Source organism: Ailuropoda melanoleuca, chromosome 15 (assembly GCF_002007445.2).
Source record: "Ailuropoda melanoleuca isolate Jingjing chromosome 15, ASM200744v2, whole genome shotgun sequence".
NCBI lineage: Eukaryota > Metazoa > Chordata > Mammalia > Carnivora > Ursidae > Ailuropoda > Ailuropoda melanoleuca.
Window position 1 is genome coordinate 70631392 of NC_048232.1, and position 72089 is coordinate 70703480.

The 72089-nt window shown below is 38.8% G+C and overlaps 2 protein-coding genes across 3 annotated transcripts in view; one reads left to right on the forward strand and one right to left on the reverse strand.

Moving 5' to 3' along the window:
* Window positions 1-5861, reverse strand: part of ARL1 (ADP ribosylation factor like GTPase 1) — a 10174-nt gene extending 4313 nt beyond the window's left edge. The window contains exons 1-3 of the mRNA XM_002927515.4: window positions 5627-5861; window positions 2449-2586; window positions 241-322 (exon numbers count right to left, since the gene is read on the reverse strand). Of these exons, the coding sequence (XP_002927561.1) occupies window positions 241-322; window positions 2449-2586; window positions 5627-5630 (224 nt within the window). The 5' untranslated portion in view covers window positions 5631-5861. The remainder of the gene's footprint in view (window positions 1-240; window positions 323-2448; window positions 2587-5626) is intronic.
* A 38567-nt stretch (window positions 5862-44428) lies between these two features.
* On the forward strand, window positions 44429-54335 carry SPIC (Spi-C transcription factor). 2 transcript variants are annotated; one of them, XM_002927516.4, is made up of 6 exons: window positions 44429-44501; window positions 45907-45932; window positions 46725-46821; window positions 47580-47692; window positions 49692-49800; window positions 52875-54335. In XM_002927516.4, the coding sequence occupies exons 2-6, from the start codon at window positions 45930-45932 to the stop codon at window positions 53300-53302; spliced, it is 750 nt and encodes a 249-aa protein (XP_002927562.1). In that variant the 5' UTR covers window positions 44429-44501; window positions 45907-45929; the 3' UTR covers window positions 53303-54335. The 2 variants fall into 2 exon arrangements, with proteins under 2 accessions (XP_002927562.1, XP_034500134.1); XM_034644243.1 differs by having other exon boundaries at window positions 44435-44501; window positions 46728-46821.
* Window positions 54336-72089: the final 17754 nt, after the last annotated feature.

Genomic DNA, 72089 nt, shown 5'->3' on the forward strand with positions numbered 1-72089 from the left:
ACTAATTAGATCTTGAGATTTTCATGAAAAAAATTTTCATTAAGGTGATATGTGAAGAACTGGCTTCCTTAAATTTTTTTAATTTTAATTCAATTGAGAGAATAAACAGTTTTACCTTATTTTAAACTAGGTGGCTCCCATCTAAATCACAAAAGAAAACATATTTGGTTTACTGCTCTTAACCTTAAAAGGAACAATAAATGTTCAACACTACAAAGTAATCTGGTCTCTGTAGCATACCTGATACTTGTCTGTCCTCCTAAATCCCAGACTTGGAATTTAAGGTTCTTGTATGTTACCGTCTCAACATTAAAGCCAATAGCTAGAAGAGAAATCAAAATCGGTAGTATACGTAGACTAACGCATTCTGTCTTCAAAGTATCCAAACCAATTTTGGCAGTTAATGAATTACTACTGAATCGCATTATTGGTTAAAATATTATTCCATTTAAGACAAAACAGTTGCTGTGCTATACACACACACCATAATTAGCAAGATCAGCACCATTTTCAGGTTATATAAGAATCCCCAGTCACCTCTGCAATATAGAATTTTTAGCTCAATGGAAACCCTACTATGTTAAACTCCCTGTATAATACAATCCTGGCGTACAAGTGTTTAGAGGTTATGCCTAGAAAGAACAGCTGTAGATGTATTACAAAAATGGAATTTTGATAGGCAGCAAGTAAACAGGGAACAAAACCAAGAAAGCCTAAATTCTAAACTTCAGTGGGTAAGGATTCAGCAACAGCTGTATATCACTTTATGGAAACTGGGTTCTCTAAGTGTGGCCATCTTACAGACTCTCTGCAGACTTCTTCAGGAGCTCATCTGAAATAAGGTCATGGCTGGACGGCCAAAGGGGAGGTGTCCCATCTCTTTTCCCTGCCATCCTTTTTAGGTCGATCTCTAGCACCACATGGCTGAGGCAGGATACTATTTTCCTTGAAAGGAATCTACAGGAGGGTGGAGAGGATGCTGAAAAACTGATTACTAAGATCTTAGAAGCTTAAAAAAATCAAAGTAAAAAATGACTTATAACTGTACAATTAATTTTGTTTAAAATTTTAAGTCTATATTGGTAAATGATGCTAATGAATATACGGTAAGCATTCCCTATCACAACTAAAAAATAGCTATAATAAACCTAGGTGAAAAGCTAAAAAGCAAGTTCATGATGTCTCCCTTAGAATTAGGTAGAAGTGTAAGCACCATGTTTACCTCGATTATAAACACTATTTATATGCACAGGACAAGAGTAAGCTGTAAAGCATATTCACTGAAATGCAATCCAATGGGCTGTGTGCACTGCAGGGGCCAAGACTTAACCACAATAGAGATGGGTGACTTTGAGAAGCAAAAACCAAGAGAACTGAAATTTACTGAAGGTGGCACAAAGAAATAACAGACGCCACACAGGGTTTTAAAAATTCTTTGTTCACAAAACCTAGACTTTTTTTTTAAATCTGGAAATTTAAATACTACTAACTATAGAAATAACCTTGAGTGACAGAGTGATTTTAGAGGCATAATCTAATACTCTTGAGCAAACTCTACAAACTCTTACACTTAGTTTAAATATGTTAATCTTCTCTAAGTAAATTCACATCAACAAATTTAAAAAGTATAAATAACAACAGTATTCTCATGTAGTCAAACAGGACTGGTTGAGAAGATTCTTCTAAGATATCAACAACTGATTTAAAGTTGATATGTTTCTGGGGTGCCTGGGTGGCACAGCGGTTAAGCGTCTGCCTTCAGCTCAGGGCGTGGTCCCGGCGTTCTGGGATCGAGCCCCACGTCAGGCTCTTCTGCTATGAGCCTGCTTCTTCCTCTCCCACTCCCCCCGCTTATGTTCCCTCTCTCGCTGGCTGTCTCTATGTCTATCGAATAAATAAATAAAATCTTAAAAAAAAAAAAAGTTGATATGTTTCTTCTCTTGATATTTTTAGGTACCAGATTAATTCAACAGTCAGTCTCTATCACTCAGTTCTTTACAAGCAATCAATACAATTATTTAAGAGAAACAAATATTAACTAAAATAGTTACAAATACAGGCGGGGAAAAAAAGCACTTCAGATGCAATAATACCACTTAACACCTATATAATTCTTTAAACAGGTTTACAAAGTACTTTACGTACTTCATTTATTTTCCCCTTAAAGTCAGTTGGTATTACCTTCATTTTATCAATAAAGATATTGGCTCTCAACAAGTTAAGCAGCTTAACTCTAACTTTAAAAATAGCTTTAAACAGCAAAACCCAGTACAGATGTTTACAAATTGCCTCTAAATTTATGAAAAATAATGTTATCAATATCATGTCCACACTAGAAGTTTACAAACCTTACTATATTAAAATCACATTATATGAATTAATCAGTAATAAAGTTAAGTTAGATGGAAAACAAAACCCCTACAATTAGTTTATCATACCAACACTTACTAGGAATAGTAGTAACGACTTCTCCAACCTGTAATCTGTATAAAATTGTAGTTTTTCCTGCTCCATCTAATCCCAAAATTAAAATCCTCATTTCCCGCGTTCCAAACAGACTGGAAAAAATACTTGAGAAAAAGCCACCTGAAAAAAATAATAAAAGAAAAAACGCATTCAATATCAGTTTGTGAACTAAGTCCACAAAACATTTAATCTTGCCCTTTGAAAGCTATACCAAATTAAATAATACTGTAATATTCTCCTCAATTCTTAGGTGCATAAGTTTACTCCCAATGATATATATTAATCAACATCAAACAAATAATTACTGATTGTCACCATGTCCTAGATACTGTCTCAGGAAGGCACAAGAAAATATATTCAAATAAGAGAAACAGAACCACTGTCCTCATGGAACTCTTTTTTTATATAAAAATTTTTTAAAGATTTTATTTATTTATTTAAGAAAGAGAGAGCAAGAGCACAAGCAGGGGGAGCAGCAGAGGGAGAGGGAGAAACTGACCAGGGAGCCTGATGCGGGGCTCAATCTGAGGAACCTGAAATCATGACCTGAGCCAAAGACAGCCGCTTAACCGACAGAGCCACCCAGGCGCCCCCTGGAGCTCACTTTCTAATCATGAGAATATACAGACCTTATAGCAAGGCCTCCTCACAACCTGTAAACACCAAAGGTCAAATCAGAATGACAGTGGGGGGGGCACCTAAGTGGCACAGCGGTTAAGCGTCTGCCTTCGGCTCAGGGCGTGATCCTGGCGTTGTGGGATCGAGCCCCACATCAGGCTCCTCTGCTATGAGCCTGCTTCTTCCTCTCCCACTCCCCCTGCTTGTGTTCCCTCTCTCGCTGGCTGTCTCCGTCTCTGTCAAATAAATAAATAAAATCTTTAAAAAAAAAAAAAAAGAATGACAGTGGGACAATGACGTTCTCACATGTGAAAAGCAATTATTACTGTACAGTAGCACCATCATAACTACCTTCAAACACTGAGATCTCTCTGTAAGCAATATGACTTGCGAAAGAAATTGAGACACGGAAGTCCAAAATCACAAAACCTATTTTTGAGAGAAAACTCACTTAAAAAAAAAATAAAGCTACATTCAATGTAGCATGAAATATTTCCAGAAAGTTTCCTATACATAAGATAAAGCACTTGTGAAGAGAGTGGTGATTATCAAAACTACCGATGATTGGTGATTGAATGACAGAATGACTGAATGATAGAATGGTGGTTATCAGAGGCTTGGAGAGTGGGGGAAATGGGAGAGATGTCAGTCAAGGGTACTAACTTTCCTTATAAAATGACTAAGTTCTGGAGACACAATGAACAGCATGGTAACTACAATTAATCAATGTATACTTGAAATGTGCTAAGAGAGTAGCACTGAAAGTGTTCTTACCAAACACATAAAAAAGCTAACAATGTGAAGTGACAGATGTATTAATTAGCTTGATTGTGGTAATCATTTCACAATGTATGACATATCAAAACATCACACCGTACCCCTTAAATACATGCAGTTTTGTCAACCTGGTAAAAACTAAAATTAAAAAATTATACTTTATCTCAGCAAGCCCTCCTGATAACAGATTAAGGTGTTGCTTCATTTGGATTGCATTTAAATAAGAAATCCCTAAGAGTAAGGAAGGTGGTGATTTAGTCTTTATTATTCTTTTTACAACAAGAGAAAGCAGCTTTTTTTTTTTTTAAAGAGAGTGAGCGCAAGCATGGTGGTGGGGGGAGAGGGAGAGAGAGAGAATCCCAAGCAGACTCCACACCCAGCACAGACCCAACAACAGGGCTGGATCTGTCTATCCTGAGATCATGACCTGAGCAGAAATCAAGAGTGGGAGGCTCAACCATCTGAGCCATCCAGGCACCACAGAAGCTTTTTTAAAATACATTTTTTTCTTCAATGACTACCAGAAAAAAAGCACTTTGGCCCTTCCCCACCAAAAGCCATTAGAGAAGATTAAAAAAAGTTACATTAATAATATAAGAAAAACAGCTGACAACTGAAGTGATGTCACACGCAATACATGGTTATCTGACAAAGAAATGGCAAAATTAGGAGCCACAAGTCTCGGGAAATGAAGACACCATGGGCCAGAGAACCTTGGGAAAGTGTAACAGAAAGTGTGTAACTTGACAAAATCCTTTGTACCTTTTATACCTTAAAAAACTGGGGCACCTGGTTGGCTCAGTCTGTACAGGATGTGAGTCTTGATCTGGCAGTTGTAAATTCAAGCCCCATCTTGAGTGTAGAGATTACTTAAAAATAAAATCTTTAAGGAAAAAAAAAAACTGAAGGGAGTTATGGAAAAAGACAGGAAAGCACTTACGATGTTCCAGGGCAAGAAGTAAATCCCCCGGAAGATGGTAGAGGAATTAAAATAATCCAAAGAATTTATATCATTTGGACAGGTGTAGACCAGTTTAAAAATCTGCACCTTCATCTGGATTCCAGCGCGGAGGGAAGCTAGCTATAGCTGGTGCTTGTGATGACAACATAGTGCCCTCAATTAGCACTCCAAACACGGTTATTAAAATTTCACTCACTGACCAGTAATGACCAGTACCCTCCCCATTTCCTTCTCCACCTTACCCTATCATCTACATCAAAAGCTACAGATAAGCGGGCAAATGCCAAGTTGGCTATGAAACATAGTGAGCAACAATTCCCTTTGCATTTTTTAAACTGACGCAATCCCAGGGACCAGGAAGGCAGAATCAAGCTTCCACTGTGGGGTTGGATCTCATCTTCCACGCAAGAACCCTCAGCGCACCTGCGACTGACAAATTGCCAAGCTTCTCAAAGCCAACTCTACCCCCAAGTCGAGCTGGGTCTCAGGAGGTGAGGGAAAAGTTCCTAGTCAGGGGAAAGGGCTCAGGGCCGCGTTCCCAAGCCGCAGCGCTCTCCGGGCCCGCGCTGTCCCCACCTCCTGACCCTTCTGGGGTGAAGAGGACAAGAGTGAGAGGCGGGGTGAAAGCTCGAGGCAGCGTCCACCCCCACAGGTCAACAGCCAAAGTAAGTTAAGTCCTCAGGGACCGGTCCCCGAAAAGCTGGCTACTGTGGGCTTCCCAGGCCGGCCCCTCTCCTCCCCCTGACCCCGGCCCTTGGCCGCCGCCCCTCCAGCGCGCCCGGGGGCTCTTCTCGGATCCCTCACCCATGATGAACCGCCTGTCCGCCCTTGTCGGTGGTCAGCGACAGGCCCCGTCCTTGGCAGCGACTCCTATTAGAGCCTCGGCGCCGCCACCTCTGCTCGCCTTGGCCTCTGGCTCCGGCTCCGGCTCCCAGGCGGATCCCTTGGAAGTCCGGTTCCCCAGCAACTTCCACGTCGGACTCCCGGCGGGGGCGGGAGCGACGGGCCGCGGCGACTACGCGCCACGAACGGCGACCTGAGCGTCCGCGTCGTTGCTTTCGACGAAACTTCCCGGCGCGCTAGGTGGAACCCAGAGGATAAAAATATTCAAGGACCCCAAATCTGTCTTGCTTCTGTTTTCTTGTACTGAAAGGGCTTCCAAAATAGGAAATTCGAATTCTCATTTTAAATTCTGACACCCAACAGTGGCGAATCTGCAAACCAAGAATTCGAGTTGAGCCTCGATGCTGCAGCAAGACTGGACGCCGGCACAGGGTGCCGCGTCGCAGAAGTTGCAGGTCCTAAAGCGCCCTGCGGGGGCGGCGCACCCTTCTCTGGGTGCTTTGTCCTACAAGGAAATAGGACTACGTAATAATAATAGGAAGAGCCCCACGCGGCCAATGCTAGTCAACCTTACACCTGAGGCCGCTAACTGGAGGTTTTTGGAATCGCAGTGGCCTGTAGGGTCAGCGTTAGAGCCGTGAAAGTGGTGAAACCCTTTCTTCCACTAACTCAGCCACTGACCACCTTTCTGGGATAGGCAGTACGGACGAACTGGTTCAGATCACAAGGACTGAGGATCTGTTCCCTCCAGGGCCCTCGAAAGTAGTGCCGGTCTTGACAGGAAATTGTATTGGGGGGAAGGAAGCGATATTTGGATGATGGGAAGAAGGGATTCTCCTAGACTAATCTTTTAAAGGGTTAAGCATGTGTGGCATTAAAAATGCGTAAAGGTAGGGGCTCCTGGGTGGCACAGCGGGTAAGCGTCTGCCTTCAGCTCAGGGCGCGATCCCAGCGTTCTGGGATCGAGCCCCACATCAGGCTCCTCCGCTATGAGCCTGCTTCTTCCTTTCCCACTCCCCCTGCTTGTGTTCCCTCTCTCGCTGGCTGTCTCTATCTCTGTCTAATAAATAAATAAAATCTTTTTAAAAAATGCATAAAGGTACACAGAAAGGTAAACATCCCTAGCCCCCAATCCCACCGTTCGTCATAGAAGTCATAATTGTAAACTCTTACTTAGGTTTCCTCCCAAATATAATTTTTGCATACTATTTTTGGGGGATTTCTATTTAATTCCTTTTTTATAATAATATTTATTATATTATGTTAGTCACCATACCATAGTCATCCCTGGTTTTTGATGTTAAGTTCCATGATTCATTAGTTGCGTATAACACCCAGTGCACCACGCAATACGGGCCCTCCTTACTACCCATCACCAGCCTATCCCATTCCCCCACCCCTCTCCCCTCAGAAGCCCTCAGTTTGTTTCTCAGAGTCCATAGTCTCTCATGCTTCATTCCCCTTTCTGATTACCCCTCATTTCTTTATCCCTTTCTTCTCCTACCGATCTTCCTGCTTCTTATGTTCCATAGGTGAGTGAAACCATATAATACTATGTTTTTATTTAAAGTATTTTCATCCATTCAACAGAAGTTTATAGACTGTTTTGTTTTTTACTTCAATNTCCTACCGATCTTCCCGCTTCTTATGTTCCATAGGTGAGTGAAACCATATGATAATACTATGTTTTTATTTAAAGTATTTTCATCCATTCAACAGAAGTTTATAGACTGTTTTGTTTTTTACTNTCATTTCTTTATCCCTTTCTTCTCCTACCGATCTTCCTGCTTCTTATGTTCCATAGGTGAGTGAAACCATATAATACTATGTTTTTATTTAAAGTATTTTCATCCATTCAACAGAAGTTTATAGACTGTTTTGTTTTTTACTTCAATTTTCAGACCTTTCCAGCTAGGCATTGAACTGGATTTGCCTGTTGCTCTCACCTCCTTCCCCGCTTCTAAATCATAAATTCACAGAAATTTTCCTTGCAAGGAAAAGTTTGGTTTTATTTGTTTTTTAATTTTATTTATTTGTTTGTTTTTAAGGAGAGGGTTGAGCGACTCTTTATCTGAACACCTGGACCTTTTTAAGATTGTGCTTTGTAAGCATTATGTTGTCCCAGCTGTTGGACTTCAATGGGTTGAGATTCCACTGACCTTTTTCACCTGTTCTTCATCCACCTCCAGTCCATGTCTTCACCAAGATTAGCTACCACCACTTGGCAAATCTTGACCATTGCCATTTTAAATTTTGTCCATGTCAGATTTATGTTTCCAGTATAATGCACATAGTTGTCTGAAAATACAAATTCCCTTTAGAACTAAAAGGAAAGATAAGCTGAAAAGTTTATATTTGCACTGCATGTTCTGAACCAAATAAGCAAATGAAACCTCTGTGAGGATGCTGTGTAAACTGAAGTGCTATATACGGATTAAAAAGCATTGTTAATACTATTAGGTGGCATTTCAGCCTTTTATAATGTGTGTTAAGCACCTAATTGCAAGTCACTATGGAAACAGTGTAATAAAAACCCAATAACCCTTTAGGTGATTTGATCAAAAACCTTATTTTTCTTTAAAGATGTATTTATTCATTTGAGGAGGGAGGAGCAGAGGGAGAGACTCTTCAAGCACACTTCTCTCTAAGGGCAGGGCTGGATCTCAGGGCCCATGAGATCATGACCTGAGCTAACCTGAGTCAGATGCTTATGACTGAGCCATGCAGGTGCCCCCAAACACTTTATTTTTAAATTTACCCATTTAACTCTTTGCTTTGTTAAGATTTGATCTCATTTCCTGGTTGCATCAAAAACTCTTCTCCATTCTCAGAAACCTTTGATCTAAAGAAAAATCCCCAAATATTAAGATATTACCTTTAAATTTTTTCTATCCGTAGATATAGAACAACTAAAATAACTTTCCTAAACACTTACTATATTCAAGGCCTTATGCTACACCTATTAAATAGTTTAAAACCATCCCTACTCTCAAGGGTGCACTCATTAACCCAAAGGTGTTTAAGACATATAATTTAAATGGTTTCACAAAGTGCTGAGACGTTTATAAAAGCAAAGCTATAAATAGCTTAGGGAAACTTAGCTAATCTTTATTGGTGATGACATTGCACCACTACATTCTCCTCCCTTCTCTCAATTCTCAATTCCTAAGACTAGAGCAGTTCCTACTTTCATAGGAACATAGTTTTCAATGTGTTAAGGAAAATTTAAGGTTGTGAAAAGTAAGATAACAAAACCTCAACTCCTGTATCTTTTCTGATAGGAAAAACCGTCACTACCTAGGAAAGATACTTATCTTTAGGGCAATATCATTTTTCAAAAGGTAGTCATTCTTATTAATATTGGCCTGGTAATACAGTTCCTGCTTACTAAAAAGAAATACTTGAGGAAACAGAATTACAGCACCATTCCAGAATTAAAGCTAAATATTTAGATTGTAAGTCTGTGGAATTTTATCATTCAGATAAGCACGTAGAATTGACCTCACCTTTCAAGTCTTTGCTCAAATGTCATTCTATTTAAAATTGCAACCTACCTAACATCCTCCTTGTCCTGATGTTTTCCAGAACTTGCCACTAAACATAATTTACTTATTTATTATGCCTATTACATATTGTCTGTGAATACCAATATTTCTGTTTATTTTTTTTCACTGTTTTGTTCTTGTACTTGGGCACTAAAATATTTGTTGAGAGAATTTGTTGAATTATAAAATAAGTTTTTAAGGCCAATGCCATAAGCGTTAGTTAACTTAAACATATATTGTGCAATATTATTAAACGTGTTTCCTAAAATAGATACATCTGAACCACCTGTCATAGTGATAAATGCCACACTATCATTTTCGAGGTTGTCTTATTTGAGGAGGGCCACCAGGGGGTGGTATTGCTTCAGACTAATTCTCCATAGACTGCGATCAATTGGTCCAATTAAAAGCTGAGTGGATAATTTAATCCTTTTCAAATCTCACAGTCCAATAATAATTTACTAAATTTTAAAATGGGTATGTTTTATAGCAGCATTTTCCACAATAGCTAAATCGTGGAAGGAGCCGAGATGCCCTTCAACAGATGACCGGATTAAGAAGTTGTGGTCCATATATACAATGGAATATTACTCAGCTATCAGAAAGAACGAATTCTCAACGTTTGCTGCAACATGGATGGCACTGGAGGAGATAATGCTAAGTGAAATAAGTCAAGCAGATAAAGACAATTATATGATTTCTCTCATCTATGGAACATAAGAACTAGGATGATCGGTAGGGGAAGAAAGGGATAAAGAAAGGGAGGTAAACAGAAGGGGGAATGAAACATGAGAGACTATGGACTCTGAGAAACAAACTGAGGGCCTCAGAGGGGAGGCGGGTGGGGAAATGGGATAGACCAGTGATGGGTAGTAAGGAGGGCACGTATTGCATGGTGCACTGGGTGTTATACGCAACTAATGAATCATCGAACTTTATATCGGAAACCGGGGATGTACTGTATGGTGCCTAACATAATATAATAAAAAATCATAAAAAAATAAAATATTTATGTTTTAATGCAGTCCAAATAAGTAAAACAAGTTCAAAAGTCCTTTGACAATAAAGTCACAATAAAATCAAATAAGTTCAGAATTTTAAAGCTAAAAGGAGCCTCAATTCCAGCCACCTCAATTATAGATGAAGTAGAAACAAGCAGAGAAACAGAGCCAGGACAGCAACCCTGATCATTTAACTTCCAGGCCCTGAGTAATGAGATTATGATGCTTTCTGTCAACTGAGCCATGATCTATACATTTGGTAAATTGATTTTCAAACACATGACCATAACTCGAGAACCCGTAGTTTCCAAAGTTGGAAACTTAACATTTCTTTATGTTCCATTACCTCGTGGTAGTTACATCCTTTTCTCAGATCATATTCCATGAAGCAGAAACTATGAAAAACAATAGATATATAATAAATATAAGTTTCAGAAGAGCTTATCATACTGTTTATTTATAATTTTATTTTAAACTAGGGAGCATTTTGAAATCATAGGTAGGTGTGTGATTTTCACAAAGCAAAACGTGTATTTATATTTCAAATGTTTCCTTTCAATGACTTGTATTTTACCAATAGAGAACTTCTCTTTAAAGGTTTTTTGTTTTTGTTTTCTTGGAGCGCCTGGATGGCTCAGTGAGTTAAGTGCCCAACTCTTGATTTTCAGCTCAGGTCATGATCTCAGGGTCATGAGATGGAGTCCCACATTGGGCTCTGCTTGAGGATTCTCTTCCTCTCCCTCTGCCCCTCCTGCCACCCCCCTCTGTGCGCCCTCAAAATAAATAAATCTTTTTTCAAAGTAAATAAAAATAAAGCGTTTTTTTCTTATTGAGATGTAATTCACATACAATAAAATTCACAATTTTTAAATGTACAATTGACTTTTAGTCACTTTTAGTATGTTCACAAGGTTTGCAATGTTCACCGAAATTTCAGAGCATTTTCATCACTCCAAACAAAAACTCTGTACCCATTAGGCAATAATTCCCCAGCTGACCCCTCTGCTAGCCTCTTGTACCATAACCTCTAATCTATTTTCTGTCACTATGAATTTGCCTATTCTAGATATTTCATGTAAATGTGGGACCGTACAATATTTGCCCAATTTTTGTCTGGCTTTTTTACTTAGCATAATGTTTTTAGGGTTCATTCATGTTACAGCATTTATCAAACATTTCATTCCTTTCTATGGTGAATAATATGCTATTAAATGGATATACCATGTTTTGTTTATTCATCAGTTGATGAATGTTTGGGTTGTCCTTGCTTTTGTCTATTTGAATAATGATGCTATGAACATTTGTGTCCTAGTTTTTGTAGGAGTAAGTGTTTTCAGTTTTGTGGGGTATATACCTAGGAATGGATTTGCTACATCATATGGTAACTCTAATTTTAACTTTTTTTTTTCTATGTTTAACTTTTTGAGGAACTACCAAACTGTTTTCCAGCTGCATTGTTTGCTGAAACTGTTTTCCACCATTTTACATTTGCATCAACAATATTTGAGGGTTCTTATTTTTTACATGCTCACCTACACTTATTTTCCACTTTTTAAAATCTAGCCATCATAGTAGGTGTAGAGTGGTATCTCATCGTGGTTTTCATTTTAATATTCCTGATAACTAACAATTCCTCAAAACTAAGGACATTTTCATGTGCTTATTGGCTATATGTATATTTTCTTTGGAGAAATGTCTATTCAAATCCATTGCCTACTTTGTAATTGAGTTATTTATCTTTTATTGTTGAGTTGTAAAACTTTCCTATATGTATTCTGGATATCAGACCTGTACCAAATATATGATTGCAAATACTTTTCCAGTTCTGTGAGTTGTCTTTTCACTTCGTTGATAGAGTCCTTTGATGCACAGCTTTTAATTTGGATGAAGTCCATTTTACATATTTTTTCTTTGCTCGTGGTGTCATATCCAAGAAACTATTGCCTAATCCAAGCTCATGAAGATTTACATCTATATTTTCTTCTAAAAGAAAGGTAAAACAAACAAAACCCCCCAAATCTGGTTCACTCTCTCAGCTTCCCTATTTCTCTGTTCAGTGATCCAAATTCTATCTTGCCTTACCACCTCTGGTTAATGCAGACTTGCCCCTTTCTCTGTCCCTCCATCAGCCTCATAGTGACCAAACTCTAGTCGTTGCTGTTTTACTTCCTACTCTCAGCCAGTAGCTACTTAACTGATTCATCTGTTTCTCCCCACTCTCCAATATCCTTGAACACCACCATTTTGCTTCTAATAGAAGTCCACCATGTACTAGGTACTCAATAAATGTTAACTGAATAAAACTCATGTTAATATCTCTATCATAAGACTTTAAAACTCATTTTACAAAGATGTTTATAATTGTTGGTTACTTACTCTTCCAGAAGACTGTGAAGCTCTTACATACACAGCCTTTCTTATTCTTCTCTGTATCCCCAGTGCTACTGCACTGAAGTTCAGTGAATATTTCTTAAATTCGTGAATGGATGAGGCCTGAGCTTCTTAACTTGACATTCACTTACTTCCACAGTCAGGTCCAACTTACTACCCCTCTCTAGTTTAGGCAAACATTGTGAATTGGGGAGAAACCCGCTGTTTCCAGGACTGTAGATTTTAGTTCTGAAGTGAAGTTTATCGATATTGTCAGGGAAGCCACCCACTGCTCTGTGGTTCAGGTTCCTCTGAAAAATGAAGGATTGGTCTAGATCAGAGCTTCTCAGCCTTTAACGTATATATACAAACCACCCAAAGACCTTGAACATGTGGGATCAGATTCTGATCCTGTGTTTCTACAAGCTCCCAGGGATGTTAATGCTACTGGTCCAGAGACAACTTTCAAGGAATTATAAAACTGTCCTCTACAACCTTTTTCTATCTTCTGGACATGCCTTCTGTGTGACTGACACTATAACATATTGTACACTGCTTCTCCTTCCTGGGATGCTTTCTCCATTTATTTCCTCTTGTATGAATCCAACACATCTTTTCAGGCACTTACTCCTGGGCAAAGCTTTTTCTGACTGCCCTAGTGCCCCCACTCTGTCTTTTTTCACTCTGTTAAAGTATCTATTGTTGGTGCTTGGTGTTTGACCCATCATCTACAGATAATTATTGGTTATTGTGTGTATGCAAGTACCCAGTTATAGACTTCTTTTTCTTTACTATAAGGCTTAACACAATGCCTCACATACAGGAAGTACTCCACAAATCATTGTTGAATGAATGAATGAATGAATGAATGAATGAATGACTCACTTCAGCATTACTACTCCAGAGAGAACAAATGTTTTACTGTATTATATTGTTTGCTAAAATATGGAGGAAAGTTCCAATATGGAATTTCCCCAGTCTACTTATATGAGGCAGTTCAATCTAAACAACAATTTATCTTTTCAAACATAAATGATATCAAAATATCTAAAATGAGTTTATGTTAAAATTCAATTTTCTCTCTGCAGTTTCTGAAACAATGAAATTTGCTACCACTGTTTCTGTCCCAGTTTCCAAAACCAAATACACATAATATATTACATGTGAGAACTTGGCATTATATAGAATAAGAGATTGGTCCTATAGAATAAGAATTAGTATTATATCATGATTTGAATAGCCTGGTTAAACAACCTGCCTTACACCCAATACCATGTTGCATATCAAATAATGAAGTGAACTCTGGTGAAAAACAAAGTCTTTATTATTGATATAGAGAAGTTGTTTTAAATTTTAAAGTTAAAATAAGGAAGTTCTTTGAATATTGCCTAACTCACTATTGTGGGAAAAAAGTTAGAAGCATTTCAGAACATAGTACCCATTTTGCATTTCTATTAAAGTTTTTTTTTTAACTTGCAGTATTTGTTTTATAAGATAAACTCTAACTCAAATATCAATTTATTATTTTTGACAAGAGAAAAGAGCTATATTGTGTATTATCAAATTCTTGCCAGATACATATTTTGGTTGTAAGTTATCAAACTGTAAAAATTTCTTGGTAGACTGTGAAGTGCCAGTTCCACAAATATAGAGCACTTTAATCACTATTATGCATAAAGTATAACATTTCTGCAAAATGCTAGAAAATATGAGCTAAATGAGTACACCTAATAAAAGTACTGTATCACTTGACTGGAGTTATTAATCACAATGAACCTCATTGTTAGTAGGTTTTAGTGATCTAAATCAGTTTGTTTTATTTAAACTCCAAATGATTTCCGTTCTTAATTTAGTTTACCCATCTCTGATGGAAACTTCTCCTCACAAAATTAATAATAAAGTGAAAAGTCTCAGCAGACTTCTCTATAAGTCTCTCCTACACTGACTTCCATACCCAGAGTCACCATCTCAGAATTAATCACTATTAATAGTTTTGTGTATCCTTCAAAATGTAGTCTATGCATATACACATATACAGGCATATCTCACTCTATTGTGCTTCACTTTACTGCACTTGGCAGATATTTGTGTTTTTTACTAATTGACGGTTTGTGTCAACCCTGCAAAGTGCAAGTCTACCAGCACCATTTTTCCAACAGCATTTGCTCACTTCATGTGTCTGCGTCACATTTTGGTATTTCTCATAATACTTCACACTTTTTCATTATTGTTATATTTGTTATGGTGATCTGTGATCTTTCATGTTGCTATTGTAATTTTGGGGGGGTTCAATGAACAGAGTCCTTATAATTGATAAATGTGTGTGTTCTGACTGCTCCATCAACCAGCCATTCCCACATGTCTCCTCCTCTCCTTGGGCCTCCCTATTCCCCAAGACAACAATATTAAAATTAGGCCAATGAATAATCCTACAATGGTCTCTATGTATTCAAGTGAGAGAAAGAGTCGTATGTGTCTCACTTTAAATAAAAAACTAGCAATGATTAAGCTTAGTGAGAAAGGAATGTCAAAAGCCAAGATAGGGCAAAAGTGAGGACTCTTGTACCAAATAGTTAGCAAGTTGTGAATGCAACAGAAAGGTTCATAAAAGAAATGAAAAGTGCTACTCCAGTGAACACATAAATAATAAGAAAATGAAACAGCCTTATGGAGAAGGCTTTTAGTGAGAGAAAGTTTTAGTGATCTGGATCAATCAAACCAGCCACAACATTCCCTTAAGCTAAAGTCTACTCCAGAGCAAGGCCCAAACTCTCTCCAATTCTATGAGGCTTGAAGAGGTGAGGAAGCTGCAGAAGAAAATCTGAAGCTAGAAGAGGTTAGTTCATGAGGTTTAAGGAAAGAAGCCATCTCAATAACATAAAATTGCAAGGTGAACAGCAAGTGCTTGTGTAGAAGCTGCAGCAAGTTATCCAGAAGATCTATCTAAGACAATTAATGAAGGTGACTACACTAAACAACAGATTGTCAATGTAGACAAAACAGTCTTCTACTGAAAGAAGATGCCATCTAGGACTTTCATAGCTAGAGAGGAGAAGTCAATGCCTGGCTTCAATGTTTCAAAGAGCAGGCTGACTCTCTTAGTAGGGGCTAATGCAGCTGGTAACTTTAGGTTGAAGCCAATGCTCATTTACTATTCCGAAATACAAGGGCCTTTAATAATTATGCTAGATCTACTCTGCCTGTGCTCTATCAATGGAACAACAAAGTCTGGATGATAGCACATCTGTGTACAGCATGGTTTTCTGAATATTTTAAGCCCACTGTTGAGACCTACTGCTCAGAAAAAAAGGATTCCTTTCGAAATAGTACTGTTCATTGATGATGCACCTGGTCACCCAAGATCACTGATGGAGATGGACAATGAGATTAATGTTGTTTTCATGCCTGTTAACACAACAGCCATTCTGCAGCCCATAGATCAGGGAATAATTTAGATTTTCAAGTCTTATTATTTAAAAAATAAATTTTGCAAGGTTATAGTTGCCATACTGATTTCTCTGATGGATCAGGGCAAAGTAAAGAATTCACCATTCTATATGCCATTAAGAATATTTAGAATTCATGAGAAGAGATCAAAATATCAACATTAACTGAAGTTTGGAAGAAGTGGATTCCAACCTGCATGGATGACTTTCAGGAGTTCAAGACTTCAGTGGAGGAAGTAAATACAGATGGAATAGAAATAGCAAGAGAGCTAGAATTAGAAATGGAGCCTGAAGATGTGACTGAATTGCTGCAATTTCATGGTAAGACTTTAATGGATGAGGAACTTCCTCTTATGGATGAGCAAAGAAAGTGGTTTCTTAAAATGTAATCTGCTCCTGGTGAAGATGCTGTGAAGATTGTTGACATTACAACAAAGGATTTAGAACATTATATAAACTTAGTTGATAAAGCAAAGGCAGGGTTTGAGAGGATTGACTCCAACTTTGGAAGAAGTTCTACTGTGGGTAAAATGCTATCAAACAGCATGACATGCTACAGAGAAATCATTTGTAAATGGAAGAGTCAATCAATGTGACCAAACTTCATTGTCATCTCGTTTTAAGAAATTGCCACAGCCACCCTGTCTTTCTACAACCACCAGCCTGATCAGTCAGCAGTCTTCAATATTAAGGCAAGACCTCCAACAACAAAAAGATTATGACTTGCTGAAAGCTCAGATGATGGTTAGGATTTTTAAGCAATAAAATATTTATTGGTTAAGGTATGTACAGTTAACCCTTGAACAACACAGTTTTGAACGACACAAGTCCATTTACATGTGGATTTTTTTTTATAAATACAGTAAAGTTCTGTAAACATATTTTCTTTTCCTTGTGATTTTCTATTTATTTATTTAGCAAGAAGGGGGATAGAGGGAGAGGGAGGGAGAGAATCTCAAGCAGACTCCCTGCTGACTGGGGAGCCTGAAGCAGGGCTTGATCTCACAACCCTGAGATCATGACCTGAGCCAAAATCAAGAGTTGACACTTAACACCCCTCCTTGTGATTTTCTTAATAATGTTTTCTTTTCTCTAACTTACTTTATTGTAAGAATACAGTATATAATATATATAACATTCAAAATATGTGTTAATTGACTATCGTTGTCAGTAAGGCTTTAGGTCAATAATAGATTATTAGGAGTTAAATTTTGGAGGAGCCACGTTATATGGGGATTTTTGGCTATATGGAGGTTGGTGTCCCTAAACCCTGCCATAGTTTATAGCAACTATACATTGTTTTTTAGGACATAACGCTATTGCACACTTAGTAGACCACAGTAGAGTTAAACACAACTTTTATATACACTGGGAAACCAGAAACTTCATTTTATTTGCTTTATTATGATATTTGCTTTATTGTAGTGGTCAGGAACTAAACCTGCAATATCTGTAAGGTATTCCTGTATATGTATGCTTCCCTTAATCTGGATGGTGGCATAATATTCACACTGTTCTGTATCTTTTTACACTTATCAATAACGTATCTTGGCAAATGTTCTATATCAATACATGTAAATTTACCTTGTTCTTTCTAAATGGTGACAAAATGTTCTATTGGGGAAGAACAGGGGAAGAAAGTGAAATAAAAGGTGGAAATTCATTAACATNCTTGTTCTTTCTAAATGGTGACAAAATGTTCTATTGGGGAAGAACAGGGGAAGAAAGTGAAATAAAAGGTGGAAATTCATTAACATCAATAAACAGTGTTTCTTGGACTCTATCCTGTATATGTGACTGGAGGATTTCTCCAGCCCCTCGCCCTGCAAATCCCACAGATATGTCCTCTCAGACTCCAAGTGATGAGAGATATAAGGTGAACCCTTTGTTGCCATCACACAGAGAAGTTTGTACAATGATATTCTGCACAATACAGGACAACATGACATCTCTTCTCCTACCAAGTTCCACTAAAACTTTTGTGTCCGAACGTGTCCAATTCTCGGCTTTGACATAATGCACAAGCCCTTCAAATCTGAGTGATAAACAGCATGCAACACTCAAAATTGGCTTTCTTCTCCATTTATTCCCTTGGAATAAGTTTTCCTATGATGCTCCTGGGTTTTTCATGCAAATCGATCTCTGGGAGGCCCTCTTCAGCTAAAGTCCAAGTATTCCCAGTTGGGTCTCACTCCACTTAATGAAACCAGATTCATTAGCTCAAGATGAGTCATACACACCACCCCATTCCCACTGCCAAACATACACAATGAAGCATTCCCACAGAGTCCTCCTCACGTGAGTCCTATTGGCATGCATGGTGAAAAGGGACTTTTATTAATGGACATCAAAGTTGACTTTTTTATTTTGTTTTATTTTGTTTTTTAATATTTATTTATTTGTTTGTTTATTTATTTAAGTAGGCTCTACCCTCGATGTGGAGCCCAATGTGGGGCTTGAACTCACGCTGCTGAGATCAAGACCTGAGCTGAGATCAAGAGTCAGATGCTTAACCAACTGAGCCATGCAGGTTCCCCTGTTTTGTTCTGTTTTTAAAGTTTATTTTTTTAAGGTAATTTCTAAACCCTATATGGAACTCAAACTCAAAACTCCGAGATCAAGACACACATGCCAGCCAGGCAGCCCAAAGTTGACTTTTATTAATGGACTTCAAAATCAATGTTATTGTTGTCATTTACAACTGAGAAAAGTGAGGATAAGTATCAAAGATGGAAAAAAGTCAGTCTATGAGGGAGCTGATATTAACTGATTTTAAAGTCTTCTATTTCTCCAGATTGCCTCCCCAGGGTTGGGGAACCCCTCCCTTCACAGCATTTCAAGCACAATCTGAACTCAAACTCCTTTTAAATTCTTTCTTTCCTTTCCTCTATGTAATCTCTACACCCAAAGTGGGGCTTGAACTTACAACCTGAGATCAAGAGTCACATGCTCTATCAACTCAGTGAGCCAAGTACCCCTCCTTTTAAATTCTAAGTTCATCACAGGCAGGTGTGTGCTCTTGGGCACTACACATGTTTGATTATTTATTTATCTATTCATTGTACAAATATCATTGAGCCCTGGTGATAGGAGAGCCACTGTGCTTAGTCCTGGGGACTTCCCTGCAAAGGAGAACGGGTTGCATTTATCGTGTAAACAAATAAATAAACAAGCTATATGCAGATTGCAATAAATGCTATGGAGGAAATGGGTAGGGTAATGGGATCAAATGTAACTAACAGGGGAGAAGGGGCTATTTTAGAAAGAAGGGTCAGGGAAGGTCTTGAAGAAGAGACATTTCAGCTGAAACCTGAAGGGTGAAAGATGAGAAGGAGCCAGTCATACAAGGACTGGGGAACAGTGTCTGGGCAAAGTGGACAGCAGCTACTTGATCCTTCCAGTTCACTTCAGCATGGCACACTGTTGAACTCAAAATATACTTCTCAAATGAAAATGAATTCATGTTGCTTTGCCAAGTACTAAACGTATTTTAAGGCCAACTATTACCTGGCCAATTGCTATTAAAAACAATTCACTAAATAATAGTTTCTACTTTTATTTATTTATTTATTTATTTATTTATTTTTTTTTAAAGGTTTTACTTATTTATTTGACAGAGAGAGAGACAGCCAGCGAGAGAGGGAACACAGGCAGGGGGAGTGGGAGAGGAAGAAGCAGGTTCCCATCAGAGGAGCCTGATGTGGGGCTCAATCCCAGGACTCTGGGATCACGCCCTGAGCTGAAGGCAAACGCTTAACAACTGAGCCACGCAGGCACCCCTACTATTAGTTATTTGTTTTTATAAATTTTCTATCGTGTTTTATAAGGGATAGCCTCTATTTGATATTGACTGAGGCAACATAATACATTCCTTCAACAAATATATATCAAGGCCCCGCTATATGCCAGATCTTCTGCTGGACTCTGGTGATAAAGTAGTGAAGCAAAGAAAGCTTATTTAAAATGAGTACTGGATTGACCTTGGGTTGGGGTCTTCAGTCCCCTCTGCCACCAGAGTAGTTTTCATGTGTTTTATATGTTGACCTTCCGGATAAGAATTTATTATAGAAATCAGTTCCACTGCTAAAAAAAGGAAGAAAGAAAAAGAAAAAGATTGGAAAATCACTGGGTCCCCAAAGTCCCTTCTGTAAAACTAGACAAATGTATTTTTATGGGGAAATTTTTTCTTTTCCTTAAGTTCCTTACAAGCTACATGTGGACATTTCATTTCAGACAACTTAAGAATCATATGAAATAAAGTGAATTACTATGCTTCAATGAATGAAAAAAAAATCATATTTACTTTTAACACAAATGCAACGTTTTCCCCTAAGAATATAGAATATTAACCAGAGTTCCTTGCCCTCTTAAAACACAAAAACAAAAACAAAACACCCTTATATTCAATTGTTTCTGATTTTTAAAAATTCTCCTTGTCCTATCAGAATTCTTAAAGAACAGTTTACATGCATTTCGATCGAATTCTTTTCTCCTTTCAAAATTTCTGACAATCTTTTAAGCAATAAGGAAGGAAATACCAAACTGGCAAAATGTGGGATGTGAAAATGGTGCTTTGGGCATGAGAAAACTGCTCCCATTATGTTAGCAAGTTTCGAGTCCTTTACAAAAAGAAGAACTGACTTCTTAATACCAGTTTTGCTTAGTCATGTATTTTTTTTAAGTTATTTTGCAGTCATGTATTGGCTTTTTCGCTGGCATCAACGTGGGAAACAAAGTCACATGAATTGAAGTTAGTGCTAATTTTTTTCTGTCCTTTTCCTCTTTGACACCTACCTAGGGTATGCAGATGTTATGAAATTCATGGCAAAGACCTCCAGTCATTTCAGGGGAAAAAAAGATCACACACCTTTCTTCTCTGGCTTAAAGTATTTAGACTATATTTCTTTTCTTAGACTCTATGAGACCACTATTTCACATTATTGTGGTGCTTGGTATTAGGTAGTGAATTTATTTGGTAATGAACATGCCAGGTATCGATTATCAGCCCTTGGCAACATTGCCAAGTAATGTTATTGTTCCTTGAGTCTTCATTTGGGTTGTCTCTTCTGCCTTGCAGCAAGAGCCCTCCTAGAGCATATGAACCTCCACACTCAGACCCAAGTCTCTGGCCAAGTCTCTCACGTTCTAGATCTTTCTGAGCTCTTTCCCTTGTTTATCCCTTAGTGACTTCCAGCTACTGCAAGACATTCACACTCAAGTATTAGGAAAAAATAAATTAAGTGTTGTCCCCAGTTAACACTGTCATCATCATTCAAACATTTTCTGAAGCCATGAGTAATATACAGTTTCAGGTAGCTAGTGGGGGAGATATTTCCCCCTCTTGCAGGTTTCTATGGGTACTTTTCAAATTCTACCCCAGAGAGGGTCATCTTTGCTAAATGGATGTAAATCTCCTGCCTTTCTTACTCAATGAAACTTGCTTACTCACAGTTCACAAAGTTCCCCTGAAGATGATTAGTAAGCAATATTCCAAAGTTTCAGCAAAAACACTCAGAGAGGCTGCCTAACAGTATGAGATTTAAATTAGTGGTTTGAAAAGGAGTCATTTTGCCTTATCTGCTAGCCATTATTTCTGCTAGTTTTTTTTTCTCACTTTAAAGGTGTTCACACAGGGCACCTGTGTGGCGAAGTCAGTTAAGTCAGGTCCTGGGAATCAGTCCCATGTTGGGAATCTGCACTTAACGGGGAGTCTGCTTCTCCCTCTCCCTCTGCCCCTCCTCCCACTCATGCATGGGTGCACTCTCCTTCTCTCTCTCTCACGTAAATGAATAAAATCTTAGGGAAAAAAAAGTGCTCACACAAACAAGGGAAAAAGGAAGAATTGACAAAGAAATATAAGGTAATAGAGCCGGAAGGTAACTTGAAGACGAGCAAGGCCAACGTACTCCTTTTACAGAGGAAACTGAGGCTGCCAAACCAAGTTACCCAAGCTCACCCAGCTAGCGATAGGCCACATTTCTCAGTTACAGACTCTCGTAGCACTCTGGTCCTCTCCCTTCCTCCAAGCAGAACATTTTGCAACTACTTATGTCATTATTCAATGAATGCCTGTCTCTCCCGTTAGACTATTACTATCATGATTCAGGAATTCTGGTTTCACTTGCCACTTACCAGAACAATCAGGCTTATAGTCAGTGCTCAATAAATATTTGTTAAATATCAGTAAACACAGAGTCAACTATCAGTAAAGATATAATCGAAAGTATATTGAGTCTTTTGAATAATTGTCAAGTCATTGTTCACACATTATGTGGACGTTACTTAAATTAATAAAGAAATGTTAGATTCTACTATAGCAAAATATAAACTTTGAAATCTCAGTGACTTTAGGCAAAAGCTTTTACCTCTTTTTCATTTACCTTCTATATATGATAGGCAACCCATCTCCACCTTATAGCTACTCCAACTAGAACATACTGCCTCCAAGGTCATGATGGTAGGGTGAGAGAGCAAGACGGAGGCAGCACTCTGGCTCCTGAGGGCCTCAGTCCAGAAGTGGCACGTGACACTTCCACTTGTAGCTCTGTGGCCAGAACTGATCACATGGTCCCACCCCCATGACAAAAGAGGTTGAGAAAGTTTTAAGGGCCCATGTCCTTTGTAGCATTTTTGACCCCCGCTTCCAGGACCCAATTCAAGATCACACATTGCACTTTGTGGTTGATCACACATTGCACCTTATGCCTGGAGGAGTTCCTCAGTCTTTCTTTGTCTGTCATAGCACTGGCATTTTTGAAGAGTGCTGGCCAGTTATTTCATAGACTGTCCCTCAATTCGGGTTTTCTCTCAATTAGATTCAGATCATGAACTTTGGGCAGAAATGCTGCACGCGTTGTGTTCTCAGTGTCTCATCAGAATGCCCATGGTCTCAGTTTTCTCCACTACTGGTGACATTAACAATAGACACTTCTTCAACTGAACGGCTAAATTGAGGTTATTTATCATCACACAAGTGGATTTTATGATTCTTCTTATTAAAAACCAATCTGTTGGGGCGCCTGGGTAGCGCAGTCGTTAAGCGTCTGCCTTTGGCTCAGGGCGTGATCCCGGTGTTCCGGGATCGAGTCCCACATCGGGCTCCTCCGCTGGGAGCCTGCTTCTTCCTCTCCCACTCCCCTGCTCTGTTCCCTCTCTCGCTGGCTGTCTCTCTGTCACATAAATAAATAAAATCTTTAAAAAAAAAAACCAATCTGTTGTTCTTCAACGCCTTACTCTGATGAATCACATAGGTGAGATTAAGTCAGAGTGGCTAGGAGCACAGGCTTAGCACCTGACATGTTGGTTCAAACCTGTGATCCCACTTAGCAATTGTGACCTTGAGCAAATTAACTAATTCCTTAGTTCGTTCCTTTGGAAACTGATCATGATGAGAATGTCGGCAGTTCATTTACCTGTAACGAGAACTGAAGGAAGCAGTGAATGTAATAAAGCACTTGTTAATTCTTGACCTAGAGCAAAGTAAGTGCTCAATAAAAATTAGTGATTGTTATTATTATAATTAACCCCTACAATGGCAATCAGAGACAGCTGTTTTAAGGTAATTATACCATGATTATTGAAAGGAAAAAAACCTCAATTTTCCGCCTAAGTACTTTAAGCCAGAGAAGAAAGGTGTGTGATCTTTTTTTCCCCTGAAATGACTGGAGGTCTTTGCCACAAGCGGAAAATTGAGGGTTTTTCATGCCTTCGTGTGGTTCTTCCCTGTGAGTCTCCTTTACTGCTCACATAAAACACTTCTGGCCACCAGATGTGTGGAGATTTTTCCCCCACATCAAGTAATTCTTTGTGACACCAACTGAGTGTCCTACAATTTGACTCAATTCTGACACTATTTACCTGGAGATAGTGTCAGATCCCACAGATAAGGGTTCCAATCATAAGCCCAGGTTGTCACCTGTGTTTCTGACCTGCCAGTCATACACTGGAGGTCCTAGTGACCCCCTCCTTGGATTTGATTAATTTGCTAGAGAGGTTCACAGAACTCAGGGAAACACAACATTTATGAGTTTATTCAAGGATATGATAAAGGATACAGATGAACAGCCAGATGAGGAGATACACAGAGAGAGGTCAGGGAGGATCCTGAGTATAGGAGCTTTTGTCCCCATGGTATTGGGGTGTGTCACCCACCTGGTGGATATGTTTACCAATCTGGAAGCTCACCAAACCCCATACTACTGGGATTTTAAAGGAGGCTTCTTCATATGGGCATGATCAAATATTAACTCCGTTTCTCTGGAGAATTGGGGGGATGGAGTCGAAGATGCCAAGCTTTTAATCAAGGCTAGGTCTTTCTGGTGACTAGCTCTATCCAGGAGCCATCCAGGAGCCCACGCAGAGTCATTTCAATAGAACAAAAGATGCTCCTACTGCCTTTACCACTTAGGAATTTATAAGAGTTTCAGGAGCTCTGTGTCAGGAACCATGGGCAGAGACCAATATATATTTTCTATTATCTCACAGTTATATAAGAGAATGTCCTTGTTTTTAGGACATACACACTGAGCTATCTAGACATAAAGGGGCATGATGTCTAAAACTTGCTTTCAAAGGATTCATAAATATATGTATAAATAAAAAATATAAGCAAATATAACAAGTCATTAACAATTGCCAAATCTGTATTATTCTTAAAATTAAATTTTGACTTATTTCAAAATAGAAAGTTAAAAAAAAAAGAAGCATTTATTTGTGGCCTGGTTGGCACCAGGCACTACCCTGGCCAAAGAAAAGTAAGTTTTTGGCAAAGATATGCAAGGAATGCTACATAATTCACTGTAGATAATTCACTGTAGATTAGACTGGTAGAATCCAAACTGTGATTGTCTTTCTTTATCATAAAGGCTTTTGATTCACTAGGCTTTCTTTTCAAAGCAAAGTTATGGTTTCCCCCTCCCTTGGAGGTTTTGAAGAAAGAAAAGAATGAAGTTTCTGAGTGGGGTGGTCGGAAGGGGCCATGAATTTCTGCAACCACTCGTTCCATAGTAATATAAACACCGAGGAGAAATAGAAATCCCCTTTGAAAGCAAAGGCATTCTGGCAACAGAAATCCAAGGCTCTGGTGGAGTGGTTCAGATTTAGAAAAACCACCCCTTCCATTCAAATTCTGTCTTGCTCAAAGTACTGATGCACTAAATCAATCACTCAACCAAAACCACAGATACTGGTGATTTCCCATCCTCCCCTAAAGCATGGGGGTAGATAAACTACCCAAGAAAAACAAGTAAACAAGTGGCGAAGTTTCCCAATCTCCTTTCCACCAGGTCAGAAGAGTTTCTGAATCACCTAGAATAGTTCTGTAGAGGACCTTACACTGGGAGAGTAAAATTGTGTTTAAAAAGGACACAAATAGGTTTTAAATCAGAAAATTGCAAAGCAGAGATAAGCTGTGAGAAAACAAAATCACTTACATACAAGAGAAATACTTACTGAAGCGTATTTTCCATTTCCCACAGATTTTGTCCTGTCTAACCAGCCATCGTCATTTCTGAATGAGGATAAAAAGCTTTTGAATGTCTCTTTTTCTGCATACATGCTTCTGATTAATACAAGACATACAGAATAAATGATTTAACATCGGCAAGGTGCTCAGAACAATGCTAGGCACATACTACATTTCCAATAACTTATATTTTAAAAGAGATAAAAACTATTAGCTTAACAGAGTTGAGACTGACTCCCACTTAAACCATAGTTATATGGGAATAAATCAGTCCGCATTGCAGTGTCCTCGGGACCTAGAACTTCTTCTGAAGACAATTCTAAATACTATATTTTAAAGTGCCTTTCCAAGGTCCTTTCTCTCCGTGGCTTTTCCTGATTCGTGCAGACCTTCATCTCAGATCCATGCATAATGAAGCTTTCAAAATTCTTTTCCTGTGTCTATTTCTCTTGCACAACTACTCCAGCTGTTTCCTCATACAACTCCCTGAAGACTCTCAGGGCCCAAGGGACAGAAGTCTTGTCCTGTTTTTGTACAGGCTCAATCAATGGGTTAAACTGAGTTTTGCTGAATTCCAGGTTTTAAATAGGAGGGTCAGGATTAATTTGCCTCTGCATAATATCACCATAAAGGTGAGACTTTTCCTCAGGTGCGTAGTGCTATGTGACCTTGGGCAAGTTATTGAACCCCTCTGTGACATATCATAAGTAACATCAGTGAGGTCATTGTTAGTGTTATTGATATTAGGCACAGGAAAAATTGAATTTGGAAAATGGCAGAGCTAGGATTTCAACCCAAGGAGTCTGTCTCCAACCTTAAGAGTCTGAGATCTTAACCATTTCTCTTGATTTCTTAAATTGAGAAAAAGATCCTAGATAGCTATTGATCTGGTCTGTGAAACTGTAGTTTTGCTTGTTCTAGAATTTCATATAAATTGAATCTTACAGTATGGTGTCTTTTGTATCTGAATTCTTTTACTAAGCAAAATGCTTTTGAAATTCATCTGTGTTGAGTGGGTGTGTAAAATAGTTTGTTCCTTTTTCTCCTCAGTAAAATTCCATTGTATGGCCATACCACAATTTGTTTATTCATTCAAGAGTTGATGGAAATTTGGATTATTTCCAGTTTAGGCATATTATGAATAAAGCTGCTAAGATCATTTTTATACAAGTCTTTGTGTGGACATGTTTTCATTCCTCTTGAGCAAATACCTAGGAGTGGAATGACTTGGGTCATACAGTAGTTGCGTGTTCAACTTTACAAGAAACTAACAGACTATTTTCCAAATGACTATACCATTTCATATTCCCACCAGCAATGTATGAGAGTTCCAATTGCTTCATAGCCTTGCTAACACTTAGTAATTATCAATCTTTTTAATTATACCCATCCTAGTATGTGTGTAGATATAGCTCATTGTGATTTTTATTTGAATTTCCTCAATGATGAATGATGCTAAGCATCTTTTCACATGGTTATAGTTCATATATTTCTCTTTAGTGAAGTGTCTGTTCAAATCTTTTGTCCTCTTTTTAAGCTTGAGTTTTAGTCTTATTACTGAGTTTTAAAGTTTTTTTTTAATGTTCTTTATCAGAAATAAGTTTTGCATATATATTCTCCCAGTTTGTGGCTTGGCTTTTCATTATCTTCTCAGGATCTCTTGAAAAGCCAAGGTATAAATTTATATGAAGTTCAACTTATCAATTCTTACTGTTTTAGGTTGTGTATTTTGTATCCTATTTTAGAAATCTTTGCCAACCATAAAGGCATCAAATCTATTTCTTATGTTTTCATATTGAAGTTTTCAAGTTTTAACCTCTTTAAATCTTTGAGTTATTTTGAGTTAATTTTTATATACATTATAAGGTAAAAGTTAGGGTTTATTTTTTTTTCCATCTGTATATCAAGTTATTCCAGATTCACTTTAAAAATTAATCAATCATACATGTGCAAGTCTATTTCTGGACTCTCTATTCTTTTCCACTGATCTACATGTCTATTCTTACTTTTTTTAAGATTTTATTTTTTTATTTGACAGAGAAAGACAGCGAGAGAGGGAACACAAGCAAGGGGAGTGGGAGAGGGAGAAGCAGGCTCCCAGCGGAACAAGGAGCCTGATGCGGGGCTCAATTCCAGGACCCCTGGGATCGTGACCTGAGCTGAAGGCAGACACTTAACCAACTGAGCCACCCAGGTGCCCCTAGATGTCTATCCTTAATGCCAATAGCACACTATGATATCAATTACTGTGACTTTATGGTAAGTCTCCAACATTGTTCTTCTCTTATATAACTGTTTGGCTATTTTACATTCTTTGAAATTCTACAGAAATTTTATAATCAGCTTGTCAATTTCTTTTTTTTTTTTTAAAGATTTTATTTATTTATTCTACAGAGATAGAGACAGCCAGCGAGAGAGGGAACACAAGCAGGGGGAGTGGGAGAGGAAGAAGCAGGCTCATAGCCGAAGAGTCTGATGTGGGGGCTCGATCCCATAACACCGGGATCATGCCCTGAGCCGAAGGCAGACGCTTAACCGCTGTGCCACCCAGGCGCCCCAGCTTGTCAATTTCTACAAGTCATGTGCTGCATGTTGATTGGCATCATCTAGAATCTATAATTAAATTTGAGAGGATTTGACCTCTTAATAATATTGAGCTTTCTAATCCATGAACATTATATAACTCTCCACTTCTTCAGATCCTCTTTAATATCTCTCAACAATGTTTTCAGTGTTCAAGTCTTACACATATTTATCCTTAAGTATTTTGTTTTTTTAAATGCTATTATAAATGATAGTGTTTTCAAATTTCTATGTCCAATTGCTTGTTGCCAATATATAGAAACACAATTGATTTTTTAAAATTAACCCTTTATTCTGCCACCTTATTAAATTCATTTTTTAGTAGCAGTAGCATTTTTGTGGATTTCTTAGTATTGTATACACAGCTAATCATATCATCTTTAAGTAAAGACAATTTTACACCTTCCTTTCCAGTCTGTATGCTTTTTATTCCTTTTTCTTGCCTTATTACACTGGTTAGGACCCCCAGGACAATACTAAATAGAGTAAATGTACACAGATGAAGTGGGTACATTTTATTGAATGTAAATTGTATCTGTTAAAGCAATTAAACAAAGACATTATTAGACTGAGGTGACTCTCTTGCCTTGATAGCCTACATAAGCAAATCAAAACCTAGGACACAGTCAATTGAAAATGCACTCATATTCAAGAGGATGAAAGTTAAGACCAACCAGGACCCCTGGGTGGCTCAGTGGGTTAAGCATCTGCTTTTAGCTCAGGTCATGATACCAAGGTCCTGGGATCGAGTCCCACATTGGGGAGCCTGCTCCTCCCTCTGCCCTGCTTCTCTCCCTGCTTGTGCACTCTCTCTCTCTGTCAAATAAATAAATTAAATATTTTTAAAAAGAAAGAAACTTAAGAACAACCAATCACAAATAGCTAACTAGGCTTTCTCACATAAACAACTGCTTGAGCTGTAGCCATAGCCAGTCAAACAATTTCCTTGCTTTGCTTCTGTATCTGCTCTATAGGAGCCTAAGAACCTTTCCCCTAGCTTGTGTCAGGGGAGTGCTTTTAACCACCTTTGGTTTGGTGCTGCCCAGTTCAAATCAGTATTTGCTCATCTAAACTCTTGTAAACTTGAATGTGCCTCAGTTTATCTTTTAATGAATCTCAATAACACTGGATTTTTTTTTTAAGTAGACTCTGTGCTCAGTGTGGGGCTCAGACTCAAAAACCCTAGATCAAGAATCACATGCTCTACCAAGTGAGCCAGGCACCCCAACACTGATTTTTTTTTTAATTGAACTGAATATATCACAGAAGTCAAATGTTAAAGAGGCCTTTTCTTGTATGATGGGCACTGAACCACAGATGCAAAAGAGTTGAAAATTGCAATTCCTGATCTTGATCTGAAAACAAATAATAAAAGGAAAATAGTGATGGCTAAATTAAGAGAAATTATTGGGACGATTGACTTGGAAATTTTTTCTTACTATGTTAAGTGCGGAAATGATTGTAAAAAATGAAGGAAAAAATATTGAAGGTTTTCAAAATATTTGATGATGGTGGTACAGGAAGCATAATCTAAAGAATTAAGGTAATTTAACTTCTGATAAACTTTAGAAAATGTTTGAAGAAGCCATCTGTAATGGGGTTAGAGCAATAAATGAGGAAGAATTATTGAGAATGATTTTAAAAACCCCTATTCTTTATCAACACATGTAAACTGTTATTTTTTGGAAAGTTGCTAATTTCTTGGGGTTATTTTTTAAAATATTGTTTCTACAATTTAATCTCCAAGTGTATGCTTCCATAATATTTACCTAAATATATAGATTAAATTCTGACTTTTATGTTTTTTTTAAGATTTATTTATTTATTTGAGAGAGAGTGTACACGCACATGTGAGTGGGGGGAGGGGCAGAAGGAGAGACTCTTGAAGCTCCCTGAGTGTTGAGCCTGACCCCAGGCTTGATCTCAGGACCCTGACCCCATGAGATCATAACCTGAGCCAAAACTAAGAGTCAGCCACTTAACCAACTGAGCCACCGGCACCCCTAACTTTTGGTTTGTAAACCACATTGGCACATGATTTTTTTTTTTTCTGTTAATATATTGTTAGTCTACAGCATGGAGAAGCAAAAATAAAGTTGGCTTCATTGAACTGTGAACTAAGAACAATAGTGATTCCACTCAGTTCTCATCACGGTAAGTATACTCTTCCTCATCCCCTCTTTTATCCCTAATTGTGAAAATTTTCTTTTGAACAAAGGAGAAAGGTATATATTAAACATGTGTTATATGATAAAATGCCCACCTCTCATTTTTTAAAAGGTTTTATATTTTTTTAACTAGATAATACATATGATAAAAAAGAAATTCAAAGAATATCAAACACTGTACAGTGAAAAGCAAGTCTTTCATCTCTGGTAACCAACCCTTACTGTTCTCCAAGACACTCATTTTTTTTTTAACAGTTTCTTATGTATCCTTCCAGGCTATTCTATGTGTATGTAAGCACATCCAATATTTAATACAGCCTTATAAATAGAATCAAATTCTTCTACATACACTAGTATTGTGCATCTTTTAATTTTATAATATATCTTAGAATTCCACATTGATATAGAAAAGTACCTCCTTATAATAGCTACATAACATTTCATCGAACAATATGCAACAGAAACCATAAATTGTTCACAAAGCCTAAAATATTTACTACTTGGTTCTTCACAGAAAAAAATTGCTGGGCTCTGTTTTTGCTACTAATTTTTCTTAACAGTGAATGATTACAGAGCATAGTCTAATCACTCACTATTGAGTTAGTAGTTAGTAACAAAGAAGTTAATGCTCAAAGAACTTGAGATACTGTATTTAGAAATTAAAATCATACTTATGAATAACTCCTGAGTCAAGGAAGAAATCAAAATGAAAGTTAACAAATAATTAGAACACCTTAATAGTGAAAATATTCTGTATCAGAATTTGTGAGATAGAGCAAAAGCGATGTTTTTAGTCTTACACAAGCTCATAGTGGTTTAAAAAAAACACAAACAAATATTAAAGACAAGTATCCCAAATAAAAGATTAGAAAAGGGGGCGCCTGCCTGGCACAGCCGTTAAGCATCTGCCTTCGGCTCAGGGCGTGATTCCGGCGTTATGGGATCGAGCCCCACATCAGGCTCTTCCCCTAGGAGCCTGCTTCTTCCTCTCCCACTCCCCCTGCTTGTGTTCCCTCTCTCGCTGGCTGTCTCTATCTCTGTCGAATAAATAAATAAAATCTTTAAAAAAAAAAAGATTAGAAAGGAAATACCTAGCAAATCCAAAGAGAATAAAGGAAGGATATATTAAATGTGAGAATGAATCAAAGACAAAAACAATAAATGCAACAGTCGCAATTTTTTGAAAAGGTCAACAAAATTATTTTGTTTAGTTTTGTAAAACATAGAAAGCATGAGTGGATGTATTGAGTTCTTATTTATGGTTTTTGCATTTTTCCATTCTAAACTTTCTATTTGGTCCTTCATCTCTGCCATGCCCCCCAACTCTGCTTTTAACAAAAAATAACTGCCAATTCTCTACTGAGACTTTCAATCTTCTGTTTTATCTCCTCGTGAACTGCTGGTTCTCCAGCAATTTGCTTAATCTATGTGCCTGATGATTCTTTACGGTCAGCTGAACATTGTATTTGAAACAACGTAGAAGTAATTTGACGCTATGATGTAATCTTCTACTGAAATAGGCCTAAGGACATTAACTACAGGGATTGCCTTAATCCAATTTCAGGGATTGAAATGACAAGTTCTAAATCAAGCTAAAATTCCTAGTAGGGCACGTCTACCTTGGGTTTTGATGTAGTCCTAGTGTAAAGGCCAGCAGGCTTTCACCCAAATTGCTAGAGGGGGAATTTAAATGTCTCTCCCCCCCAGAGCAAGCCACAGTGAATGTTTAACAGCATCCGAAAAGATGGAAACAAAATGGGGGCATCCTGCGGAGGCTTCTAATTTGGTGCACACTTAAATCCATATCCCTAAAATATCTGACATTTCAAGTGTTCAGAAGTGAGTTCCAACTGCAGGAAAGGTCAGATAAAGATCACTTTCTTCAGTGCCTCCAAGCAGCATATATAATCCTGCCATTAAATTGACTCTCCCTCCGAAGGAGCCCATGGCCCCATTGTGTCTTTCAGCCCTTGACCTGCTATTTCCCTCGTGGCTTCTTCTGCCTGAACTGTCTTCCTACTGATGTCCATGTGTTTCACTTCCCCAAACTACCCCGCAGTTGATCAAACATTTTTTCCAATGACTTATTATAGCACTGTCCTCAAGAGGAATTCGGGTAAATATATTTCCTTCACCGCTATACAATTGCGGTGATGATTAGGTTTAGATATTGTCGATTGTTATTCCTGGAACCTACCAGCCCAGCCCACCCTTATCTGTCTCTGCATCCCACTGTGAGGATGGTCTGCTAAGCGATTCCCTAGTAGTCTACCACACCCAGCATCCATCTCCACAATAGAGATGATTTTCCCCAGAAGCGCTTTACCTGTCCTTCTGGATACTTCTTGGATAGTTGTAGAATAGGCTTCTTTCTCTGAGGATTAGCAGCATTCCCTCTTGAATGACTCATCCTCTTTTTGGATATTCCAACTCACCCATTTCTTTAGGAGGTTTTGACCTTGTTTTTATTCTTCTTGCTGTTTCATCTAATGGGAACAATATTATGTTTCCTCTGTCCAGGTTCCTGAGAGACTCTAACTTTGAACCTCTCATTTGGGCACATTAGCACAAATCAGTACCACCAGTCTGACAATTGAATCTGTAACTTCTCCTTTTCCACGGAAACGGTGGGAATTTGCACCATGAATGCAAAAGAAAAATAACTGGGCTTTTTGGTTTCTCATTAAACAAAGTAAGAGAGCAGAGATGCCTTACCAAATATATTTAAAATCAGGTGGGTCTGCGTTTATATGTTTCCAAAGTAGTCTGCCAAGAAATAAGAATCTAGAGTCCGTATGTAGAGTGCAGTGTTATCTGATGGAAAATTTACTCCCATTTAGTGTAGGGCTTCAAACAAGAAATTGCACTTAGAATTGATTGGAGGCTGAGGTGAGGGGGACAGAACCGGCTTTCTAAATGGTCAGACTTTCTCGTTACTGTCGTATTTCTAAACTTCTGTCATAAATGTACACAGATTATATTTAAATCATGAAGGGCTTTTAATACAATAAAAAAACATACTTTTGCGACACTGACTAATGAGTATTTTCATATTCAAAGCAAAACTGTTTCCTTAGAATTTTCTTTTTTGGAACTTTATTAGATGACTTTCTTTTATTGCTTGTTCCCTTTGTGTATTGTTGTTTATCATTTTAGTATGTTGTTTATGCTTTCATTGTAATCAGATGAACATACATGAACCCATCTCCTGGTCCCCAAACTAAAACATTTTTAAAGATTTGTTTATTGGGCGCCTGGGTGGCTCAGTTGGTTAAGTGTCTGCCTTTGGCTCAAGTCATGATTCCATAGTCCTGGGATCAAGTCCCAAGTCGGGTTCCCCGCTCAGCGGGGAGTCTGCAGCTCCCTGTACTCTTCCCCCTGCTTGTGATCTCTCACTCTCTCAAATAAATGAAAGTTGTAAAAACCATAAAGGTTTATTTATTTATTTTAGGGACAGAATGAGCAGGAGGCGGAGGAGCAGCGGGAGTGGCAGAGAATCTCCGTCAGATTTCACACTGAGTCCAGAGCCCGAGGAGGTCATGACCTGAGCCAAACCAGGAGTCAGATGCTCAACGTACTGCACCACCCAGGTACCCCCCACCAAAGCTAAAACATTTTTAACAAATTATGTGCTACTTCCTTGAATCTCCCTGTTTGCCATTCCCAGGAGTATCCACTGCTCTTTTTTTTTTTTAAGATTTTATATTTATTCGACAGAGATAGAGATAGCCAGCGAGAGAGGGAACACAAGCAGGGGGAGTGGGAGAGGAAGAAGCAGGCTCCTAGCAGAGGAGCCTGATGTGGGGCTCGATCCCGTAACGCCAGGTTCACGCCCTGAGCTGAAGGCAGACGCTTAACCGCTGTGCCACCNCCACTGCTCTAACTTTGTGTGTATTACTCCCTTTGTTTACAAACACACACACAACCCCCCCATGGAAAGATGATAGCTAGATAGATGATAGATAAATATATAGATAGATGATAGATAAAAGAAAAGAAAGGGAAAAAAGAAAAGCTGATTAAAATATATTGTTTAGTTGTTTTTGAACTCTAAAAATCTTGGCACATTTTAAATGGTTTTCTTTACTTTTTTCACTGAACCTTGTCATCAAGATTCTTCCTNGTGCCACCCAGGCGCCCCTCCACTGCTCTAACTTTGTGCGTATTACTCCCTTTGTTTACAAACACACACACAACCCCCCCATGGAAAGATGATAGCTAGATAGATGATAGATAAATATATAGATAGATGATAGATAAAAGAAAAGAAAGGGAAAAAAGAAAAGCTGATTAAAATATATTGTTTAGTTGTTTTTGAACTCTAAAAATCTTGGCACATTTTAAATGGTTTTCTTTACTTTTTTCACTGAACCTTGTCATCAAGATTCTTCCTTGTCATTGCATTTAGCTGGAATTTATTCATTTTCACTTCTATATGATTGCATTATGCGAACATACCACATATTATTCATTCTCTTGCCAATGTGCATATATGTGTATATATGTATGTAAGTGTGTATCTATCGATCTTTGTGTGTGTTTGTGTATGTAAATACCTCTTTCTCTCCCTCTCCATAGAGATATGAGTTGTTTGCAGATCTTTTCTATTACAGACATGGCTGCTAATACCATCTTTGTACAGATATCCTGGAAATCATGTACAAGTGTATATATACTTATAGCCATTCACAGAATGAAAAGAAGTCTTCCTGAGACTGTAATAACATATCAAGATGAATATAATTAAAACTGAAGCAGACTGACACCCTGAATCAAATGCAAACCATAAACCAGGGTACCTGAGCATTGTACTTTACATATTTGCTTGAAGAGGGCAGTCAACCCAATATGCAAATAAAAAGACATTGATGAAAAATATTAAAATAAAGTAATAATAAAGAGATAAAAGACAATGTTGGTATCTGCCAACATTTTCCAGAGACAATATCTGAAAAGCTGAGTTGAAGATGAGGAGACCTGAATTCTAAGTATAACATTAACTTACTGAGTGATTTCTGACCTGTCTGAGCATCAGTTTCCTCACCAGCAATATGACGATAAGACTTGCCTTCCCAGCCTCATGGGTTTTTGCGAGTGTAAATGATACGTGGTCCTCATTTATTCATCTGACCTTCATTGAGGTCCCATGTTGGGTTATATAGTGTTTTGCCACCTGCATCAGGAAAGCAAAAGACATAATAAGAACTGTACTTTTCCTCTCTGGAGTTGTCAAAGTACTACAGAGAGATAATACTGAAAATGAAAGAATCCATTTTAATTTAATTTAATTTACTTATTTGTCAGAAAGAGCATGCACAAGCAGGGAGAGCGGCAGGCGGAGGAAGAAGCAGGCTCCCCGCTGAGCAAGGAGCCCTACGCAGGACTCAACCCCAGGACGTTGGGATCATGACCTGAGCAGACACTTGACTGAGACACCCAGGCATCCCCCTGAAAATGACAGAATCCTATCGAAGTAGAAGGTTATATGATCGTGGTGGTGGTGGTGGTGGTTATGAAGAATATGTGAAAGTTACAAAAATTATAAAAGTGGAAAACTGGAGCAAAAGTACTGAGAATCCCCCTGAAGAAGATCTTTGAGGGATTTCTCTCTTTCCTTTTTTTTTTTTTTAAGATTTTACTTATTTGCTTGAGAGAAAGAGAGAGAAAATGTAGAGGGAGAGGGAGAAGCAGACCTCTGCTGAGCAGGGAGCAATCCCACGACCCTAGGATCATGGCCTGAGTTGAAGGCAGATGCTTAACTAACTGAGCCACCAAGGCACCCTGCAATTTCTCTCTTTTCTAACCATACCAAGGGCACTCGATATATTTTTAAAAATGAATATTTTCATTGTTAATTTCAGTTGTTTGATAAAAGTTCAATATAAAGATACTATATATTTCATAATGCATGCCAACTGCTTCTAGAAACTTAGAGCCAGTTATAGACACATACCTTGGCTGTAACTTGGGATCTCATCATCAGTTTCCCAAACTGCTTTGAGCTCAGAGTATCCCCACCACCACCTCCACCCCACTTTCCCTACCAGTTTCCTACCAGTTAACCAGCCAACTTCTGTAGCAATGGGTTGCTGCTTCTCCATAACCAAGGACATTGTAGCCTTGTTAATGGATTTTGTTAAAACATACGGTTACTACTCATAAACTGCTAGAAAAAAAAAATCCTAACCAAAAGGACCTTGAGATGAAGCAGAACCAATTGTAAGCTTGTCTTCCTGGTGAACTAGAAAGTGAAATAGGCATGATGACCCCAGTAAGAGGAGGGAGGGAGGTCATTCCTCTTCCCTTTCCCAGGCCAGTGATTAGCTTGAGTTTAGAAGCTTCTGAGGCCAGAAGGGCTGAAGGGAAGAGGGATACTTGCTCTCTAGATTCAAGATAAGGATGTATTAAGAATTCAGCTATGGTTTAGCTCGCCTCTCCCTGACTAGAATGCAGTCAGGTACACCAGTAGGTTGTCGGAGAGTGTCCCTGCACAGAATCAGTCATGGTTTAGAACACAGGGTAACTATCATTTACACGGGGGCGATGGAACTGGAGGGTTTTATGCTAAGTGAGGTAAGTCAATCAGAGAAAGACATTTGTCATATGGGTTTCACTCATGTGGAATATAAGGAATAGCACAGAGGATCATAGGGACAGGGAGAGGAAAACTGAATGGGAAGAAATCAGAGAGGGAGATAAACCATGAAAGACTCTGGACTCTGGGAAACAAACTGAGGGTTACAGAAGGGAGGGGCGTGGGGGATGGGGTAACTGGTGATGGGCATTAAGGAGNAAAGGAGGGCACATGATCTGATGAGCACTGGGTATTATATGAATCACCGAACACTACATCAAAAACTAATGATATATGCTGGCTAATTGAATTTGAATTAAAAAAAAAAACCACAGGATAACAACTCACCACCCGTGCAGCACCCCACAGAGACCATCAGAATAGATTTGTTGCCTCCTCTTCTCTGTGGAGCTGAGTGGTTTTTCACTAGTCTTTTTTTAAAATTTTATTTATTTAATAAATAAATAAACCTAGGCACCCTGGTTTTTCACTAGTCTTATCTCAAAGGAATTTCCTCCATTGGTATGAACACTGATAGGAGCTATTAATCACAGTAAATACAAAGAGACTATCGAGAATATTTATGCAACCTGGTTATTGGAAAGAGGCCCCAGATATGGCAAGGGAAGATCTGGGTTTGTGTCCTGGCTCTGCTGCTTGCCAGCTAGGCTGCGGGTCCCAGATGTGGTAGGAGACACTTAGTTTTGGTGATGGCACAGCTAGCATACTACATGTTTACTACTCTTCTGCACTATCTCAATAAAACCTCTCTACAGCCATTATCAAATTCTCATTCTCATTCTCATTTTGTCTTAGTTTCACTCCCAAGATAAGGAAGCAAAGTCTGGTTGAATGGTTAAAGTCTTTGATTGGAGTCAGGTAGAACTGGTTTGAAAAACCTTCACCTCTACCACTCACTAGCCATGTGACCTTGAGTAAGGCACTAGCTTCCCGGAACCTCTGTTGCTTCCTCAGTGAAGGGGACAATTATAAAGCAGTACCTAACGCTTGTTGAGCATTAACTAAATGTCAGGACAGTCGAAAGTACATTACATGGATTCCCTCCGATTTTCAAAACTCTATGTGTAAGTAAAATCATTATCCGCATTTTACAGAGAGGAAACAGAAAGGTTAAGTCAGCTGCCCCCATATACACAGATAGAAGATAGGGAGCCAGAATCAGAGCCTATAGATAGGGTGCGTGGGTGGCTCAGTGGTTTAACCGTCTGCCTCCAGCACAGGTCATGATCTCAGGGTCCTCAGATCGAGTCCTGCATCAGGCTCCCTGCTCAGCTAGGAGCCTGCTTCTGCCTCTGCCTGCCGCTTCCCCTGCTTGTGTGCTCTTTCTCTCTGACAAATAGAATCTTAAAAAAAGAATTCATTCACAGCATTATTGTGAGGTTAAGTAATGTATTATATCATGTAGAAGTAAATANGCCTCTGCCTGCCGCTTCCCCTGCTTGTGTGCTCTTTCTCTCTCTCTGACAAATAGAGTCTTAAAAAAAGAATTCATTCACAGCATTATTGTGAGGTTAAGTAATGTATTATATCATGTAGAAGTAAATATATGACAAGTTTAGCACAAGGGATGGAAAAGGATATAAATGAAATTACAGCTGACTCTTGAACAACGTGGGAGGTGGTGCACCAACACCCTTGCGTAGTTGAATATCTTTGCGTAAGTTTTGACTCCCCCCAAACTTAACTACAAATAGCCTACTGTTGACAGTAAGCCTTACTGATAACATAAATTGTTGACTAACACCTATTTTGTATCATGTCCTGTGTTCTTACAATAAAGCTAGAGAAAAGAAAATGTGATTGAGAAAATCATAAGGAAGAGAAAATACATTTACAGCACTGTGCAGTATTTATAAAAAAAAAAATAGTCTGTATATAGGTGGACCTGCGCAGTTCAAACCTGTGTTGTTCAAGGGTCAACTGTATACTGTGATATGGTTCTTACATGATACATGAAATGGTATAATGGATACTCAAAAATTACAGAAGTATGTCGTATCATAACATATAATCAAAATATAAAAAGCTAATGGAGGAAATAAAATGAAATAATAGAAATGCTTGTTTTATCCAAAAGAAAGCAAGAAAGAAAAGAACAAAGGAACAAAAAATAAATAGGACAAATGGAAAACAAATAGGAAGATAGCAGACTTTATTTTTTTCTAAGATTTATTTATTTATTTTAGAGAAAGAGAGAGCGAGCCGGGGGAGGGGCACAGAGAGAGGTGGGGAGAGAGAGAGAGAGGGAAGCAGACCCCACGCTGAGCAGGGAGCCTGAACCTTGCTTGATCTCATGACCCTGAGATCACGACCCTGAGATCACAACCTGAGCTGAAATCAAGAGTTGGATGTTTAACCCAATGAGGCACCCAGGTGCCCCGAAGGACATACTTTGAATGCAAAGACACAGATAGATTGGGCATGTCAAAAGTAAAAAGGATAAGAGAGCTAGTGTGGTTAATATCAAAGTATATTTCAAGGATTACCAGAAAGGATTACCAAAAAGAAATACAGAAATTTTATGATGATGGAAGACTCAGTTTATCAAGAACACATAACAATTCCAAATGAGTATGCATCTAATAATAGAGCTTCAAAATCCATGAAGCAAAAATGAACAGAGGTAAAAGCAGAAATAGACAAATCCACAATTATATTTGGACATTACTCCCTGTAATCTCTGTAATCTTCTATAATCTTTGTAACTGATAAAATACACAGGCCAAAAAGAGTCAGTAAGCATGTGGAAAATTTGAACAGTATTATCAGTGAACTAGATCTAAGTGACAATTATCAGGCAGTATGTACAATAATTGTAAAATGTACATTCTTCCAAATACAAATGGAACAGTCATTAATATAGGCCCTATGTTGGGTCATAAAACAAGTCTCAATAAATTTCAAAGAATCATCTAGCGTACGTAATTATTAAAATGAGAATGAGGGCTAGTTATTTGTCTTATAATCTGTGATTCTATGAATTCTCCTACTCTGATATAAGACATTTTCTAGCACCCTTTTCCAAATCTAGCAATATTTGCTTGCTAGGTTTTCAGAGATCTTAATTTTTTTTTAAGATTTTATTTATTTATTTGACAGAGAGAGAGAGAGAGAAAGCACAAGCAGGGGAGCAGCAGGCAGAGGGAGAGGAAGAAGCAGGCCTCCCGCTGAGGACCCTGGAATTATGACCTGAGCTGAAGGCAGACGCTTAACCGACTGAGCCACCCAGGCATCCTGAGATCTTACTAAGTTTAAGGCTCAGTTCTTTAATTCCCTAAACAATGGAGTTATTTCCTTATTATTTTAATGATTTTATTATTATTATTTTTAAAATTCCAGTATAGTTAACATATAATGCTACATTGGTTTCAGGTGTACAATAAAGTGATTCAGCAATTATATACACTACTCAGTGCTCATCATGATAAGTGTACTCTTAATCCCCTTCACCTATTTCACCCCTGCACACACACCACCACCCCCCACCCCCTCACCCTCCCACTTACCTTCCCTCTGGTAACCCTCAGTTTGTTCTCTATAGTTAAGAGTCTGTTTTTGGTTTGACTCTTTTTTGTTGTTGTTCATTTGTTTTGTTTCTTAAATTCCACATATCAGTGAAATCATACAGTATTTATCTTTCTCTGATTATTTCACTTAGTTATACCTCTCAGATCCATTCATGTTGTTGCAAATGGCAAGATTTCTTTCTTTTTATGGCTGAGTAATATTCCATTGTATATATGCACCACATTTTTTTTTTTTTTAGAGAGGGCACATGTATTAGGGGCGTTGGGCAGAGGAAGAGGGAGAGAGATGATCTTAAGCACGGAGCCCAACAGGGGACTCAATCTCATGATCTTGAGGTTATGACCTGAGCCAAAATCAAGACTCAGACACTTAACTAAACTGTCCCTTGCCACATCTTCTTTATCCATTCACCCATCTATTGATGGACATTTGGGCTGCTTCCATAATTTGGCTATTGTAAATAATGCTGCAGTAAACATAAGAATGCATATATCTTTTTGAATTAGTGTTTTTGTATTCTTTGGGTAAATATCCACTAGTGGAATTACTGGATCATATGGTAGTTCTATTTTTAATTTTTTGAGAAACCTAACAATGGAGTTATTTAAATAGAAAGAATGATAAGAGCTTGAATTTAGTCTCCCTTTTCCTGTGTTCTGAAGTTCTCTAGGGGCACCTGGGTGGCTCAGTTGTTTAAGTATCCTACCCTTGATTTCAGCTCAGGTCATGATCTCAGGGTCCTGAAATCAATCCCCGAATAGGGCTCTGTGCTGAGCATGGAGTCTGCTTGAGATTTTCCCTCTCCTTCTGCCCCTCTCCACCCCACTTGCGAGTGCACTCTCTCTCTCAAAAAAAAAAAAATATATATATATATATGTGTGTGTGTGTATATATGTATAAGAAGCTTTCTATTCTCAGAAAATGCAATCTCCCACCTGAAGCTTGGCACCATATGATTTAGAATCCAGAGGATCTGTTGCTTAAGATTCTCTAAAATAATCTCAGTTACTACTGAGGACAATGAACTCCCACAAAAAAGACTTCATCAGGAATCCTCTCTCTAGAGTCCCTGTTACTCAGCTCACTTCTGGTATTGAGGGAATTATTGAGGTCCATCTCGATAAAGATGTTCCGTGTATGTGTTTGTCTATTGGGTATAAATGTCTTAAGAAGCAGTACTTAGGGACACCTGGGTGGCTCAGTCAGTTGAGCATCTGCCTTCAGCTCAGGTCATGATCCCAGGGTCCTGGGAAAGAGCCCAGCATCAGGCTCCTTGCTCAGTGGGGAGCCTGTTTCTCCCTCTGTCTGCTGCTCCCCCTGCTTGTGCTCTCTCTCTTCCCAACAGTTGGATAAATAAAACCTTTAAAAAAAAAGCAGTACTTAGACCTTAAATAAGGAGCCTTTGAAAATATAGCAGAGTTCCTGAACTGTGTTGGTTCTACTCAGAGGGCTGCCTGATAAGGTGTGCTGATAACATTTTCCTGGGGACAGGACTTACAGCTTTCAGTAGATTCTTAAGGAATAGAAGCCTTGACCTCTAAAATGCTAAAAGGACTTGCATCATCTTTTCAAGTCGCTGAAAGCATTTTTACATCTTAGCCCTACAAAGGACACAAAACTATGTTTATGTTTTCTCATATGTAATATTGGGTTGTGTCAAAAAAACATCAGTGTGCTCATTGCTTTGGCTGAAGAAGTTCTTAAAATATTTTTTTTAAGATTTATTTTATTTGTTTTAGACAGAGGGAGAAGGAGAATGTCAAGCAGACTCCACACTGAGTGCACAGTGCTCGATCTCACGATCCTGAGATCGTGACCTGAGCCGAAACCAAGAACTTGACTGACTGAATCGCCCAGGTGCCCCAGATTTTTTTAAAGTACAACTGCCCCTCAATGTGGGGCTCGAACTCAACCCCAAGATCACGAGTCACATACTCTACAAACTGAGCCTGGCTGAACAAGTTCTAAACAGCAAGCTTGGCTGCCACTCGATTCTTTTTCAGGGTCCATGTGTTAGTGTCTCGCAGAATAAAACTCTGGAGACACCAGTTGAGAAAATACTGGTTTAGAAAGTTCACTTACTTTTCCATTCATTTCAAATATGTACCAAGCCTGCAAGCCTTTTAAGTATCTGTTGGGTGCTACAGAGACTGCCATGCGAACTGGGAATCCTCGTCAAATGGAACCTAACCTGTAGACACAAGGCCCAGCATGGTGTCGAGAGTGTGTTTGTTAAATTACCCAAATCTACATCCAGCCCAGCCGATCTCCCACATCTAGACCCAAATTTAGATCCAGCCCAGCCTATGTCTCACTAGCAATTGGACCTTAGAAAAATCATGAAGACTTTTTGAGCCTCAGTTTAGATTCTTCATATGTAAAATGGAACTAAGCAGGCAACTACTATCATGTGCAATTTTTAGATTCTTTGATTCTTCTGGCTTGCTATGTGGGTTGTTCTGGACTCTCCCTCCTACTTTCTAACTCTGCCTCTCAGCTCCTATGCTCATTTTGCTTGAGTTTCCAGGGCTTTCTTCCTATGCCTTGACTAAACCACACTCATTTCCATCTAAAGTTCTTTACACCTGTTGCTTCTTCTCTCCGGAGCTACTTCCCTGGATCTTTGCATCCCTGCATTTCTTTTGCTCACTTTTTGTTATTGTTAGATTTCAGCTCACACACACATTTCCTCCTCAGAGAATTTTCATCACCATTCATCATGACTACATACTCTCTCCATATCACCTTTCTCTTATCATTTTCTTAGTACTTATTTTGTAACACTTGTGTAGTTTGCTTTTAAAAAATAAAATTTATCCTCAGAACTTGTTCAGGGCTATGGTCCCCGGACACTGGACAGTGTCCAGCAGAGAAAAAAAGCTCAGAAATACATACCTGTTAAATAAACGAATCCCAGGGATCAAAGTGGAGGGCGTAGACATGGAAACATACAGATTAAAACCTCATCAACATTAGTGATTACAGTTTTATACAGTCGTTACTATAACATCTACATTTCAGAAGAGGGGATGTGTGTTTACATTTGCATAACAAATTGGGTCCAAAAAGTAGATGGTTTAGAACAATAGTCCCGTATCAAAGGTGAGCTCAGATTCCAACAATGCAAAACAGAAAATCTCTCTCCCCACCCAAAAGGTTTACAAAAAATTCTTACGTGGTTTTCCCCCTGGCAAAATGTGATATCTATTAAAATGGTAGAAGGTTGCAGTTAGGTAAGGTTGATTCAGATACATGTTTTAGAAGGTGGAGCTATTTCTGCCTGGTACGTGTGGATACTAGGTCAGACTGTGATGGACAGGTGAAATGGAACGGGTAACCGGACAGAGGGATGGAGTGGGAAGGACGCATTATAGGTGGACGGAGCACTCCATGATTTCCATCAGAGCCACCAAAATCCATCTCCAATAGAACATTTAGCTAAATAAGAGTACTGGACCTCTCTGCGGATCAGCTTCAAGTGTATCCCGGACCACCACGCATGAGCCATTCCTGACTGTTGGAAAGCCTCTACTGGATTTAGGTATGGAGGGAAGACCATAGCAATGGATTCCATTTCCTGCTTCTAAATGAGTGGTGGTAAATAAGGCTAAGGTTGGGATGAGGAGCCTCGAATGCCAGGACTAGTGCCTGCGCCTTTAAGATCTATCAGTAGGAGTGAAGTGGTTTGAGGAAAGAGACCAGTTTGGGAAGGCCAGAGTGAAGATTGTTTATAGTCCAGGCAAGAAAGGCAATATAGGGTCTAGAATCAGGGGAAAAACAGGAACAAAAGTATGAATGAGAGTTGTGCAGGTCAGAGGTTTTTAGTGTGTCTTGGGGGGGGCCAGAGCGCTGCATTTTAAGCTGGGCGGGGGATTCATGGGGTTGGTTTGGATGCTTTTGGCCCATGGGATATAAACTTCTTCGTGTCTCTTCAAAATAATAGCCCCTGGTGTCAATTGGCTGTAGCATGAAATAGAAATCATGAGTACACTGTATCTTTTAAAAAAAATCCCCTTTTGTAGCACTTCCTTAAAAACAGCTATTTAATGCAACTGTGCCAGTGAGTTCTTGACAGTTCTGTCTTAATGATTCTGGTATTGATGAAACATTTTTATAAAGGGTTGAAGTGTCTTCCTGGTAAGTGTTTAGCTTCTGTTTTTCAAAATACCTTGTGACAATTTTCTACTTTGGCCTAAAGAATGTTTCTCAATGACTGTATCCAGATACAAGAAATAGGAAGCAATTGAAGTGATTGATAGCGTTTTCGAGCTTTTTTCTTCCCTTTGGGTTTGCTACTTTCAAGAGTTGAGATAGTTGTGATAATTTTGTGTAGTTTAGTCAAAGTCATTTAAGTATTTGATTCAAAGTACAATACTCATGTATTTCCTTTGGTGCTTAGTAGTTGAGCCATAATTTAAGGTGGAAAATGTGGTGATATGACATACGAATATATTATGAAATAACCACAATAAGGTAACACTCCTTTCATCTCACATAGTTAACCTTTTTTAGGGATTTTTTTTTCTCAAAATTTTTTTTAACTGACATGGTAACAATGGTATAGTGATTCTGAAAAGCAGAAGAGAATTTCAATGTCTGACATACGTAATTATTATATTGATGGATATGTATAATAGTGTGTTGGATGATATCATCTCTCTACTCTGCAGTGTGTAACGAGTAAGCTCACTGTGTTTGCAGGGTGAGTGATAACTTGCACAAACGGTTGTGCTAAATAAAATGATAAGCGATGTTGGACCTCCCACATGCTCGCTCTTGTTATATGGATTTGTTTGTTTTTAGTTCTATAGAACTTAATCAAAAACCACTTTAACGTGGGTGTGTGTGATCATTGTTTATTTAAAACAAAATCTAACTTACCGGGATAATAAAGTAGACCAAGATTTTTATCCCAGGAGTTTGAAAAGTCAAAGGATGGGTTTTATAGGGTAAATTTTGTTTGTAATGTAGATACACATCTCTTGCCTGTCTTTTACCAGATTCTCAGTAGGCTGACACCAGAAAGATTGGGGGGGAGGCGGGGAATCATGTTATAAATGGAGAGCTATGCTAAGGTAAAAAAAAAATTCTGATTTTCAGAATTTTTAAATACTTAACTTTTTTTAAAGGTTTTATTTTTTAAGTAATCTTTACACTCAATGCGGGGCTCAAACTCACAGCCCCGAGATCAAGAGTCACATGCTCTACGGACTCAGCCAGCCAGGTTCCCCTTAAATACTTAAATTCTTAGAATTTTGAAATACTTAAGTATTCTCCTGAGTTATTTTTATATTCTCTTACAAGTTAAGTGATTTAGGGAATTAACTCTATTTAGCTATTTTAACATTTAAAAAGCTTCATAGTAATAGAAAAGCAAAAAAAAAGTTCATAGAAAATTTTGTAAGAAGAAAAATGTGTACTTATTAAAGAGACTTTGGTACTTCTGGTTTATACAGGGTATTTTCAAAAAATACTTTGAGTAAGATCTTTTAATTCAGGCACATTAAATACAGTATTAATTCTGTTTATTACTCTTTTTCAGAATTGTCAGTATATTAATGAAGCATGGTAAGTTGGCATTTTAAAATCTGTGGAGGATTTGGAGGGTAAGCATTCTCTTTGAAGGATGAGTATCCTCCATTTTGAAAATAAAATACATGAGTCAGATTATAAGGGTATGAAATGGTTTGCAGAACAGTTTAATTTGGGGGCACCTGGGTGGTTCAGTTGGTTAAGGGTCTGAGTCTTGGTTTCAGCTCTAGCCCCGTATCGGGGTCCATGCTCAGTACCGAGTCTGCTTCAGATTCTTCCTCCCTCCGCCTTTGCCCCTCCCCACTTGGCATGCTCTCTCTCTCTCAAAGTCTTAAAAACAGTTTAATTTTAGGTCTTAGAGACATGCTTTTAAAATGAAGAGCACTCCATTTTAAGCAGCAATTCACAGATTCTGTTTCATTAAAGATAACTTCCTTGATCCCTTTTTCCAAATCAGTCTCCTGCTATACAACGCCTTACTAAAATTTTACGAGAATGTTAAATACGATAGTATAGAATGCATATGTTCCCTAAATACTACATATTACAGAGCAGTGGATCTCAATCAGGGTTGATTTTGTCCCCTGGGGTAGATTTTGTGATGTCTGAGACATCTTCGATTATCAGAACTGTGAGTGCTGCTGGTATCCAGTGGGTAGAGACAGGGATGCTGCTAGATTTCCTAACAGTGCGTAGGACAGCCCCCCGCACAAAGATTTAGCCAACCTCTCATGTCAGTAGTGTCGTGGGTGAGAAACCCTCCTTTATATCAGAAATATAAAGTTCAATTGATAATTTCATAACTGGAGGGTTCTGCCATTGTTCTAGCAGTCCTGTGTTGAACAAGACAAGTTGGGACAAGCCTTTGAAGATGCTTTTGAGGTACTGAGGCAACATTCAGCCGGAGATCTTCAGTACTCCCCAGGTAAAGATGTCAGTTCCCTTCTTTCACTGCTACATCAAATGGCTTCTTGGTCACACAAACATAAGAGTAATTATCAGAACAGAAAAGACCATTTTTATCTAGTGCATCCGGGATTTATTCTTAACAAAGGCAAAAAGCTTCCAGGGTTACTTAGCCTACCTAAATTTAAAGTGTTACGCATGAAAATGCAAAGAATATAGAGAATGAAATTCCACATAGGAATACTAGCACATAATTATTAAAAATTATTTGCTATTAAGCATATCTGGTTGATAGATTATCTAAGAGATAATTGTAACTGTTAAGAATGGGCTTTTCAATTACTCTGATTTGTCTAATAGACCTTCCATACAAGAGATATTCTACTTGGAAGAATTAATACCTTTTTTTTGAGAGTAAATATTCTTAGTGCTCTCACCCATTGCCCTAAAGACTATGAAAAGATAGGGTAGGTAAAATACAGGTATCTTGCCTATTGAATTTACACAGTATTGCGGAAAGTTCCACGATAAATCATGGGATCTCTGCTTGCAAGGAATATGTGCTCCAGTAAAGGAAATGGGATCTGTAAAATAAGTCTGTGACACCAATATACTGCAATAAATGTAGGGAAATGCAAAGTGATAGAAGAACATATGATGAAGCAACCTCGTATATAAGCGCATGTGCATATATAAACATACATACACATGGCACGCACGCACACATGCAGTTACAAACTTTGACTTTTGCAGTTTCTTTCTCTGTTTTTAAATTAGATTACAAAAATTACCTGGCTTTCATCAACCACTGCTCTCATGTCAGAGGAAATTCCAGCTGCTATGGTGTGCTGCCTACAGAGGAACCTGTCTATAATTGGAGAACAGTGATAGTGAGTACATGGAGCAGTAGATGATCTCCCAGTAACAGGCGAATTCCCCATTCACACCTGCCTTCCGTTTGGTGTGTGCTAGCTGAAACCCAGCTTAGAGCAGCAGTGATTGTGAACACTCACAGACGACTGTGGTGTGAATTTGACAGTCGACATGGGTGATGCTCAGTAGTGCTGTCAAGAAGGAAACTGCCCTCTGTCGTTGCTCTTCACCCAGCATCAGAGNCTTAGAGCAGCAGTGATTGTGAACACTCACAGACGACTGTGGTGTGAATTTGACAGTCCATGGGTGATGCTCAGTAGTGCTGTCAAGAAGGAAACTGCCCTCTGTCGTTGCTCTTCACCCAGCATCAGAGGGTTTGAATGACTTCTAGAAAGATGTGTTTTTAGGGTTCTCACATTACTGCTTCTCATCCATCTGGAAAATAGCAAAAAAGTATGGTTCCCCTATAAGCCATAGGGCAAAGCCCAAACTTCCCGCACTGGCTTTACTTACAATCTTACACTAACCTCTTTCCCGTCCCAAGCTCAGAGCTAGCTACATGTCTTGGGCCAACTCATGGATATTGTTACAGTCCCTGCAAACGAAGTGTCCCCACCATCTGTCTCTCCATGTGTTCTTTTGTATTAGTTTCTTTTTCTTTTTTTAAGATGATTGATTTATCTGAGAGAGAGAGTGGGGCAATGGGCAGAGAGGGAGAAGGAGAGAGAAACTCAAGCAGACTCCGTGCTGAGCTCAGAGCCTGGTGCAGGGCTAGATTCAATGACCCTGAGATCATGACCTGAGCCAAAACCAAGAGTAGGATGCTTAGGGGACTTCACCACCCAGGCTCCCCTCTATTGTTTTCTTAATGACAGCTGCCTTAATTGGTGTTGTGTAAATACAAAATGGTTTGTCTTTCTTTCTTTCTTTCTTTCTTTCTTTCTTTCTTTCTTTCTTTCTTTCTTCTTTTTCTTTTTTTTTTTGTCATTACCTTCAACCATGCTGTGTCCTTTTCCTGGCCTTCTAAACTGTTCTGTTAGGGCCTCTCACAAGACATTCCTTAGAAGAGGGAATTTGGGTTCCAGCCTAACCTTCTACTTCCACTTAGGGTTGCCAGGTGAAATACAGAACGCTGAATATTTTTATTCGCTAAATCTGGCAACCCTGCTTCCCCTTCAACTCCCACTCCCTGGTATATATCACAGCCTCTTGTGGCTGGGGACTCCTTGCCTGCTGGGAAGCCCTCTTACATGGGGTATGGTAAGGTGGTTCAAGTCCATCTTTGTCGAATTAACCCATGGAGACTTGCATATCATTTCTGTGTATAATGGTAACAGCTCAGGCTGCTTCCTCCTGTCCCCTCTCTTGGCTCTGCCCTCCCTTGGCTGCCATCTTTCTCCCCTTGTCTCCTCCTGCCCAGATGGGCATCCAACAGAGGGATGGAAACCCATCTTCCCCTTTATGCTGGCACTTCAATTTTACACTGTTAATTCTTTAAAATTTATTTTTCTCACTGGATATTTTTAGGGAGAAGGAAGGCAGCAACACCCTCTTCTTTCTTACCGGGAGGGGATGATATGAAAGTCTTCACAAATCCAAAGAGTACACCTTCCATCCCTTGGTCCTCTCTTTATGTGGGTTTGAGGCTAGTTCTGCCCTGGGAGATCTGGCTGCAGTTGAGGATCATGCTTTTTATTTATTTTTAAAGATTTTATTTATTTATCTGACAGAGATAGAGATAGCCAGCGAGAGAGGGAACACAGGCAGGGGGAGTGGGAGAGGAAGAAGCAGGCTCCTAGAGGAGGAGCCTGATGTGGGGCTCATCCCAGAGGGCTGGGATCACGCCCTGAGCCAAAGGCAGACGCTTAACTGCTGTGCCACCCAGGCGCCCCCAGGGTCATGCTTTTTAGAATTTGGGAGATGCTTAGCACTCTTTGTCCTCAGGTTTTGACTTTAGCCATTAACTGGGGCCACATGGAAAGTCCCACTTAACATCCTGCTGCACTATTTATATAGAACAGTGCTGCGGACCTCTATTTTGAAGGAAATATTCATCAATCTCTGCCAAACATCCCTGAAAACCAGCTGGTACAACCTGCTATTCTCCATCAAAAGGGAGGAAAAGGTATGTGGATCCATCACTCCTTTAAAGAACCAAATCTTCTTCAAAGCTGTTTTAAAGGGATTTCGTATCTTGAGTTTAGAACTCTATTTGCAAAATATTCTTGAGTTGCAGTTAAGAATAATTTATCTGACAGACTGAACCACTCCAAGCCGTTCATCTTGGGTAAGCCTTCCTATTGCTTCATGGAAATGTGAAGCTGCAAAGTGTCACTTCACTCAAATGAATCTGTATTGAAGGATAATGTGTCTATATTTGGGGTATAGAAAGGGGAACTTTTCTGTAAGTTGTTTTAGAAATCTTATCCTAATTGTGAAGGCCTTGGTATAGAAGTTGTCTTCTCTGTTAAATTTCCTGCAAATGAAGTTCCATAATAATTCAGTCTTCATAAATTTGAAATCTTGATTTCATAAATTTTAGATGATGGTGATCTCATCTAACAGATGGGCAAAGTGATAAAGCAGGATAGTAGCCTCTGATGGCTACGTTGTAGGCCACACACGTGCGCATGTGCTATTGGAGGGAGTGTAAATTGGTACAAAGTTTTGTAAGGCAATTTGGCAATAACTACCAAAAACTTAAATGTTCATATCTGTTGACTCTTAGGGACTATATAATTGAGTGACTGAGTGTGAACTCTGGGTTAATTGTGCGAGCCTGGGAAAATCACTTAACCTTTTGTACCATGGTGTCCTCATTCAAAGAACAAACAATGATAACTGTACAAACATTGTAAGATTGCTGTAAAAATTAAATGAGAAAGCCCATGTAAAGCATTACACTCATAGCCTGGCACTGGGTAATTTCTCAAGCTACCATAGGGTGTGTGTGTGCACGCGCTGTACATGTTAAGATGATTGTTGTAGGAAAAGAATGGAAGTAACTGCATCTGTGTATAAGGTACAGAGAGGTATAATAAGGTGCATCATAATTTTACAATGAAATCTTTTAATGATACTTCAATAGTTTCTATATTTTCAATTAGCATTTTTTTGAAAACTAGTTTTGTTCCTGCGTCTGCATCTAGAATACTGTATCCTAGAACAAAATTCTAAATATTCAGCAGAACTGATCCTGCAAAGAATAACGTGTAAAATCACACATGTAGAATGAATCTCCATCACTGAATATTGGTATTGAATATTGAACTATTACTAGTAGTAAGGAGAAGGTAATGTAATGTACATGTAGGAAGAATAACACTTTTACCTCTGTTCAGGTGTTCTGCTTGTCACTATTTTTTTTTCTTTTTGGCCACTATTATTTTTTTTAAGTGACTATAAACTCAATCCAGGATGTAAAGCCTGTATCTTTTCATTGACGTTTTAGTTGTGAAGCTTTGCCAGTATGGGACAGATCACCCACCATTTTCTTTTTAAAAAGTTTCATCTTCCACCTGAAACAGGGATAATTTGAAACAATGAAATTTCAAAATTATTTGGGGATTCATTATCCAGACAAAAATAGTACATGCATAAAAGAACACAAAGCTGTTAAAGGCATGAAGGAGTATCTTACATGTTGATAAAGAACTCTAAAATACATTTTTTGTTTTAATCCTTTTTAATTCCATAATTTAATAATGTACATCATTAAAAGTTTAAAGGATTCAGGAATTCACAAAGAATAAGTAGAAGTATTCCTTCCTTCTTCCCATGCTATGTCCTGGAAGTAACCATTGTCGGTAGTTGGGTATTTTACCCATTGATAGCTAATTTCTGTATCATTCTCTGATAAAATTTAACATACATTACTTTCCAGAAAAAGTGCAGAATAACATACCACTGGTATTTTTAAAGGATATGCATATGTTATATGCAAATTTTTTTGATTTTAAAAATACGTAGTAGAATGGACTGGAATTTTACTTTCACTTTGTGCTTCTGTTTGGATCTTTTACTCTGAGCACATAATACTTAAAATTTAAATATTTCCTTCAAAATTGCAAACAAAGTTAAAAAGGTGGTCTGTTACCATTGATTTGACCACCAGATAAGAGGCAGAGTTTAAGGCTATGACTTTAATTCATGATGTGTTTTTGGTAAGTCCCTTTCATTTCTCAATTTCAAGATAATACAATGCAAAAAGATAATCTTCTGAAAAACCTTTGAGGTTTTAGGATGGATGATGACTGATGCAAGAGTATTACTCCCCAGGGACTGTTGAAAGCAGTTTGGGAATCCACTATTCCACTCTCTCTAGGGGAAAAGGGAATTTGGCCATGGATATGTTAGCTACTGACATATCTAGTGAGGCATCGTATTTACAGGCCAATTCAGAAGTCACAAAATGGGCTGTCCCCTTTGTTCTCTGTTAGGCCAAAGACATCCAGTCAACTGAACAAAAATCACAAGTCGTCCTGAAGTTTTCTGTCTAGACATTCTGAAACATAAAGGGCTGTATTCCTGAAGAGGTAGAAATTCTGGTAGTACCATTTTATTTCACAGCAATGAAAAATACCACAATGCCTATTGTCATTGCTCATAAATGATGTCAAAATGTCATGAAGATGGCAGTGAAGGTGGCATTTTCCACTCCAGTTTTTTCTCCTCTTTCTCACATAACTATGTAGACCCACATTTTTTTTTACCTAAGTCTTTATTTATTTCACTAATATTACTTCATATTTGAATACTATTTTGCATTTTATAAAAGACATTCACATTCTTTACCTCATTTGACTTAACTCATTTGAATAAAGCCCTTTCAGATGATTTGCTTTCTGAAAATGGCTTTCGAGGCTTCTCTCTATTTAAAACCACTAACCTTTGCAGCTCTTTTTGCACAGTTTTTTTCTAACATAAGACACAAAACTACAAGATTTGATTGTGAAGAAAGACCACCTGACAGACGGACTTGATAAAGAGGCACCAGGCATTCCTTTTCCAGTGAAGGATAGTAGAAAAATTTTTACAACATCCCCAACAAAGAAAGGTCCAACTGAAACTTAGGGCCAAACTGACCTCTGACTTTTAAGTCCCAATGCAGCTTTCAATTTTGTAGTCGCTCCGCAAACCCTTCCTGAGGATTTTGTGTTTAGCCATGGCGGAGTATGACACTGTTTTTCTCCATTTTAGGTAGGAAGAAGCTCCGACTGTTTGAATACCTTCATGAATCCCTGTGTAATCCTGAGATGGCATCTTGTATTCAGTGGGTAGATAAAACCAAAGGCATCTTTCAGTTTGTATCAAAAAACAAAGAAAAACTTGCCCAACTTTGGGGGAAAAGAAAAGGCAACCGGAAGACCATGACTTACCAGAAAATGGCCAGAGCACTGAGGAATTATGGAAGAACTGGGGAAATCACCAAAATCCGGAGAAAGTTAACTTACCAATTCAGTGAGGCCATTCTCCAAAGACTCTCTCCATCTTATTTCTTAGAAAAAGAGATCTTCTACTCACCATATATTCAACCTGAGCAAGGCTTTCTCAGCTTCAGTAACTGGAATGCAAATTATAATTGTCCATATGCTGATTACCATGAGCTAAGCCACCCTGATTGCTAAATATTCTCTTAAAGTTCATGATCTCCTGGAATCAGGAATGCCTACCAATTTCAGGATTTTTCTCTTAAGGCAAATGCTGGAGAGGGAAAAACAATTAACTTCATTGCTTCTAATCTCTTCTTAAATAGATTATAATCTATACAGAGTTGGTGGAAAAATCCGCCAGTGAAGAACTTTTCAATGATCGAACCCCAATTGAAAGTATAGACTAAATGTCCTTGCTCTTGTTATTGCTTATGCAATACCTCTAGGTAAACAATGCTGGTTGAGATGATTTGACCTGTATCGATTTAAACATTGTTTTCCTGTCGTACACTCAAGCAAAAAGAAAGAAAAATGACTAATACATCTGATGGCTTTAGTGACAACAAAATAATTGCATATGATAGTCTTCATCGTAAAATACATTCAAGACTTTAAAAAGTATATTTTCTCTGCACTTCAGACCTCAGGGTCTGTAACCCTGTGGCGCTAAGGAAATGACCTAAGGAAAATGCCACCTACCGACCTTAATGATAATGAACTCCAAAGCTTATACTTCCCACAAATCAATTGCCAGCATCTCTCCCCTAGGGTAGATCCAGGGCCCAGCGTTTCTTGCCATCCTGCCACTGAGCCACAAGGAGGTGCTCTTGCCTTGTTGTCTCTCGGGCCCAACTTTGAAATGTGACTTCTCTTCCCTTGGACTACCCAGCTAAGACCAGGCTGGAACAATTGGAAAAAATTTTTTCTTCGATAGGATAGAGACTAGCAAATAAATCCAGAGAGGAACCAGGTCTTTGAAGGCTGTGGTTTATTCTCAACATTCCATGAGGAATTTCCTCCTTGCCGCATCTGTATTACCATGACACAGGAGAGCTTCCCAGACTACATGGGCCATCTTCAGTCCAGGCCAAGAGCTTCCTGGAGCCTACCCTATTTGATTTGTACCATTGACCTTTTTCTTTGTGTTCTGGTGCCCGCCAGCCCTCAGGGGCTCTTGAAAACATGGCAGACTAAATAAAGGTAATGACACTGTCCATCTGCACACGTAGTCTGGCCTGGTGTAAGCTGAATGTTTGCATCCTCCCCCAAAATCCACCGTGGAAACCTAATCCCCAGTGTGATGGTGTTCGGACGCAGGCCCCTTGGAAGGAAGAGCTCCCACAAATGGGCTTAGTGCCTTGTAAAAGAGGCCCAGAGAGCTTCCTCACCCTTTGTGCCTTGGGAGGACACAAGACGGCCGCCTATGAACCAGGAAGCAGGCTCTTACCAGACGCTCTGCTGGCGCCTTGATCTTGGACTGCCCAGCTTCCTGAACTGTGAAAAACGTGTATATGACGCCTGGTTTATGCTATTCTGTTAACAGCAGCCCAAAGGGGCTAGGACAGTTTCAGTCAGTGCTAACCTTAAAAGTAGGACCCAGCATTTATGTTCATTCCCTACAAAGAGATAACGCTCTGTAAACTAGTAACAAATTCTACCAGACATTGCAAAGAGGAAGAGGTTTTACCACACAGATCAGCCGACAACTTAATAACATTTTACTTCTCTCCATAGTCCCTCCTACACCCATTGCCAACTTGAGGGGTTCATCTTAACAATCCTCCAAGCCCCCAGTCAGCCCTATTTTGTTCTGCTCTACAGAGTAGAGTTCTCTTTGGGCAGAAAATTTGGGCACTGCCTTTTACGCAAACTGGGCTGTCCAAGGCCGTTTTCACAAGCAGGTTGGTCTTTAGGTTATGTTCATTTGGCTGCTCAAAGACTAAAACATCCATATATCGTGTGACTTGACACCCTACTTAAAACGGTGTAACTCCTGCCACCAAGGACGGAGAGAGGCTTTATTAGACACTAAGATGGTCCTTCATTTCCTAGTATATGGTATCCCAGCTCCTCCCTCGTTGCTGCCGTCTGGCTGAATGACTCAGTTAACCTCTTCTCCAGTGAGGTGGTGTCCAGGGCTAAGACAGACATGGTTCCTCCTTTTTTTTATTTTTTTTAATTTATTTTTTAAAGATTTTATTTAACAGAGAGCCAGGCAGCGAGAGAGGGAACACAAGCAGGGGAGTGGGAGAGGAAGAAGCAGGCTCCTAGCGGAGGAGCCTGATGTGGGGCTTGATCCCAGAGCACCAGGATCACTCCCTGAGCCGAAGGCAGACGCTTAACAACTGTGCCACCTAGGCGCCCCGACATGGTTCCTTCTGACATGAAACTTTGATTCTCTCAATTTTTAGATGTATTAGGTGTTATTAGTATTTAACCAGTGTTTACCTAATGCCTTACCAAGGAGCAATTTATTGGTTGAGCACACATACAAAGTCTGTAAAGTGAATGTGGCAGCGTTCTTTCTATCTAACCTGTACAGACTGATACACCCATTTAATATCATCTAGATGAAGAGAACAGAACACTTAAGCATCTCATAAGGTTTTCTCACTTTTTCTCAATGCCCACCTTCTGGAACGTACAAATGGAGTCATAACAGTTTGCTTTCTTTGCAGAAGCAAAGAACTTACATTTAGGTATTTTGGCTCGTATGTTTTTATCCAACTCATAAAATCGGATTTGAATTTGTATTTTGGTACAGATTCTGATGATGACATAAAATAGGCTTAAAGCAATTTACTCCTTTTTCATGGATTGATGAAAAAATTTTTAACAAAAATGAACCATATTCAAGTTTCCTGCCCCGTTTCAAAGCTGAAGGTACTCATAGCCTTTGCAAGATGGTGAAAAATGAGTTTGTATTTGATGGATGGCTGCCTTTTTAAGCCTGGATGGGTTTTAAAAGCAGTGGGTAGTTATTAGAAAATGGTCTGTGGGTGGGGATTGTGTCAGGCAAGCACAGTGAGGCATCCCATAAATGTGTGAAATGAACTACAAGGATTGTCAGGAGCAGCCCTGACTTAGCTTGGCCATGAGCTGGTTAAAGGACTAAATGTGGAAGAAGAATCTAGAGCATCTAGGTTTTTTTCGGTAGTGGACCCCAGAATCAAAAATCCAAATACAGAAAGCACATGAATGTTCCAGTGGTGAGCTGATGAGTCAACAATTGGTGTCAAAGAAGATTGATTCAAATATGAGAAATTTGCAAATTGTGCAAGAACAAAGCTTTGTACAATGTTTGGATCTGTTATCACAAATAGCTTTATTCCCGACAGCTGTGGGAGCTAGGGAAGATTCTCTTTGATAAGTACACTCATCCAGGATTTGTAGTGGGGGATTAATCAACAAAAGGCCAGTGAGTTCACATGCAGCTTAAGTAAACAAATAATCAACACTTTATGATACAGGTGAATAAAATTTTATATAACAATCATGCTTTACATAAGCAAATTATAGCAAGTTATGTGATGAAAGGTCACATTTACAAGTTTTAGAGTCAGACTGGTATCTCTTGGAACACTTCATTTCTTATCATTAACTCTTAGTAAAAGCAGGGAGATTCTTTGGGATTCTCTGGGCTTCAAGTAACAAAAGACCCTGACTCAAACTAGTTTAAATGATAAGAAAATTTACTATCTCACAGATCAAGAAGTCCAAAGGAAGTGTGGGCTACAACCATGACACATTATTGTTCTGGCTTCGTTTTCTGGTGAGTCTTTTGTTACACTTCTTGACACTAGCCTTATCCTCAGGTTTCAACCTAGGACTAAAATGATGACTGCAGTTCCAGCTCTATCAGCACAGCAACGTACACCAACAGAAACAGCCACTTCATCCAGTGTCCTCTCTGCAGTCGGGGACATTTTCCAGGACCCCCCAGAACATCTTTCCTCATGTCCTATTGTCCATACCTGGGATCTGTGCTCAGGCCTAAATCATTCTCTGGGAAGGGGAAAGGGACCACTGTGACTGGCTCAGACCAAATGGAACTCAATTGTGGAGGAGGGAAAAGGTCATGATCCCTTGAGTCAGTGAAGAGAGGGATGAATACCTGAATAAATTTAGTGTTTTGCCTGAAAGGAGAGAGTAACGGATGTTAAGCAGAAAACCAACAGTGTTTGCTATTGTCCACCACTTTGATTGCCCAAGATCTCTACATACACTTAAAAGGTATTCAGGCCTTTATTGAAATTATTCATGTACTCCCTAAGAATAAGTAACCTCAAGTTACATCAGGTTACTACATCCAAGTCCAGGATTGTTGGATAATGTAGTTTTAATACTATTATTATTTAGACATGGTAAGAGTGCCATCAAAGAGATCATTTGTTGCACTCACAGTTCCAGGAGAGAGAGTACACATCATGCCAAGGTAGCTACATAGAGAAGCACTTGGGTCAATCATGAGGCAGGTGGAAGGGGGAACTGTGGGCAAGAGGCCTTATTGTGATTTCTGCAAGAAAAAAAATGGGTGAGGCAGGTGAACAGGTTTAGGACTGGATAATTTGAGTAATTTAGTGGGGCAAAGAGGCTTCCCCAAGTTGCCTGGTACCTGGCCCTGGAGTATTTAGGTTGGGTGTATAGAGGCCCAGAGCGTGAGAACCCTACAAGGGAAGTGGTTGGAGTATAGACTCTGGACTGATTGACTTTTATTTAAAAATCACACCCCAGGGAGGATTCCTCCTAGAGGAGGATGGAGATGGTGACAAGGGAGGCAGTTGGCTAAGGCAAGGTAACTCAGGCATATTACCAGGTTGTCCAGAACCAGGTGTGTCTGGCATATGCACGCAGGACAGACGTTAAACCATCAAGTTTACAGAAGCTAGAAACATGATTAATACAAATGTTCATTTGTCTCCTCTGATCCGTGACTGTGTTTGCTCTTCATGGTTCAGCAATAGGCTACAATACAAAGTCTGATTGGGAAACGGCAAGAGCAGAAAACCACTACCAGTCACTTCCCCATAACACATATCTTATCCAAAACACCAGGGATGGTAAGATTCCTGCCTGGGAGAGGAGTTAATTTCCTGCCAGTCAATGAGGCCGACCCTATTTCCACTGTCTTCAGGGAATGCCCTTCATCATGTCTTTAATGATCCCTGGTTCTGTCTCTTGGAATAATCTCCTAGTTTATTTTTTCTATGGTCATATCTGAAATAGGCATTCGAAAGATTTATTTTCCTAGTACTGAGTAGCAGTATGTTAATACAAGTTCAAAAGTCTGAGATTGCCAGTTACACATTTTAGCATTTGCTACTGACAACACCCTACTTCCCGTTACTGAATTTTGAACTCTTTTGATTGTAGCTAACTGAAATCAGCTTTGAAGCTTTACATCACTGAAATATTCAGTGGGGTGTATTAAAAGACACTGCTTACAGAATTTCTGAGGAAGCTGGAGAATAAGCAGCCAGCTATAAAGTCCTAAACCACATCAAAGATCTGGCCAAGTGAGGACGTCACATAACACTGCCAGTGTTACCAATTACTAGATACCTCAACTTATGTCATCTCACATGTCACTGAAAAGAGCTACCATAGCATCACCATTGCCCCCAGAAACTATCTTGCTGCACCTGCCATTGCATTCAGAGATGGTTGTCCACCATCCCTGCTTCTATAAATCACTAGATCCCCGTTCAAATTTTGGGAAGGGAACTTTTAGCTGGTTCATGCTTTATCATGTGCCCATACTTGACTGCGAAGAAAGCTAGAAAAGTGATTATCTGGAACTTTTAATTCTTATAGTGAGACACTGTTTCTGCATCCTATCAAGACTTATAAGGTCAAAAATTCCCCAAACATAGAATGGGGTTCAGATGCTGGGCAGCCAAAAGAATGACAAAAGTTCGTTAGAATTTTTAACTACAGGAACAAGGATCAGGGCATGTATAGTTTAATTTTAAAGACCTTTGCCCTACCTGGCTAAACTCCAAAAACGCTCTTTGTTCTTGGTACTTTTGTGCTCATAGGAATTTAAACAGTCTCTAAACAACTTTTCCTTATCTTTCTGAGAAGGCAATTTCAGCACAGTATTTAAATTCTCCAAAATTAAATAAAATTTTAACTTATATTTCTGTAAGAGAAGTTGAAGTCTGTAATTTCCAATTTTCACAATATGGAGGCTTTATTCGTGCCTGTTTTCCTTTGTTCAAAGCTCTCTCATAATGTTCCATTTTCATGATTTAATTTCATTGGGATTAAGTTCAAAGAACTCAAAATAATATAATCAACCAGTTACAATTATATAAAATAACCAATACTGATTTTTCCCCAAGAGAACTTTTTGGTTGCCAGAGCTTGCTTTGAGGATGTGAGGGGTATATTAGAAGGGCTCAAGCTTTTAATGGCCCCTTAGAAGCAGTTCTCAATCAATGACATATGGGGTTTGGTAGATACTTACCTCTATTTCTTCAACCCGTAGTTGGAATAATGCTGAGAAATATTCTTGCACTTCCTTATTCCCCTATTGCTGGTTCCTGAAACCACCTCCTGTAACTATTAACTTTCACATTCTTGTCTTAGTGTCGGTTTCTGGAGGAGGGGAGAGACCCAATAGGAGCCATTAACTGAATCAAATTACTTATGACACTCAGTTGTATCAACTCTGGATGAGAGCAGTGGACCAGAAGATAGAATTTACTAGAATACTAGTATGTTTGTTGTTCTCCTCTCTCCCTCTTTCTCTTTCTCTTTCAGGCAGACTATACCATGAATCAAGGTGGGTGTTTGCATCTCATTTTATAGATGGAGAAACTGATACCAGAAGACTTTAAGTATCTTTTCTAAAGTCATCCTGCTAATGAGTGTCCCATTGTCAATTTGAGCTGAGGTTCATCTAATTCTTTCTACTACACTATAATGCCTGCTGATGTAAAGACTATCTTAGGCATGCATTCATATAGGTTCTCTCCTGTGTCACTGCTAATTTTTCATAGCATTATCATTTTGCAGAAAAGCCTTTGCTAAGGTTATTAAATGCTATTAATAAAAACCATATATAAAATAACCACCTACTCTTCATGACTGTTGATGGGTGTTTACATTAATATGCCTTTGGAAAACAGTGTGATGATATTAATCAGTCTTTAATCCATAATTAGAAATCAGAGTATTTTAAAATTTTTATCAAAGTACGCATGTACAGAATTTAAGCTTCAAATAGCTCTAAAAAGTTTATAATTAGAAACAGTAGTAACCTTGCTCTAACCCTCTTCTTCCAGACCTGCTCTCCAGAAGCAACCACTTCAAATTTTTTAGCTATTTCTTTTATATATATTACGCACGTCTAAATAAATGCTAGTGCTACTATTTCTTGGTTTCCCAACTTTAGATATTATCAACTAACATTACCAGCCTGCACTCTTCTATGCTGGGCCCCCACTTATAGGGTATCAGGCTTCCTCTCATTTTGCTAAGGAACATCCTCGAATAACTCACCATTACCAGCCTGCACTCTTCTATGCTGGGCCCCCACTTATAGGGTATCAGGCTTCCTCTCATTTTGCTAGGGAACATCCTCGAAAAACTCACCTACTAACTTACTTGCTTATTTATTTATTTACTTATTTATCTTAGAGAGGGCATAAGTGGCGGGGGGAGGCGGGGGGACAGGGGAAGGGAGAGGAACAAGGAGAGAGAATCTGGAGCAGACTCTGCCTGCCACCAGGCTTGATCTCACGACCCTGAGATCATGACCTGAGCCAAAACTAAGAGTGGGTCACTTAACTGACTGAGCCACCCAGGCACACCTCAAATAACTTCTCTCTTTTTTTTTTTTTAAAGATTTTATTTATTTGATAGAGACACAGCTAGAGCAGGAACACAAGCAGGGGGAGTGAAAGAGGGAGAAGCAAGCTTCCCACCGAACAGGGAGCCCAATGCGGGGCTTAATCTCAGGACATTGGGATCACGCCCTGAGCTGAAGGCAGGCGCTTAACAACTGAGCCACCCAGGTGCCCTCAAATAACTTCTTAATATAACTTCATAATAAGCTAATATTTTTAGTCCAGGTATATGTAAAAGATCTTCATTTTATCCTTATATTTGAGTTGTAGTTTGACTGGGTAGAGAATTCATGGTTAAAAACCAGTTTCCTTCTGGATTTCGAAGGCATTTCTCCCTTGCCTTCTCACATTCACTGTTTTTTGTGACACTACCTGTCCTTGAGACAGTAGCTCCTTTTCTTTCCCTTTCTGAAAGCTTTGGATCTTCTTTTTATCCTAGATATTCTAAAATTTCTTGATTTGTGCCTTGGCATGGGTATCTCTAAAAATATGCTGAGCATTTATGGGACCTTGTAAGCCTGGAGACTTTTTTTCAGTTATAGAATATTTTTCTCATTATTTTTTAAATAATTTCCTCCCCACTATTTTATCTTTCTCTCATTTTAGAGATTCTAACCATTAGGCTCTGTGAATTGATCTTGTAAGTCTTTTTTTTTCCTCTTTTCTTTTTCATCTCTTTTATTCCACTTTCTGGAATATTTCCTTAACTTCATATTCCAACTCCTCAGTTAAACTTGATTTTAGTTATTCTATTTTAAATATGCAAGTGTTTTATCTTTTATTCTGATTGTTTCATTTTCACTATATCTTGTTTGTATTCTATGGATGCATTATCCTCTACTATCTCTCTAAGGTTATTAAATACATAAGTTTTCTTCCATTTCCAGCATAATTTCCTTTCTCTCCAAGTACTCCCCTCTATTTTTTTCCTATTTACTTTTCCTTCTGTCATATGTTTGTGATTTTCATCAAATTTCTGTTGATTCTTAACTCTCCACTAATATGCAAGGCACTAAAAAGCATTTTTTGGTGGAATTTGCTAACTAGGCTTCACTCTAAGATGGTGTGGTTGAGAGCTGGCTATTTCTTTAGGAACTCAAATACTCTCACCCGCAAAGAAATCTTCCCAAGAACAATACTCCTGGAGGGAGATTGACAAAGCTCCTGGGGTTGGCAAAGCAGGTTGAAAAAGGATCTATGTATCCCACATTCAATAAGCAGATGTGCACTTAATATTAGTGTTTTTAGCTTCACATTTCACTCTACCCTCCAACCAAAAATTGGAGCCATTCTGATTTAATTTCTTCACCTAATAAATTTATAATCTCCTATTAGATGAAGAGTTACCTTTCTGGATGGAGGAACTGGAGATGAAACTGCTCCATTTAAAGACTTCCAAATAATTACTTGTTTTCAACACTATGTTGCCCTCTGCTTTCTATGATACCTCTTGCCTCCAAACTTCTCAGGCAGAGGCAATTCAGTTTGGTTCTTAAGTTTCTCCTTCTGTATATATATGGTTGGACATTTATTTTTCTTGACCAAGGCAGTTACTACCTCTCCATTGGATCATTTGTGGTTCTATTTCTATTGTCCATTTTTCCTCTTGGTCCCATTTTTTAGTATGTCTGGTAATTTTAAAATGAATGCCAGATATTTAAATTGAAAAATTATAGACTCTGAATGATCTCATTTCCTCCAGAAAGAATTTTTTCTTAGCTTTGGTTAGAATATAGATGAGGAGCAGATCACCTTAAGCCAGTCAGGGGCTGAGCTAATTCAAGACTGAGTTTCAGTCTTTATAAGGTATAACCCATTTCTTTTTAATACTATTTCTTAGGGTATAACCCTGCACATATGTTATACTTAAATTTTTTACTTTAAAAAGTCTGTTGAATGATTTTAACAAAGGAGTCAGATAATGAGAGTTTTGCAAACATACATTTTTCAAACTGCATATTTACTTCCCAGGTATAAGAGGAAATGTATGATGTTGTGGGAATATGGTGTTTAGCTAAGGGTCAACATGCTACTTCATTGTGGAGGACAAATTCTATGCAGAAAGGGACCAAAAAAATCATTATTTTCTTATTAAAACAAATTTCAAGGTATTAATGATAGAACACGGTATTTCCATTAATTCTTATACTGAATCATAAAATGGTTTTTCACTTCTGGTGAACTGCTTCAGTTTATGTACCCCAGGAATCATTCTCCTTGAACTTAAATGGGGAAGTTTGAGAAGCAACGATTACATCTAATTTGCTTCTTCCTCCTATTGCTACAATGTCCAGGAAATTCAGAATATAACATCATAGACATTCAATAACAATCAGTCCCTTTCATTTATTTATCCATTTAAACACTCTTATTAATAATTTCTGACTTAATGATCCATCTTTTGTATATATTTATTTTGTTTTTTCTTATCTTTATTTATCAAACACACTTTTTTTTTGAGAGAAAGAGAGAGCGAGCACTCAAGCAGGGTGGGGAGCAGCAGGAGCAGTGGGAGAGAGACTCTTAAGCAGGCTCCATGCCCAGCACACAGCCCCATGCAGGGCTCTGTCTTGCGACCCTGATCATGACTTGAGCTGAAACCAAGACTTGGATGCTTAACTGACTGAGCCAACCAGGTGCCCCTATCAAACACACTTTTTTTTTTTTTTAAAGATTTTATTTATTTATTTGACAGAGATAGAGACAGCCAGCGAGAGGGAACACAAGCAGGGGTAGTTGGGAGAGGAAGAAGCAGGCTCATAGAGGAAGAGCCTGATGTGGGGCTCGATCCCACAACGCCGGGACCACGCCCTGAGCCGAAGGCAGAAGCCCAAACCGCTGTGCCACCCAGGCGCCCCCAAACACACTTTTATGTGTATTTATTGCCTGCTTCTTAGAGTCTTTTTGGGTAGATTGGGGCATAAACTGTATCTGTGTATTTATCTATCGATCTATCATCTATCTATCTATCTATCTATCTACTTATTGCATTATCTTATTCATTGCCCTTTTTTTGTAAGCTTTGAGTTTTTCTTGAAAGACAATGACATGATCTATAAATTTTGTGTGGCACTTTTATTAAAATCACTGGGAAATGAATCTAATCTAAGGAGGTTACACAATGAGCATAAGCGATGCTAGTGTTTCTTAGGCTATTCAAATGGAATTATTGTAATGCTGTAATTTAAAATATGTAAGGCATCTTAAAAAACAAGGAAAACCAGGGCGCCTGGGTGGCACAGCGGTTAAGCGTCTGCCTTCGGCTCAGGGCGTGATCCCGGCGTTATGGGATCAAGCCTCACGTCAGGCTCCTCCGCCATGAGCCTGCTTCTTCCTCTCCCACTCCCCCTGCTTGTGTTCCCTCTCTCTCTGGCTGTCTCTATCTCTGTCAAATAAATAAATAAAATCTTTTTAAAAAAAGCATTTAAAAAAAATACAAGGAAAACCATTAGTTGTATGCATTTGGTCACAGGAAATTAGCATTTCTTTTAGGTTTCTTTATGTAAATTTTTTCAGAGGCAAAAACAACTCAATGTTTATTTTGGATATTTTTAGAACCATTTATATGTAGGGACTACATGATATCAGGATGATGTAAAAACATTTTTGTAAAGCAAGAATATCCTATCATGTCCCCTGAGTGACAGAAGGAATATGTCATTCAAACTCATAAAAATATTTTTGCTATCTTATTACCTCCATACTGAATAACTTATTCAGCTCATTTGACTTTGGGTCCACGGTCACACAGCTAAGAAGGAGCAGAGCTGGAATTTAAGCCTAGACTATCTGACTATTGAGAGCCTGATCTTAACTACCATGCTGGTATTGAGAAAATCCAATAAGTCATAAGGCCTAGGAATAAACTTGGAAATTCCATTCACTACGTTATGTAGAAACATTTCTTTTCTGTTGATTGCTAGATTTCCAGCCTAAGATGCATCATCATATATTAAGATTCTCCTACTTCCACACACAGAGCCATCATCCAATTATACAGCATTAAAGAAGAAACCATTCAGCCTCTCATAGAGTGTGAGGTGTGCTTGACTTTGTTAAAAATTTTTCCACCTCTACACTAGCATTAAGAATTGGCATCAACAGAATTTAATTGTAACATCCTATAAAACTGCCTAACTTCTTTATTAATTTACATTAAAATGATCTATTTGTTTATTCAGCATTTATTGAAGCCTACTATGCTCCAGGTACCATTGAGGATAGAGTGGGGCACAGGATAGACAAGGTCTCAGCTCTCATGGAGCTCACTTTCTAGAAGGGAGAGGTAGATCATAAACAAACAAACAAAGATGTCATAAATGTCTTGCAGAGAGCTAAAACCGGGGACGTAAAAATGAGATGGTGGAGAGGGGCTCTGTCATGGCTCATAGACCCTTAAGACTTTTCATTTTAGATAATGGTTTTCTTCCCTTGGAGAAAACTCAGCAAGCACAAAGTCTTCCTTAAACTTATTATGGTGCCTTTAATAATTGATCCAACACTCTTTCTGCTATTGATGGGTAGAAAGGTCTGCATCTCCTCAAGGGATTGGTTTGGTTAGGATAAATGGCTTTACCATTTGTGATATCCTTCTAAGGATTGGATTGAGAACAGTTTCTGGAGGAACCCAGATATAGAAAGAGAACATGGAGATGACTTCTAACTTTGACTGACCTTGGGCAGGCTCTTCACTTACAGCTTTGGTGAAATCTCCCATAAAGGAGGAAAATGTGATGACCCAACCCAAATGCCTATTATTAGAATTTAACACACACATATCCTTAGGCTATGTTGCTCCTTGTATTCATTTGCTGATGTTTCTGTAACAAAGTACACCAAATTGGGTGGCTGAAACAACAGAAATTCATTGTCTTAAAGTTCTGGAGTCTAGAAGTTTGGAAATCAAGATGTTGTCAGGGTTGGCTCCTTCTAAGGGCCGTGAGGGAAGAGTCTGTTCTTGGTCTCTTTACCTGTGTCTCTTTACATCATCTTCCCTTTGTGCATCTTTCTGTGTCCAAATTTCCCCTTTTTATAAGGACACTGGTCATATTGGATTAAAAGCCCACCCTATAATGGTATGACCTCAACTTAACTATGTATCAACTCTATTTCCAAATAAGGTCACATCGAGATATTGGGGGTTGGGACTACAACATATGAACTTTGGAGAGACACAATTCAACGCATAACCCAGCCACACAGAGCTTTGTGCTACATATGATAATTGCATAATATTTAATATATGTTCCAAAGTATTAATGAAAAAGACCCTCTTTCCAATTAAATATTTACTCAAAATGTTATACAGCTTAAGTGCATCGACATTTAGGCAGAATATCCAGTCAAGGGGGGCTTGAGAGGAAAAAACCCTCCCTCTCCCCAAATTGAAGAGCTAAGAAAATTAACATAGCAGATGAATGTGACACTAGCACACGGTGAGATAAGTTTTGTTTTCTCTCTGCATTGTGTCCATTATATCAACTCTTATGGTCAAGGCGCCTGAAGCTCTTGCAGCATTTAGAGTCTCACAGGGCTCCCTGCCTTTGATAGACTTCTGCTACCCCTATGTAAATAGTGGTCCTGGTCCTAGTCAAAGCTTTCCATGTTAATGAGTTCCCATGAACTGACAATAAATTTGTGGATATAATGGCTGATTAATTTTTTATTTCTTCTTTTTTCCTTCATTGACTTTTCAGATATTCTTTGAACCCAAAACTACACATCTGATCTTAATCTCACACGTAATCATCACAGTATAAGCAATTTTGGTATAATTTGGGGAATAGAACCCTTTCTTTCATGATAATGGAAACAAAGTACAAGCTATGGACTTTGGCCCTTCCTTACTTAATCTTTACCTTACAGGATTCCCCTTAATCACTTGGTCAAGGACCCCTTTGATCCCCATCTTTTTTCTTCAAAATGGCAATTGTTTCTTTTTTTTTCTGGTTGCACACATTTACAAGAAGTCCATACTTCTTGTAAAAAGTTCATAAAATATAGATATAAAGGCACAATCATTACCTTTTAAAAATATCTCCTTCCAAACCTTTTCTATACACATATACATATGCATGCCTTTTATAAAATGGTGCCATAAATGTGCACTCTGTTTGTAATCATCTCTTTACACAGGAAAATGTAGTATAAACGTATTTCTTTGTGGGCAAACAGAGCTTCATATTACCATCTTAATAGCTTCATAGTATTCCTTGTGTAGATATGGCATGATGTATTTAATAGATTGACCCTCCAATCTTGGCCTATGACGTTTCCAGAAATTTTTCCAAATTTCCTACCAATCTTCACTTATTTCTTAGGGGCCAGCCTTTTTCAGTTCAAACTGCAAGTTTTAGCAATAAAAATAGAAACCCAGGGCACTGACGCCTGAGACATAACTCCTGTCAGGTCATATCCTGTGCAGAATGCCACCATTTTTCCACTGTGAAACATTACTTGAACAGATTCTCAAAATAGCACTCCCTCTTTTTAGCATGCCAGCGTCTCACTTGTGTTATCTGGCCCTCCCAAGCGGCCAACAAGAATTCTCAACTCCTCGGCCTCGGAGTCCCTCTGTCCCTGTGCCAGACCAGACTTAGCAGTCAGGGCATAACGTCGGGGAGCTGCAGGCAGTTGGACCTTTTGGGACAGCAAGTGGGAATGTAGACACATGGAGCCGGCCAGCTCCCTGTCTCCACCCACGACAAGAGATCCTGGTGTCATGCATAGTAGTGTTCTGAGTTGGGGATAAAAGGTCAGGGGTACAGGCTTATGGTGTGCTCTAAACCCAAACCAGCCAGCTCCCGTTTTGTATTTGCTGTTACCTACAAATTACAGAGCAAATCTAGGGAGATTATAGATTTTTCAATTCTCTAATTTTCACTAGACATAGTATAACTTAGGAAAAGAGCACGGGCTTCAGAATCAGACAGCCTTAAGTTCAAGACTAGATCGGCCTCTTACTATCCATGAGACCCAACACATGAGGTACTGAATAAACACTTGAGTAAATGTGTTGAAGTTATGTCTGTGAATTTCAGTTTCCCCAGCTGTAAAAAGGGGATGATAATAGTACCACTTCACCAGGTTGTTGTAAGGACCATTTGATGAATGTACAATTGGCATATAAAAGGTGTTTCGTAAATTAGAGCTGCCACTTTATTATTCTCAAAAGAAAAAAATAGAGCTTTTCTTACCAGAATCAGTTTTACAATGCTCTTGCCCGATTTCTTTGTTCAACAAATAGTTATTAAATAGGTACTGTGATCATGCCATTCCTTTGCTAAAGCATAAAATCCCATTTAGAATAAAATGCAAATTTCTTGTCTTGGCCCACATGGCCCTGCATGACCTGGCTCCTTCTTCCATCTCCAACCTCAGTTTAGCTCTCCCCTTACCACCTTATGCTCCACAGATTGTCAGTTCCTAGAACCAGCTAAGCTCTTTTCTGCCTCAGGCCTTTGCATGTTCTGTTCTCTCCATCTGGGATGCCATCTCCTAGGCTCTTTGGATGACAGGCTTCTCCTCATCCTTCATGTATCAGCCTGAAGGTCACCTTCTCAAAGAAGTTATCCTTATCCCTAATGACCAGCATTTATCCCCTACCACAACATCTTATTTATTTCCTTTCTACTACTTTTTACAATCTGTGTTTATTGTTTCTATTTATTTGCTTACCTGTTTATTGTCTGTCTTTCCCATTATAACACAAGCCCCATGAAGGCAGGAATCTCCTCTCTTAGCCATTGTTTCCTCTTCATTGCCTAGGACTGTGTCTATTACATAAAAGGCATTTGATAATTCGTTAAATGTAAGAATGAATGAATGAATGTTTATTGTTTGAAACCTTCAGGAATAGAAATTCTGAACCTCAGGTCAGCATATTCCAGAACAGATATATTTTGATGTGAAAAATAATTTTTATGTTGGAATACACTTTGTAAAAAAAATTCCAGTGTAATCAATGTACAGTGTCATAGTAGTTTCAGGTGTACAATATAGTGAATCAAAAATTCTATACATTATTCAGTGCTCATCAAGATAAATCTACTCTTAATCTCCTTCACCTGTTTCACCCATCCCCATACCTGCCTCTCCTTGGGATACACTTTAAGAAATGGATAGAATGTGACTTGGGAAGGAGAAGGGACAGTCTGTGTTCTTTAGGAGACAAGCAATGAGGACAAGCATTCCAGCAACAGAGAATTTGAAAACTCATTTTTATTTAGGGACATGAAGAGTTGCTTCTCCACCATTCTCTAAGTAAGGGTTCATGGTGAAGAGGATGGGTGTTGGGGCCAGAAGCCTGGATTCATATCCCCGCCCTGTGTGACTGTGGACAAGTCAGATGATGGCTCCAAGTCCACTTGAATGACAAATGGCCTCCTGAGTCTACTACAGAGTAAGTGCTCAGTACATGTTAATTAATTATCCTTTTTATCTGCTAAAAAGATTCTTTTAGATATACGATTGCAAGTTTAGGATACACCAGTAATGGGGTGCCTGAGTGGCTCAGTCGGTTAAGTATCCGACTCTCTTGGTTTTGGCTTAGGTTGTGATCTCATGGGTCATGGGATTGTGACCCGTGTTGGGCTCCACACACAGCAGGGAGTCTGCTTGAAGATTCTCTCCCTCTGTCCCTCCCCCAACTCGTGCATGCTCTCTCTCTCTCTCAAATAAATAAATAAATCTTAAAAAATAAAATAAAATAAGATATACCAGAGTGAATGCCGTGCACAGGGCTGGATAGATCAGAGATGCTTAAAAGTGGGGGTACAGCACAGCAGAGTTCAGTGGTTCTCAGACTGTAGTATGCACCCAACTTGGCTAGGGGGCTAGCAAAAAGCAGCGGGCTGTGCCCCTCCACCAGTTGCTGATTCAGGAGGTCTGGTGGGGCCTGAAAGTTTGCACTTCTACCAAGTCTCCAGGTACTGCTGATGTGGCTGGTCCAGGGACCACACTTTGAGAATGACTGATAGTAGTTAAATTCACCAGCTCCAGTGCCAGACGGGGGGCATTCAAGTCCCAACTATCTCTTTTCGTTAGCTATATGATCTTGACTGAGCTGCTTCATCCCTCTGGCCTCAGTTTCCTTATCTGCAAGTGGAGATAATAATAGAGCCTTCCTCCAAAAGTTGCTCTGAAGTTTAATTCAATACACATATAATCCATACTTCTCATATGGATTGTTTGATTAGTATTTATTGCTGTTTGTCATTTGTTAACAAAAGCCAATTACAATGAATTTATAACAGTGCTATCCAATAGAACTTTCTGAGATTATGGAAATGTCCTATTCTGAGGTGTCCCATTCAGTAGCTACTAACCTCGTGTGGCTATTGAGCTTTGAAATGTGGCTAACACAATTGAAGCACTGAATGTTTAATGTTTAATTAATTTTTTTAAAGATTTTATTTATTTATTTGACAGAGAGAGACACAGCCAGCAAGAGAGGGAACACAAACAGAGGGACTGGGAGAGGAAGAAGCAGGCTCCCAGTGGAGCAGGGAGCCAGATGCGGGGCTCAATCCCAGGATCCTGGGATCACGCCCTGAGCCGAAGGCAGACGCTTAACGACTGAGCCACCCAGGCACCCCAATGTTTAATTAATTTTGATTAATTTAAATTTAAATAGACACACGTAGTTAGAAAAGCACAAATTTCTAGTTACAGTTCCTCCCCCAGCCCTGGGCAGAGCCTCCTTGTGGCAGCTCTTTGGAAAGCTGACAAACGCAGGGCAAGGTAAAGACCTGGATGTGTGTGGATTTATGACTTTCTAACTACTTGACCTGAAGCAAGCAACTCAATTTCTTGGCAACACAACTTCATCTGTAATGTGGGAATAACACCTACCCTGATTCCTTAGAAATTCTCTATTTGTCCTATTGTGATTATGTAAAATCATATATGTAATACAATTATAGGATTTTTAAAAAAGTTTTTATTTATTTATTTGACAGAGGGAGCAGGAGAGCACAAGCAGGGGGAACACAGATGGAGAGGGAGAAGCAGGCTTCCTACTGAGCAGGGAGCCTGATGGGGGGCTCGATCCCAGGACTCTGGGATCATGACTTAAGCCAAAGGCAGATGCTTAACCAACTGAGCCACTCAGGTGCCCCTGCAAGGAATACCACCCCTTCAGATTTTCTTTCCTATGACCTGCTTTATGGGCAATGGCTCTATCATCTTCAGCCTTCTGTGTCCACAGTGCCCAATACATAGTAGGTCCTGAGTTAAAATGTGGCCTCCATGTTGAATGCCTTCTGGTTTGGCCTGCATGTATTGGTGCCCCAGGACATATAGTAAAAAGGAAGAAATCTCTTATTTATTTATTTATTTATTTATTTATTTATTTATTTAGTAAGTTCCATGCCCAGTGCGTCGCTCAAACTCACACCCCTGAGATCAAGAGTCACATGTTGTACTGACTGAGCCAGCCAGGTGCCCCCTCCCCTTTTTAAAAATGTTTATATTATTTTAAATACACTAATATGTCTTAAAAATTTATCAACCAGAAGTCTTTTTAATCTTTATTTTGTCCCAATTATAATTCATAGTTGTTTTAGAATTGGAAAATGCAAAATATTATGAAGAAAAAATACAGTTCATCTATAATATCTCCACCTCATTAACATTTTGAAGGACTTTTTCCTATTATATATTATTTACTCATTCATTTGACAAATATCTCAAGTATTTGCTATGGACCAGGCATTTTCTAGGTGATGGTAATACAGCAATTAACCAGACAAAAATCCCTGCCTTCATGGAATTACATTCTAGTGGATGATATATGAAGACTCAGTAAAATATATACACAAATCAAAAAACTAAATCAGGCTAATGTTGTTTATACTATTGTATTTGCCATTTGTTGTTTATTTCACTATGCTGCAAGCAGTTTCTAATTTTTGTTTTTTTAAGTAGGTCTGACCTTAACATCCATTGCCTGCTGAGTCAACACACGGAGCTCGCTGGGGCAAAAGGAAACATAAATACTTGAGTTATGTCTTTAGGAACTTTAGCCAGGCATGGTATTCTTAGAGAATCAATGACTGTCCAGTGAGGGCCTCATACTGTGTACCTTGGAGTATCCTGTTCAGAGAACCCAAGAATCCCAAGTCTGGGAC

Bases quoted from the DNA above. Each gene is read 5' to 3' on its own strand.
- SPIC (XM_002927516.4), top strand. The intron at 47,693-49,691 runs GTGAGTACATGG...CTATTTATATAG, and splicing joins ATAATTGGAGAACAGTGATA to AACAGTGCTGCGGACCTCTA. The intron at 49,801-52,874 runs GTATGTGGATCC...TCTCCATTTTAG, and splicing joins CCATCAAAAGGGAGGAAAAG to GTAGGAAGAAGCTCCGACTG.